The sequence below is a fragment of the Chiloscyllium punctatum genome, chromosome 33 (assembly GCF_047496795.1).
Source record: "Chiloscyllium punctatum isolate Juve2018m chromosome 33, sChiPun1.3, whole genome shotgun sequence".
NCBI classification, from domain to species: Eukaryota; Metazoa; Chordata; class Chondrichthyes; order Orectolobiformes; family Hemiscylliidae; genus Chiloscyllium; species Chiloscyllium punctatum.
The window spans coordinates 63,335,642-63,407,730 of NC_092771.1; the positions used below are offsets into that span (position 1 = coordinate 63,335,642).

At 44.8% G+C, this 72,089-nt stretch overlaps 2 long non-coding RNA genes across 4 annotated transcripts; one reads left to right on the forward strand and one right to left on the reverse strand.

Annotated features, from left to right (window-relative positions):
• Positions 1-1,908: 1,908 nt before the first annotated feature.
• On the reverse strand, positions 1,909-46,443 carry LOC140458559 (uncharacterized). 3 transcript variants are annotated; one of them, XR_011953538.1, is made up of 6 exons: positions 46,330-46,443; positions 39,181-39,287; positions 17,444-17,537; positions 13,175-13,262; positions 11,599-11,724; positions 1,909-2,100 (listed from the first exon to the last, which is right to left on the reverse strand). It is a non-coding gene; the product is annotated as an uncharacterized lncRNA (long non-coding RNA). The 3 variants fall into 3 exon arrangements; XR_011953537.1 differs by lacking the exon at positions 13,175-13,262; XR_011953539.1 differs by lacking the exons at positions 13,175-13,262; positions 46,330-46,443 and adding an exon at positions 40,337-40,393.
• A 534-nt stretch (positions 46,444-46,977) lies between these two features.
• Positions 46,978-56,065, forward strand: LOC140458562 (uncharacterized). Its single transcript, XR_011953543.1, has 4 exons — positions 46,978-47,046; positions 48,091-48,207; positions 54,140-54,224; positions 54,307-56,065. It is a non-coding gene; the product is annotated as an uncharacterized lncRNA (long non-coding RNA).
• Positions 56,066-72,089: the final 16,024 nt, after the last annotated feature.

The following is a 72,089-nucleotide window of genomic DNA, read 5'->3' on the forward strand; positions in this document are numbered from 1 at the left end:
CCCGTTCTTTTGCAGAACTCCGGAGGAAAGGTCTCCTGGCTCAGACTCCGCCGCTCGACTTCCTCCTGCATAAGGCGGAGCCCGGAGATTGGGTACTTGTTAAGACCTGGAAGGCCGAAAAGCTCCAGCCGCGGTGGGAAGGACCGTTCCTGGTTCTGTTAACAACTGAAGCAGCTGTTCGGACGAAAGAAAAAGGGTGGGCCCACGCATCGAGGATAAAGGGGCCTGTTCCGCCTGAAGGAGAAAGCACTTGGACATGCGAGCAAGGGGACAAGCCGTTGGTGGTAAAACTGAAAAGACAGCGATAATGAACTCTACTTGGACTGTATTGGTGGGGATATTGATCAGTTTACTCCTGTATGTGGGGGAGGGTGAGGGGAGATGTGACAAATGTCGGACTACAGTAAGGCTTGGGATTCGAATCTACTCGGGATCATTTGTGTCTCACTCCCATGTGGACAATTGGTGTTACGATGTGAGTGCACGACACGAATGTTGGGAGGGTGGAAGACCCTATTATCAGGTATATAATAAAGGATACGGTGGCAAAATCCGTGGATGCCCTATAAATGACCGCTGGGTGTGTGTTAGCAAAACTGGGAGGTGGGACCCATCCTCCGTGTTGCTCAGGGAGCAGGTTGACAGAGTCAAGGAGGCCAAGATACAGAACACTGATCGGGGGTTGGGGAAAGAGCAAGACCGTCAGGGAACGGTCGTGCTCCCTAAAGTGCCATCTGTATACGAAGAGGTAGAAGAAAAGATTGAACTCCCTGATGTTACACAAAACCTGTTTATTGATCTCACCTCTAGAATAGCCACTGTTTTAAATGTTAGCAATTGCTGGGTTTGTGGGGGGGCCGCATATGTCGGAACAATGGCCGTGGACTGGTCAAAGCTTAGACATATGGGAATTGCTGCAAACCACTTGGACTCATGTCAACGAAAGGAAAAGCCAGGGGTGGAGACTGACAAACAGCCCTGAGGGCCAGTTCTGTATTGAAGGCAAGGGGACCGTGGAGGTAGGGATTAGTCCCTGTCAGAATGTATTGGATGCGACCACGCGAGTATGGTGGCCTGAGGATATTACTTGGTACATTGCAAACCGAGGTCATGGAAATTGCGTTCCATTACGTACTGATTCCTCCTCTGACGAGCTGGGGGCTGATTACTGGAATTGCAGTGGTCCTGGTCCTTATGAGGGCGTCCCTGGGGTAAAGGAACTGTGGGATGACGTTGTGAGGCAGGGAGGGCCTGCTCCAGATGGCCTATTTGGGATATGCGGTAATCAGGCATACCCCAAACTGCCCATGGGATGGGCTGGGGTATGCTTCCTGGGTCTAATACGACCTGCGTTCTTCCTATTACCACGGAAGGAAGGCAACGATTTGGGAATTAAACTCTTTGACTCCCTCCGTAGGTCGCCAAGGGATATCCAAGTCGGTGATTGGGGGGGATGAGTGGCCACCGGCCCGGATTATTGAATACTACGGGCCAGCTACATGGGCACAGGACGGATCATGGGGATACCGTACTCCTATCTATATGTTAAATCGAATTATCAGGCTCCAAGCAGTTGTCGAGGTTATTACTAACCGGACTGCCCTGGCCCTGGAGTTGCTGGCTAAGCAGCAGGATCAGATGAGGGCTGCTATATACCAAAACTGACTTGCCTTGGATTATCTGTTGGCCTCGGAAGGGGGGGCGTGTGCGGGAAGTTTAACCTGACTAACTGCTGCCTAGAAATTGACGATAATGGTAAAGCGGTTTTGAAAATTTCCGATGAAATTCGGAAATTGGCCCATGTGCCAGTACAATCCTGGCGTCCTCTTAGTGGCATCGGATGGTGGGATGGTCTCCTGGGTGGTAGTTGGTGGCGCACGGCGTTGCTGGTGGTTGGGGGGGGGGGGGGGGAGCGTGATGCTTCTCCTCATATTACCCTGCCTAACCCCCTGTATTCAGTTTTTAATTCAGAAAAATATTTCCCAACTCCAGGCAGTGGCGGTTCCACAACATGGGACGCAGGAACTTAAGGTGCTGTTGCTGCGAAAGACCAAGGATTTCCCGGGCCCTTGGGGAGGGGCTTATCTTCGTCAGGCACATCTTAAAAAGAAAAAGGGTGGAATTGTGAGAGGCAATTTCGGTTCAAACAATTAAGATGTGCCTGACCCAACAGGCTTCTCTATAATAAAAGACAAGACTTTTGCTTCTTTTCTAAAACATTTTGTATACTCAAGAGTGGGATAATTTAAATTGTGCAAATGCTGACATTTTGTGAGCAGAGTAAAAACAAGTCCTTGATTGATGAAACCATTAACACAGACAGAGAAGAATGAGTCCTTGACTGATAAGACTGCAGGATAGAAAAACAACTCGAGAGACATCTGTTACAGATTGACAAGACCGCTAGCACAGACAGAGAAGAATAAGTCTTTGACTGATAAGACTACAGGGTAAAAAAACAACTCTGGAGGCATTTGTTGCAGACTTTGTGATAAGGGTGCAAAATGGAGAATAATGACAGTTTAAGAATGTGAACCTCGTGGCTCGTTAGAGCCAAGGAGGGAAGGGACTTGTGCTGTATATAATGAGAAACTTTGTAAGCCTCGGGGCGCCTTTTTCTCAGAAGAGTGCCCAACTCTGCAGACTTGTAAATAAACCTTTGTTTTCCTGAATTTGTCTAGAGCGATTATTGAGAAGCGATTTTCGTTTCTAACACTTAGCTTTAAAAACATTCATTGAACTAGCATCAAATACTTCCCTGGGCAATGCACCCCATCAAGGTCAAGACATTTCTTCTCAATTCACTCCTAAATTTGCTGCCTCTAACCTTGTGGTGATGCCCTCTTGTCCAAGCTTCACCTGCCAGTGGATACATCCTCTCTACTTCTACTTTATTTATTCCATTCATTATTTTATATCTATCCATGCTTCTGAATTCCAATGAATATAATCCCAATCTACTCAGTCTCTGTTAAGCCAAACCCCTCACCACCGGAATCAACATAGTTAACCTCCTCTGCACCCCCTCTAGGGCCAGTACATCCCTAAGCACGTAAGGAGATAAAAACTGCATGCAGTACTCCAGGTGTGGCCTCACCAGCACCCACTATAGCTAGAACATAACCTCTGCTTTTAAACACAATGCCTTCAGAAATGAAGGACAAAATTCCATTTGCCTTCTGAATTGATTGTTATACCTGGTGAATTGATTGTTATACCTGGTGACTAACCCTCCTGCAGAAGGATGTTCAGGTGCCTCTGCATAGCAAATAATGTAACTTTTTAAAAATTCAAGTAATAGTCTTTTTATTAATGTTACTCCAACCAAAGAGTAGGACTTTACATTTATGAACATAATATTCCACTTGCCAGCCCATTGCCCACTCACTCAATGTATCTCTGTTCCTCTGCAAAGTTTCCCAGTCCTCCACACACTTTGTTCTGTTACTCATCCTAGTCTAAGATGCAAACGTTGACACCCTACATGTGGTCCCCAACTCTAAATTATCTGTATCAATTCTAAATAATTGCAGTCCCAACACAGATCCTAGAGGCACACTACTAGTTACTGATTGCCAGCCAGAATAAGGCTTATTTATCCCCACTCTTTGCTTCCTGTTAGTCAACCAATCTTCTATCCATGCTAATACTCTATCCCATGCACCCTTATATGATGCAACAGCCACTTGCGTGGCACCTTGTTGAAGGCCTTTGGGAAATCAAGGTACACCGCATCCACTGGGTCCCCATTGTCCATCTTGCTCGAAATGTCTTCATAGAATTCCAAACGATTTGTCAAGCATGACCTTTCCTTCATGATTCCATGCTCTGTCTGCCCAATGGGACAATTTGTATTGAGATTCCCTGCTATTTCTTCCTTGATAATAGACCCAAACATCATTCCAACTACAGAGAATAAACTAACTGGTGTAGAATTCCCTACTTTTTGTCCACTGCCTTTTCTTACAGTCCTTCCTTTTCACTGGAATATGCCTTTGCTGAGCACTTCCTAAAATGTCTTTGAAAATCTTTTACTGCTCATCAACAGTCCCACCATAAAATCTTTGTTTCCAATCTACATTATCCAGGTTCTCCCTCATTCTATTTTAGTTCCCCATGTTCAAGCACAGGACCAAGGTATTAGATTTTATCTTCGCACTGGAGGAGAAAGCGAGGACTGCAGATCAGAGCTGAAAATGTGTTGCTGGAAAAGAGCAGCAGGTCAGGCAGCATCCAAGGAACAGGAGAATCGACGTTTCAGGCATAGGCCCTTCTTCGGGAATGAGGAAAGGGTGTCCAGCAGGCTAAGATAAAAGGTAGGGAGGAGGAGCGTTGGAAATGCGACAGGTGGAAGGAGGTCAAAGTGAGGGTGATAGGCTGGAGTGGGGGTGGGGCAGAGAGGTCAGGAAGAAGATTGCAGGTTAGGAAGGTGGTGCTGAGTTCGAGAGATTTGACTGAGACAAGGTGGGGGAGGGGAAATTAGGAAACTGGAGAAATCTGAATACATCCCTTGTGGTTGGACTGTTCCGAGGTGGAAGATGAGGAGCTCTTCCTCCAACTGTCGTGTTTCTATGGTCTGGCGATGGAGGAGTCCAAGGACCTGCATGTCCTTGGTGGAGTGGGAGGGGGAGTTGAAGTGTTGAGCCATGGGGTGGTTGGGTTGGTTGGTCCAGGTGTTCCAGAGGTGTTTTCTGAAACGTTCCGCAAGTAGGCAGCCTGTCTCCCCAATATAAAGGAGGCCACATCGGGTGCAGCGGATGCAATAAATGATGTGTGTGGAGGTGCAGGTGAATTTGTGGTGGATATGGAAGTTTCCTTTGGGGCCTTGGAGGGAAGTAAGGGGGGAGGTGTGGGCGCAAGTTTTGCATTTCTTGTGGTTGCAGGGGAAGGTGCCGGGAGTGGAGGTTGGGTTTGTGGGGGGTGTGGACCTGACAAGGGAGTCATGGAGGGAAGGGTCTTTTCGGAATGCTGATAGGGGAGGGGAGGGAAATATATCCCTGGTGGTGGGGTCTATTTGGAGGTGGCTGAAATGAGGACGGATGATACGCTGTATATGGAGTTTGGTGGTGTGGTAGGAGAGGACCAGTGGGGTTCTGTCCTGGTGGCGGTTGGAGGGGCGGGGCTCAAGGGCGGAGGAGCGGGAAGTGGAGGAGATGCGGTGGAGGGCATCGTCGACAGCGTCTGGGGGGAAATTGCGGTCTTTGAAGAAGGAGGCCATCTGGGTTGTACGGTATTGGAACTGGTCCTCCTGGGAGCAGATGCAGTGGAGACGAAGGAATTTGGAATATGGGATGGCGTTTTTTACAGGGGGCAGGGTGGGAGGAGGTGTAGTCTAGGTAGCTGTGGGAGCCGGTCGGTTGAGAGTAAATGTCCGTGTTGATTCGGTCGCCCGAGATAGAAATGGAAAGGTCTCGGAGGGGGAGGGAGGAGTCTGAAATGGTCCAGGTGAATTTGAGGTCGGGGTGGAAGGTGTTGGTAAAGTGGATGAACTGTTCAACCTCCTCATGGGAGCATGAGGCAGCGCCGATACAGTCATCGATGTAGCGGAGGAAAAGGTGCGGGGTAGTGCCAGTGTAGTTGCAGAAGATGGACTGTTCCTCATATCAAGAGGCAGGCATAGCTGGGGCCCATGTGGGTGCCCTTGGTTACTCCTTTGGTTTGGAAGAAGTGGGAGGATTGGAAAGAGAAGTTGTTTAGGGTGAGGACCGGTTCAGTCAGTCGTAGGAGGGTGTCAGTGGAAGGATACTAGTTGGTACAGTGGGAAAGGAAGCAGCGGAGGGCTTTGAGTTCTTCGTGATGGGGGCTGGAGGTGTATAGGGACTGGTGAAGATAAGGCGTTGGGGGCCGGGGAAACGAAAATCATGGAGGAGGTGGAGGGCGTGGGTGGTGTCCCGAATGTAGGTGGGGAGTTTTTAGACTAAGGGGGACAGGACCGTGTCGAGGTATGCAGAGATGAGTTCAGTGGTGCAGGATCAGGCTGAGACAATGAGTCGGCCGGGGCAGTCACGTTTGTGGATTTTGGGCAGGAGGAAGAAACTGGCGGTGGGGTTGAGGGACTATGAGGTTGGAGGCGGTGGATGGGAGATCCCCTGAGGTGATGAGGTTATGGATGGTCTGGGAGATGATGGTTTGGTGGTGGGTGGTGGGGTCATGGTCAAGGGGGCAGCAGGAGGAGGAGGTGTCCGCGAGCTGGCGGTTAGCCTCAGCGGTGTAAAGGTCGGTGCGCCAAACTACTTCCGCGCCTCCCTTGTCTGCCAGTTTGATAGTGAGGTTGGGGTTGGAACGGATGGAGTGGAGGGATGCACGTCCCGAGGTTGAGAGGTTCGAGTGGGTGAGAGGGGTGGAGAAGTTGAGATGGTTAATGTCACAGCGGCAGTTGGCTATGAAGAGATCGAGGCAGGTAATTTATCTTCACACCTCTCCATATGTATTCTTCCTTCAACCAGACAGTGATCACTTCTTCCAAGAGGATCCCGAGTTCTGAGGTCATTAATTATTCCTGTCTCATTGCACAGGGGCCAGATCTTGGATAGCTTGCTCCTTGTCGTTTTCATTTCATACTGTTCAAAAAAACTATCATGTATACACTTAATGAACTCCTCAAGGCTACCCTGACTGAGCTGGGTCGACCAATCTACATGTAGATTAAAATCACCCATGGTGATAGACATACCATTTTTACAGGCATCAGCTATTTCTTTCTTTATTGTCCATCCCAATGTGATGTTATTATTTGGCCTACACACTGCGCCTATCAGTGACTTTCTTGTTAGAATTTTGAAAGCATTATTTCTGTTTCCCCTAATGTACAGCAATAACAACAACTACTTGCTTAATATGGAATCTTTCATCATGGCAAATCTCCTAAGGTGTTTCATGGATGATCAAAACATTGATTAAGAAGGATGATTTTAAAATACATCTTAACAGAGGATAGAGAAGGTTAGGGAGGGTATTCCACAGACTTCTGCCATTGACAGCTCCAATTGTGGAGTGATGCAGGTGGGGTGGGGTGGGGTGGGTTGAAAAGGGAACGTGCAAAGGGGAAATGGAAGAGCGTAGGCAGTGCATAAAGGTCTTAAGGATAGAGGAGGTTCCAGACTGAGTCTGTCTGTCATAGACAGTGTGGCTGCCTCATGGAATTTGAAGCACCGCAATGGGCCCATGCATGTCATGTTAGTCAAGGATAGTATAACGGTGGCTGAGAGAACATTTGGAGAGGACTTGTCTACTGAAGTAGTGTGGGCTGAGGTTAGAAACAGGAGAGGGAAGGTCACACTGCTTGGAGTTTTTATAGGCCGCCACCGAATTCCAGGGAGGGGGAAGAGAGGATTAGAAAAATTACTCTGGGTAGGAGTGAAAGTAACATGGTGGTCATTATAGGGGACTTTAACTTCCCCAACATTGACTGGAAATTCTATAATTCTAGTACGTCGGATGGATCAGTTTTTGTCCAATGTGTACAGGAGGGTTTCCTGACACAGTATGTCGAAGGGCCGACAAGAGGGGAGGCCACATTGGATCTGGTGCTTGGTCATGAACTAGACTAGGTGTTTGATTTAGGTGTAGGTGTGCACTTTGGAGAGAGTGATCATAATTCAGTTATGTTTAGTTTAGCGATGAAAAGGGATAGGTACATGCCACAGGTGAAGACTTATCGATGGGGCATTGGCAATTATTATAACAGCCTTACTTCTGTTGGAGGAATGGTTTTCGAAAGGATTATAAGAGACACTATTTGTAATAATCTGGCAAACAACAGTATGATTTCAGATCGTCAATATGGTTTCGTCAAGGGCAGGTCGTGTCTCACAAACCACATTGAGTTTTTCGAGAAGCACATCGAGTCATAGACACGTAAAAAGCTCCATATTCTGTTGACTCACATTCCTGGGATGTCAGGACTGATGGCTGAACAGGGACTCAATCTTCGTTTAATCCTCCTTTCCTTTGGCTTTCTGAGCCGCTAACTACATCACTAATATTCTACCTCCCATTCCCTGTCCTGAATCTGACCCTCTAAGCCTACACTTTAGTTCCCATCCCCCTGCCAGACTAGTTACAAACTCACCAACAGAACTAGCAAAAGCCCCCACCAGATTTGTCTCAGCTCTGCCCAGGGTAACCGGGCAGGCTGGTATAGGTCCCACCCAGAAACGGTCCCAGTGCCTGAAGAATCAAAACCCTTCTCTGGTACACCATTTCCCCAGCCACACATCCAGCTGATCTGCCTTCTCATTCCTGCTCTCATTAGCACATGGAACTGGGAGTAAGTCTGACATTATTACATTTCAGGAGCTACATTTTAATGCATCTGCTGTCTCTCCCACTCCTTCACATTCAGTCCCCCCTCACAGTGACACTGCGCCTGCAAAGCTGATGGTCATGTGTTGGCCTGCTGGACCCACCCCTCATTCACTCCCATTGGCTGGAGGATCATGACACCTCTCCTATTGGTCTGAAGCTGTGTCAATCAGCCAGGCCCCATTGTGACCTGAGTGGTGGGATCCTCCCAGGTGCATCAGAGGCTGAGGGGTGACCTCATAGAGGTTTATAAAACCATGAGGGGCCTGGGTAGGATAAATAGACAAGGTCATTTCCCTGGGGTCGGGGAGTCCAGAATGAGAGGGCATATGTTTAAGATGAGAGGGGAAGAATTTAAAATGGATCTGAGGGGCAATTTATTTTCCCCACTGCGGTTGGTGCGTGTATGGAATCTTCTGCCGGGAAGTGGAGGATGTTGGTACAATTAAACTATTTGGCATTTGGATGGGTATATGAATAGGAAGGGTGTAAAGTGATATGTGCCAAGTGTTGGCAAATGGGTCTAGATTAGGTTGGGATATCTGGTCAGCATGGACCAGATTAACCAAAGGGTTTATTTTCATGCTGTATATCTCTACGGCTCTGCCCTGTGATGAGCTTCATCATTCACAGTGAATGGGTCAGTATCACAGACCACAGGGACTGGAGGCTATTCAGCTCATTGGGGTTGTACTCTCTCCCTCTGGAGATGGTCCCAGTCAGTCCCAACTCACCTCCCATTTGGACATAGCCCTCCAAATCCTTCCTTAAAAATGTTAAATTTCAAATTTGTTTTGACAATAACTACTGAATCTGCATCCAGCTGTCGGTCAAACTGTTCCAGACGCTCAGAACTTAGTGAGCAAAATAATCTTCACATTTTTCTTTGCATTATTTGCCAGTTACCTGAAAATAGTTACTAAAAATTGTGATGTTAAAAATTTCTCACTCTGTCTCTCTGTAAATGAAATACCCTGGAAACAAATCAACTCCTGGTCGAAATCACTGCTTCACCTTCTCAGCTCCAAGGAGAATTATCTGACCTTCTGCTAACTCTCCATAAAAGAGAAACTATCTTAATTTTAATTTATTAGTGCCATAGAGATGTACAGCACAGAAACAGACCCTTCAGATCAACTTGTCCAAGCAGACCAGATATCCTAAATTAATCTCGTCCCATATGCCAGCCCTTGGCCCATAACCTTTTAAACCTTTCCCAATCACATATCCAGTGAGATGCCTTTTAAATGTTGGAACTGTACCGGCCTCCACACTTTCTCTGGCAGCTCATTCCATACACATACTATGTTCAGCTTGAAACTTTGCCCCTAATATCCCTTTTCAATCTTTTCCCTCATGCCTGTGCTTTCTAGTTTTGGACTCACCTAAACAGAAATAAGACCCTGGCTGTTTACCCTATCCATGCCCCTCACGATTTTATCAACCTCTATGGTCACCTCTCAGCATCCGATTCTCCAGTGAAAACAGCCTCAGTCTATTCAGCCTCTCCCTATATCTCAATCCCTCAACCCTGGCAACATCTTTGCATCTTTTCTGAATCCTTTCAAGTTTCACAATATCATTCCAATAGCGGGGAGACCAGGACTGAAAGCAGAATTCCAGAAGTGGCTGAATGAATGTCCTGTACAGCAGCAAAATGACGTCACAACTCCTGTACTCAATGCACAGACCAATAAAGGCAAGTACACCAAACACTTTCTTCACTACACTTCCTATCTATGATTCCACTTTCAAGGAATTATGAACTTGCACTCCAAGATCTATGTGTTCAGCAACACTCCCCAGGACCTTCCCATTAAGTGTAGAAGTCCTGCCCTGATTTGCTTTTCCAAAATTCAGAACCTCACATATATCTAAACTAAACTGCATCTGCCACTCCTCAGCCCATTTGATCGGAGTCTCATTGTACTTTCAGGTAACTTTGCTGTCCATTGCACCTCCAATTTTGGAGTCTATTGTAAACCTACAAACCATAGCTCCTATATTCACATAGAAATCATTTATATAAATGGCAAAAAGCAGTGGACCCAGTACCTAGTACCCAGCCTGACAGAATATTGCTCATCACAGGCTTCCAGTCCAAAAAGCAGCCTGCACTATGACACTGACTGCTCAGCAAGGTTAGAGCTCATGGCATACAGGGAGATCTAGCCATTTGGATACAGAACTGGCTCAAAGGCAGAAGACAGAGGGTGGTGATGGAGGGTTGCTTTTCAGACTGGAGGCCTGTGACTAGTGCAGTGTTACAAGGATCACTGCTGGATCCACTACCTTTCGTCATTTATATCAATGACTTATATGTGAACATAGGAGGTATAGTTAGTGAGATGATACCAAAACTGGAGGGGTAGTGGACAGTGAAAAAGATTACCTCAGAGTACAATGGGATCTTGATCAGATGGGTAAATGGCTGAGGAGTGGCATTTTGGGAAAACAAATGTTAGCAGGACATGTACACTTAATGGTAAGGTCCTGAGGAGTGTTACTGAACAAAGAGGCCTTGGAGTGCAGGTAGATAGGATAGTGAAGGCGGTATTTGGTATGCTTGCCTTTATCGGACAATGTATTGAGTACAAGAGTTATGAGATCATGTTGCAGCTGTACAGGACATTGGTTAGGCCACTTTTGGAACGTTGCGTACAAATCTGGTCTCCCTCCTATTGGAAGAATGTTGTGAAACTTGAAAGGGTTCAGAAAAGATTCACAAGAACGTTGCCATGGTTGGAGGATTTGAGCTAGTCTGGGGGTTGAATAGAGGTTGAATAAACTGGGGCTGTATTCCCTGCAGCGTCGGAGGCTGAGAGGTGATCTTATCTAGGTGTATAAAAACATGAGGTGCATGGATTACCTAATTACCCACAAAGTTCTGGGATATACCTGATCAGATTCCAGGGATTTATCCAACTTTATGCATTTTAAGACATCCAGTACCTCCTCCTCTGTAATATGTACACTTGCCAAGTTATCACTATTGATTTTGCCAACATCTCTAACTTCGATATCGCCTTTCAGTAAAAACTGACATGAAATACATACAGAATCTCTCCCACCTTCTGCTATTCCACAGACAGTCTTGTTGATCATTGAGGGTCGCTATTCTCTGCCTAGTTATTCTTTTGTCTTTAGTGTATTTGTACAATCTCTTTGGATCCTCCTTAAACCTATTTCCCAAAGCTATCTCATGTCCCCTTTTTTGCCTCCTGGTTTCCCGCGAGTGTACTCCTACTGCCCTTATAGTCCTCTAGGGATTCACACAAACACAGTTGTCTGTACCTGGAATATCCTTCCATCATTTTCTTGACCAGAGCCTCAATATCGCAGGTCATGCAGCATTCTCGACACCTCCCAGCCTTGGCCTTAACAGGAACATACTGTCTGTGTAGTCTCATTGTCGCAGGCCTATCGAGGCAATGGCAGATGAGGACAGAGAAACAATCATTATAAGTAAAGAGGTAGCGTTGGGAAGGCTAACAACTTATCCTTATTTCTATAATTCCTCTCTAGTCTCAGAACTATCACTATCTCTGCATCAAAAACATCTCAATCCTCCAATCTCTAATCTCCTCCAGTCGCAACACCCTCTCTATCTTTCATCTTGTCCACCCTCACAAATCTCTGTGATGTGCCTTTCTTTAATTCCAGCCTTCAGCATAACCCATTTTTATTTCAGATTCCTGCAGGCAGAGCTCCACAATGTCCCGCTTAACCTCTGTCACATTTTCCTCCAAAAACATTAATTAATCACGTATCATCTATTCTAATGTCACCTTCTCGGACCTGGTTTCTATTGTGGCTTGTCATATTCCTATATTACGCATCTGTGGTCGACAAGACGGAAAACAGTTTTGTGGTCCATTGGATTTATGCTGTAAAGAAATCTCCCAGCTAACTATTTTAATCCCATTTTCCAGCACAGAGCCCATAGACCTGTCAGCCTTGGCCTTGCAATTGTGTTCCTAAATAGATTTTAAATGCCTTCGGGATTTCTGTCTCTCACTCTCTTCCAGACAGTGATGTTTAGTGCAACTGTTACTCTATGCTATCATCCACAGGGTTCAGAGCAGCTGGGTCTGTGCAAACCACCGATTGCCCACACATTGTGAAGGATGGCAGGGTCCCTGAGAGGGGGCACAGGAGATTTACCAGGATGGTTCAAGGAATGGGGGATTTTAGTTGCAGAATTTGTGGGGCTTTTTTAACATTAATTGTTCACGTGATATGTGTGTTGCTAATACACATCAAGAATAACCATCCACAATTAATGGACTCTCCTTTTCAACCTCTCCCCTTGCCTGCGCTGCGGTAATATTCAGGTTAACCACTACCTGACATCTCTCTCTAATAAGAGAGCAGTGCTATGGTCGGGTCGGACAATGCTGACTTGATCTTTTACACAGTGATACCACTGTGCCTCGAGGGAATGCTGAAGGTGGTGGATGGGAAACCACTCAGGTACAATGCTTTATCCTGGAGGATGTTCACTTTCTTTAATATTGTTGGGTGGGGGGGGGGGGGGGGGGGGGGGGCTGGTGTACTGATGCAGGCAAGTGGAGAATGTTCCAACACAACCCTGATGTGTACCTTATAGAGAGAAAACAGACATTGGGGAATCAGCGGTTTGGAAAAACTGAGACTGTTCTCCTTGTTGCAAAGGAAATTTGGGGAGCTGTGACAAAGCGGTTTACAAAAGTTACACGTTATAATAATAAACCTTACACCCATCAGCTCATTATACAAGGGTTACAGAACACATGTTGAAGATTTGGGAAGATCTATTGAGAGGATGGTTTGATTCAAAGGAGAACTTTTATTCAGCAAATGGTATTGATCTGGAACACAATACACTCACACAATATGAATATCCATGTCCTGATGAATGGAGTAATTCGGTCAGAGTTTGGCGTTACAATGACTGAGATTACCATCTGAATATCTGCCTGTAATACAAGTTTATAAAATCCGTCACTGTCAGTTCAAGTTTGAAACTCATACAATCCTCTCCTCCTGGCACAGGATGACTGTACACGTTACCCCTGGTGGAGGTCAGCAGGCACTTCAAGGGCAAATCTATGTGGGTTTCTATGAGTTTCCACCTTGGGACTTCATGTGACTGAACATGGGACAGAATATCCCAAGATTCAGTGAGATATGGAGAGCAGGATTTCCTTCCTTTTCTTTCCTTCCGTGCTGCCGCTGTGCCTCCTCAATAAGACATAGGGTGTGAAAGGCTCATGCACCTTGGTGGGCAAGATGTCTCCATTCTGACCAATGGGCAACAAGCTCCTCCCAGTCATTAAACAGAGTACCCCTGAAAGATAGCAACTGCGCATGCTTCCCACTGCCCAGTGCTCACAGGACATGTTTTGAAATCTCCGAGAAAAGGCATAACAGGAAAGTTCCAAAAGGATTATCAACAGTTTACAGAGAGATATTCACAGGAAACATGAGCAACAAGTTGGCAAATAGAGTATAACTTGGGATAAACTGTAGAAAGCTGCACCACAAAGGGACTTGGGGAAAATGAGCAGGAAACACAGAAAGCGAGCACACAGTTACAACAGGGAATCAGGAAAGGGAATGGAATGCTGTCCCTTATTTCAAAGAGTTTGCAATATAAGAGTTTGGAGTATATACCTTAGGGCAACTAAACAAATGGCGAGTGAGACCACATCTGGAGTAACGTGAACAGATTTGGTCACTTTAGTTATCCAAATAGAGCATTTCAGAGATGATCCATTGGGATGATCCCTGTTTTGAAGGGATTATCCTGTAAGCAAAGGCTGAATAAATTGGGAATCTACTCACTGGACTTTGGAAGAATGAGAGGTGATCTCTTTGAAACATACAAGATTCTGTCGAGGTTTGACAGGGTAAATATGGAGAGGATGTGTCCCATTACGGGTTGTTCTTGAACCAGATTCTGGGTCAGTCGCGGAATCAAGGGTTCTGTTTCAGATTTGTCAAGTTAAAGGCAACACCGACACAGGGTAGGGTTTCAGTAGCAATGGAGCTGGCGTGAGAAGGAGATAAGCAACGTTTTAGAGATTGGAATTCCTGGTGTTTGTGATTGTGTAGATGTCTGATCAGAAGGTCACCTTGGGGTCAGATATGAAAGCAATATTGTGAAGAATGTAGTTCTGACTCAGACACTTCCCAGTGAGAGGGAGGGACACAGCAGGAAGGGAAATGAATTTGGAATAGCAACTGAAGGCAATGGGTTTAACAATTACAGTGTTTCATTGGAGTGAATTGCAGCTAATTGAAGCGTGGTAAGCAGTTTGATAACTGAGTAATAGTGGAGTAATGGAGAGGGATGATGGGGAGGGGGAGCCGGGCATTGTCAGTGTACATGTGAAACCTAACACGGTGCTTTTGGGCGAAGTTACCTCCTGGCAGTGTGTAGGTGAGAAACAGGAGGGACCAAGGATAGATCCTGGAGGGACACCAAATACAATGAATTCAGAAAGGAAAGGGAGAGTGGAGATGGAGCAGGATTTGCCAATGATGGTGAGATCAAATATTAGGTTTTAGCAGAATGGGAGAGAAGGACATAACCAGAAAAGACAGACAGATGGATCATGGAACAATATCTGTGAATTGCAAAGTTGGGGGTGGGGGGGGGGGGGGGTGGTAACAAGCAGGAGAATGAGACAGAGATTTGGAATGTCCATCATTTAGCTACTCTAGGGTAAATGGTCAAGAAAATCTTGATAAGAGACTCTAGGAAATGCAAGTTTAGGACTAAAATGAGGAGCACCCTTGTGAGGCACTGTGGCTCGGTGGGCTAGTGGAGAAGGAGGAAAGAAGCAGAGGCAGCTGATTGGGTTGTCTCAATGTTATGGACAGAGAAACTCCATGTGCTCCTCACTCTTGTTGTTGGAGAGGAGGATGGAGGAGACAGGATAATATACATTGTTTTCGAAATAAAAAAAAACAAAACCTGTGATAGTGATTCTAAAAATAAGTGAACAAACCTGTCGTATTTCTCACGAATATTAAAATATACAACTGAAGTTCAGGTTTGAATCCCAAATTGGTAGAGGGTTGCTCTGAAGTCAAGAAAAATAAAGAAACTGGAATGAAGAATCTACTGTTTGCCACGGAACCATTGGGGATGTTTTTTCTGCCATTGACAATGTTCTTGAGGGAAAGAAACCAGACAGTGGCCCATCAAATCACTCATTGTATTAATCACTGCACAGTCTCAACAAAGGACCGCACAGTGGCTAGCACTGCTGCCTCATAGTGCCAGAGACCCGGGTTCAATTCCTGCCTCAGGCGACTGACTGTGTGGAGTTTGCACGTTCTCCCAGGGTCTGAGTGGGTTTCCTCCGAGTGCTCCAGTTTCCTCCCACAGTCCAAAAATGTGCAGGTTAGGTGAACTGGCCATACTAAATTGCCCGTACTGTTAGGTGAAGGGGTAAATGTAGGGGAATGGGTCTGGGTGAGTTGTGCTTCAGCGGTTCGGTGTGGACTTGTTGGGCCGAAATGCCTGTTTCCACACTAAGTAATCTAATCTAAAAGTAATGAAACTGGATGGACCACATTACATCTACCAATACACTAGCAAATACAACCACACAATCAGCCCTCTTAACCCTGCAACTTCTGCCTCACTGTGGACCAACAGCAGCAGCAGAACTGTTCTCCAGCCCAATCTGAAATCACATGGCCTGATATTCCCCCAACCATTAACATCAAGCCAGGGGAATCAACCCTGGTTCAATAGTGAATGCAGGAGGGCATGCCAGCAGTACCAGGCATACTTCAAAATGAGGTGCCAACCTGGTGCAGCACAAGCAACACCAAATCGAACGAAGTGATCCCATAAACAATGGATTAGATCGGAGTTCTGCAGTTCTGCCACACCTCGTCAGGAATGGTGATGGACAATTACAGCATCACAGATATCCCACCCTTACTGATGGAGGGGTCTCACACATCCATTCCACAGATAAGAGGACAGCATTTCCAGCAATCTTCAGCCAGCAGTGCCAAGTGGATGAGCCTTCTCCATTGGTCCCTGACATCACAGATATGAATCGAAATGGTTTAAAACTCATGTCAAATCAGAGCAAGAAATGGATAAGTAGTGTAAAGGTTATGGACCCTGCCAATATTCTGGCAATAATACTGTTGGCTGTGCTCCAGAACTTGCTGCCCACCAAGGCAAGTCCTGCTCCAGCACTGGCACCTACCGACTTTGTGGAATATTGCTCAGGGATGTTCCAACACAAAAACACAGGGCAGATTCAACTCAGCCAATTCCCCTCCATCAGTCCACACTCGCTCAGCAGTGAGGTGATGGAAGGTGTCATCAACAGTGCTGTCAAGCTACTGCTCAGCAATAACCTGCTCAGTGATGCCCAGTTTGGGCTCTGCCTGGGTCACTCAGTTCCTGAGCTTGTTACAGACTTGATTCACAAACAGACAAACAGCTGAATCCCAGAGGCGAGGTGAGGCTGAGGCCAGACCCCCGCCAAGTCCACTATTTCGACTTCAGTGATATCACCTGACCTCACCACAGTCTCAGCTCATTTGCTGAAACTCTCATTCATTCCTTTTGTTTACACTAGATTTCATTATCTAAACCCACTCCTGGCCAGCATCCCACATTCACCCTCCCGATAATCTCAAGAATATTGAAAACTCTACTGCTGAAGTGCTCACTTGTACCAGAATTTGCTGATCAATCAAAAGATTCCCATTTATAATCAACAACAATTTACTTTTGCACCTTTGAATTAATTCCTGGCTGTAATCATTCCTATTTCCCTGCACCACACACCCTTTCATATCTCAATAACTCATTTTAGTTCAGACTCTCAATCATGTGTTTATTTTTGAGTTCACCTGTGTGAATGTTTCTATAGACTCCAAGGGAACATGGTCTGGAATCCCCACTCTAACCCACGAAGATCGACTTTCTTCCTTTAAGGCATTCTTGAAAAACTGCTTATTTGGCAATGGTTTTGGTCACTGGACACAATATTCTCCATCTGTAGCATTATGTCAAAAGTTCTCAATAATATATTTGTGAAATTAAAACCGTGATGATTTGTACAGATATCTTCTACTCTTCAATAACGCTGAGTGAATAATCTGTAATGTCTCTTACCCAACCACCTTCACCATACAAACCGCAGCAGTACAAGGAAGTCAAACATCACCCTCTCCACAGGCAACAAGGCTTTGGCATTGATCACTGGTTTCTGTGGAAGGAGAAATACACAGTTGATGTTTCAGGGAGTGCAATATGAATCACAGGGAATGAAAATGGTGCAAAATTCGACTGTCAGAAATTGAAGGAAAATGCACTCGCTTATTGGACAAAAGAATTCTTGACTGTCAAAGATATTGTGGAAAAAATAACCTGATAATGGAACAGCATATGGTCAGGAGCCAGGCAGCAGTGGACAATTCATTTACATTCCTGAAGAAGGGCTTATGCCCAAAACGTCGATTCTCCTGCTCCTCGGATGCTGCCTGGCCTGCTGTATTTTTCCAGCTCTACATTTTTCAATTCATTTACAAAACAGCTGTGAAAATAACAGTAAAATACTATACAGAGCAAAAATACACCCATGAGAGACTGAGGAAGCTAGATAATGAACAAGTGGACATCAGAGAACCCAGAGATGAACCAGAGCAGAATTCACTTTTATGATCCCACAGTCAAAGTTGTCTAGCACAGAAACAGACTTCTTCGGTCCAACCTATGCCAACCAGATATCCTAACCTAAGCTATCTGCCACTCCTTAGCCCATTGGCCCATCTGATCAATATCCCACTGTACTCTGAGATAACCTTCTTCATTGTCCACAATACCTCCAATTTTGGTGTCACCTGCAAACTTATTAACTATACGGCCTCTATTCACATCCAAATCATTTAAATGAATGACGAAACAAGTCCAGAAAAACAAATCCATTTCTCTGGGTTTGAATGTGCTCTGTGTAAATCCTGCCCTATGACTCTTTTTACCAGGGAAGGCTGCACATACATCCCTCTGAACTTTGCCCCCTACAAAGCTGGCGGCCGCGCACGTGTCCAGTGAATCATTGCCCCGAATAAAGATGGCGGCGCTCACTCGGGCCGATTACTCAACGAGACATATTCCCGTTTGCTGCAAAAACGGCACTGCAAGTTTCAAATTTGTATTTTTCGATGTCCAGCAAATGATTGTAAAACCTCTCAGACCATACCAACACCATTTCCCTGCTGTTTATTTTTCCTTAGCCATAGCTCTCCGCGCACACACTTTCCGAACATCCTTGTCCACCGTGAGGATAATCACGTGGTATAGTCTAGTCCCGCCCTCATTCACTGATTGGCCGGAGGACCAACTGCTGCCAGGTCCTCCAGCTCCTCCCCTGCTTTTCCATTGGTCCGCCGCTGACATCAATCACTTCTTCGGTCCAACCTGTCGATGCCAACCAGATATACCAACCTGATCTATCTAAATTAAATACTGGATTAGTGGTGCTGGAAGAGCACAGCAGTTCAGGCAGCATCCAAGGAGCAGCGAAATCAACGCACTGCTTCGTGGCTTTTGTTGCTGTTTTTCAGTTACAAGAGTGAGGGACAAAGTTAAAAATCACACACCCACCTGATGAAGGACCAGCAAAGTAGTGCTTCCAAATAAACCTGTTGGACTATAACCTGGTGTTCTGTGAATTTTAATTTTGTCCATCCTAATCCAACACCAGCACCTCCAAGTCACGAGTGAGGGAGGAATGCATAACATAACAAAAGATCTTGGGAAAAAAAGGCCGTCCTGCCCTTCGAGCCTGCTCTAAAATTCAATTAGATCATGGCTGATCATTTTGTGGGTGCAGAACGATTTACCCACGTTCTCACCATATTCCTTAATTAATTATTTCTTTTTAAAAAAACTAACAGCTTTAAAAACGTTCATTGAACTAGCATCAAATGCTTCCCTGGGCAATGCACTCCACCAAGGTCAAGACATTTCTTCTCAATTCACTCCAAAATTTGCTGCCTCTAACCTTGTGGTGATGCCCTCTTGTCCTAGCTTCACCTGCCAGTGGACACATCCTCTCTACTTCTATTTTATTTATTCCATTCATTATTTTATATCTATCCATGTTTCTGAATTCCAATGAATATAATCCCAATCTACTCAGTCTCTGTTAAGCCAAACCCCTCACCTCCGGAGTCAACATAGTTAACCTCCTCTGCACCCCCTCTAGTGCCAGTACATCCCCCTAAGCACGTAAGGAGGTAAAAACTGCATGCAGTACTCCAGGTGTGGCCTCACCAGCACCCACTATAGCTAGAACATAACCTCTGCTTTTAAACACAATGCCTTCAGAAATGAAGGACAAAATTCCATTTGCCTTCTGAATTGATTGTTATACCTGGTGACTAACCCTCCTGCAGAAGGATGTTCAGGTGCCTCTGCATAGCAAATAATGTAACTTTTTAAAAATTCAAGTAATAGTCTTTTTATTAATGTTACTCCAACCAAAGAGTATGACTTTACATTTATGAACATAACACTCCACTTGCCAGACCATTGCCCACTCACTCAATGTATCTCTGTTCCTCTGCAAAGTTTCCCAGTCCTCCACACACTTTGTTCTGCTACTCATCTTAGTCTAAGATGCAAACTTTGACACCCTACATGTGGTCCCCAACTCTAAATTATCTGTATCAATTCTAAATAATTGCAGTCCCAACACTGATCCCAGAGGCACACTACTAGTTACTGATTGCCAGCCAGAATAAGGCTTATTTATCCCCACTCTTTGCTTCCTGTTAGTCAACCAATCTTCTATCCATGCTAATACTCTATCCCATGCACCCTTATATAATGCAACAGCCACTTGCGTGGCACCTTGTTGAAGGCCTCTTGGAAATCCAGGTACACTGCATCCACTGGGTCCCCATTGTCCACCTTGCTCGAAATGTCTTCATAGAATTCCAAACGATTTGTCAAGCATGACCTGCCCTTCATGAATCCATGCTCTGTCTGCCCAATGGGACAATTTGTATTGAGATTCCCTGCTATTTCTTCCTTGATAATGGACCCAAACATCATTCCAACTACAGAGAATAAACTAACTGGTGTAGAATTCCCTATCTTTTGTCCACCGCCTTTTCTTACAGTCCTTCCTTTTCACTGGAATATGCCTTTGCTGAGCACTTTCTAAACTGTCTGAAAATCTTTCACTGCTCATCAACTGTCCCACCATAAAATCTTTGTTTCCAGTCTACATTATCCAGGTTCTTCCTCATTCTATTTTAGTTCCCCATGTTCAAGCACAGGACCAAGGTATTAGATTTTATCTTCGCAATGGAGGAGAAAGTGAGGACTGCAGATGTTGGAGATCAGAGCTGAAAATGTGTTGCTGGAAAAGCGCAGCAGGTCAGGCAGCATCCAAGGAGCAGGAGAATCGACGTTTCGGGCATACGCCCTTCTTCAGGAATGAGGAAAGTGTGTCCAGCAGGTTAAGATAAAAGGTAGGGAGGAGGGACTTGGGGGAGCGGCGTTGGAAATGCGACAGGTGGAAGGAGGTCAAAGTGAGGGTGATAGGCCGGAGTGGGAGCGGGTCAGAGAGGTCAGGAAGAAGATTGCAGGTTAGGAAGGCGTAGCTGAGTTCGAGAGATTTGACTGAGACAAGGTGGGGGGAGGGGAAATGAGGAAACTGGAGAAATCTGAATTTATCCCTTGTGGTTGGAGTGTTCCTAGGCGGAAAATGAGGAGCTCTTCCTCCAACTGTCGTGTCACTCTGGTCTGGCGATGGAGGAGTCCAAGGACCTGCATGTCCTTGGTGGAGTGGGAGGGGGAGTTGAAATGTTGAGCCATGGGGTGGTTGTGTTCGTTGGTCTGGGTGTCCCAGAGGTGTTTTCTGAAACGTTCCGCACGTAGGCAGCCTGTCTCCCCAATATAGAGGAGGCCACATCGGGTGCAGCGGATGCAATAAATGACGTGTGTGGAGGTGCAGGTGAATTTGTGATGGATATGTAAGTATCCCTTGGGGCCTTGGAGGGAAGTAAGGGCGGAGGTGTGGGCGAAAGTTTTGCATTTCTTGCGGTTGCAGGGGAAGGTGCCGGGAGTGGAGGTTGGGTTGGTGGGGGGTGTGGACCTGACAAGGGAGTCACGGAGGGAGTGGTCTTTTCGGAATGCTGATAGGGGAGGGGAGGGAAATATATCCCTGGTGGTGGGCTCTATTTGGAGGTGGCTGAAATGACGACAGATGATACGCTGTATATGGAGTTTGGTGGGGCGGTAGGTGAGGACCAGTGGGGTTCTGTCCTGGTGGTGGTTGGAGGGGCGGGGCTCAAGGGCGGAGGAGCGGGAAGTGGAGGAGATACGGTGGAGGGCATCGTCGACTACGTCTGGGAGGAAATTCCGGTCTTTGAAGAAGGAAGCCATCTGGGTTGTACGGTATTGGAACTGGTCCTCCTGGGAGCAGATGCAGTGGAGACGAAGGAATTTGGAATATGGGATGGCGTTTTTTTTACAGGGGGCAGGGTCAGAGGAGGTGTAGTCTACGTAGCTGTGGGTGCCGGTCGGTTTATAGTAAATGTCCGTGTTGATTCGGTCGCCCGAGATAGAAATGGAAAGGTCTAGGAGGGGGGAGGGAGGAGTCTGAAATGGTCCAGGTGAATTTGAGGTCGGGGTGGAAGGTGTTAGTAAAGTGGATGAACTGTTCAACCTCCTCATGGGAGCATGAGGCAGCGCCGATACAGTCATTGATGTAGCGGAGGAAAAGGTGGGGGGTGGTGCCAGTGTAGCTGCGGAAGATGGACTGTTCCACATATCCTACGAAGAGGCAGGCATAGCTGGGGCCCATGCGCGTGCCCTTGGTTACTCCTTTGATTTGGAGGAAGTGGGAGGATTGGAAAGAGAAGTTGTTTAGGGTAAGGACCGGTTCAGTCAGTCGTAGGAGGGTGTCAGTGGAAGGATACTGGTTGGTACAGTGGGAAAGGAAGAAGCGGAGGGCTTTGAGTTCTTCATGATGGGGGACGGAGGTGTATAGGGACTGGTGAAGATAAGGCGTTGGGGGCCGGGGAAACGAAAATCATGGAGGAGGTGGAGGTTGTGGGTGGTGTCCCGAATGTAGGTGGGGAGTTCTTGGACTAAGGGGGACAGGACCGTGTCGAGGTATGCAGAGATGAGTTCAGTGGGGCAGGATCAGGCTGAGACAATGAGTCGGCCGGGGCAGTCACGTTTGTGGACTTTGGGCAGGAGGTAGAAACTGGCGGTGGGGTTGAGGGACTATGACGTTGGAGGCGGTGGATGGGAGATCCCCTGAGGTGATGAGGTTATGGATGGTCTGGGAGATGATGGTTTGGTGGTGGGAAGGTGGGGTCATGGTCAAGGGGGCAGCAGGAGGAGGTGTCCCCGAGCTGGCATTTAGCCTCAGCGGTGTAAAGGTCAGTGTGCCAAACTACTTCCGCGCCTCCCTTGTCTGCCAGTTTGATAGTGAGGATGGGGTTGGAACGGAGGGAGTGGAGGGATGCACGTCCAGAGGTTGAGAGGTTCGAGTGGGTGAGAGGGGTGGAGAAGTTGAGATGGTTAATGTCACAGCGGCAGTTGGCTATGAAGAGATCGAGGGCAGGTAATTTATCTTCACACCTCTCCATATGTATTCTAACTTCAACCATACAGTGATCACTTCTTCCAAGAGGATCCCTAATTCTGAGGTTATTAATTATTCCTGTCTCATTGCACAGGGGCCAGATCTTGGATAGCTTGCTCCTTGTCGTTTACATTTCATACTGTTCAAAAAAACTATCATGTATACACTTAATGAACTCCTCAAGGCTACCCTGACAGAGCTGGTTCACCCAATCTACATGTAGATTAAAATCACCCATGGTAATAGATATGCCATTTTTACAGGCATCAGCTATTTCTTTGTTTATTGTCCATCCCAATGTGATGTTATTATTTGGCCTACACACTGCGCCTATCAGTGACTTTCTTGTTAGAATTTCGAAAGCATCATTTCTGTTTCCCCTAATGTAGAGCAATAACAACAACTACTTGCTTAATATGGAATCTTTCATAATGGAAAATCTCCTAAGGTGTTTCATGGATAATCAAAACATCGATTAAGGAGGATGATTTTAAAATACCTCAGCCCACACTACTGAAAAGAGGATAGAGGAGGTTCGGGAGGGTTTTCCACAGGCTTCTGCCCTTGACAGGTCCAATTGTGGAGTGATGCAGGTGGGGTGGGGTGGGTTGAAAAGGGAACGTGCAAAGGGGAAATGGAGGAGCGTAGGCAATGCATAAGGTCTTAAGGATAGAGGAGGTTCCAGACTGAGTCTGTCTGTCATAGACAGTGTGGCTGCCTCATGGAATTTGAAGCACCGCAATGGGCCCACGGATGTCATGTTAGTCAAGGATAGTATAACGGTGGCTGAGAGAACATTTGATGAGGACTTGTCTACTGAAGTAGTGTGGGCTGAGGTTAGAAACAGGAGAGGGGAGGTCACACTGCTTGGATTTTTTATAGGCCGCCACAGAGTTCCAGGGAGGGGGAAGAGAGGATTAGAAAAATTACTCTGGGTTGGAGTGAAAGTAACATGGTGGTCATTATGGGGGACTTTAACTTCCCCAACATTGACTGGAAATTCTATAATTCTAGTACGTTGGATGGATCAGTTTTTGTCCAATGTGTACAGGAGGGTTTCCTGACACAGTATGTCAAAGGGCCGACAAGAGGGGAGGCCACATTGGATCTGGTGCTTGGTCATGAACCGGACGAGGTGTTTGATTGAGGTGTAGGTGAGCACTTTGGAGAGAGTGATCATAATTCAGTTATGTTTAGTTTAGCGATGAAAAGGGATAGGTACATGCCACAGGTGAAGACTTATCGATGGGGCAGTGGCAATTATAATGCGATTCAGCAAGAATTAGGATGCATAGGATGGAGTAGCAAAATGCAGTGGATGCAGACAATGGAAATGTGGAGCTGGTTTAAGGAACAGATATTGCGTGTCCTTGATAGGTATGTCCCTGTCAGGCAGGAAGGAAGTGATAAGGTAAGGGACCCGTGATTTAGTACAGAAATTGCATCTCTCACTAAGAAGAAGTAGGAGGCTTATGTGTTGATGAGACAAAAGGTACAGATGAGGCGATGGAGACTTACAGATCAGCTCGGAAGGATTTCAAGAGAGTTAAGAAGAGCAAAGAGAGGACACGAGCAGTCTTTAGCGAATAGAATAAAGGAGAAACCTAAAGCTTTCTATAGGTATGTGAGGAATAAAGGATAGGGTAGGAATCGGGCCAATCAAAGACAGAAGTGGGAAGTTGAGTGTGGACACTGTGGAAATCGGAGAGGTGCGAAAGAAACATTTCTCATTGGTTTTCACTCAGGAAAATTAGAATATTATAGATAATAATGAGGTAGAAGATGTTAGACTAGAAAGGATCGAGGTTAGTTACGAACAGGTGTTATCAATTCTAGAAGGATTAAAGTAGACAAGTCCCCTGGGCTAGATGGGATTTATCCGTAGATTGTCTGGGAAGCTAGGGAGAAGTTAGCAAAGACTTCGGCTTTGATATGGAGTTGTCATTGCCTACAAGTTCGGTACCAGAGGACTGGGTGATTGCAAATGTTATGCCATTGATCAAGAAGGCCAGTAGAGATGACCCAGGTAATTATATACCAGTGAGCCTTACTTCTGTTGAAGGAATAGTTTTGGAAAGGATTATAAGAGGCACTATTTGTAATCATCTGGCAAACAACAATATGATTTCAGATCGTCAATATGGTTTCGTCAAGGGCAGGTCATGTCTCACAAACCTCATTGAGTTTTCCGAGAAGCACAGAGAGTTATAGACATGTAAACAGCTCGCTCCAAATTTTGTTGACTCACATTCCTGGGATGTCAGGACTGATGGCTGAACAGGGACTCAATCTTCGTTTAATCCTCCTTTCCTTTGGCTTTCTGAGCCGCTAACTATATCACTAATATTCTACCTCCCATTCCCTGTCCTGAATCTGACCCATATAAGCCTACACTTTCGTTCCCATCCCCCCTGCTAGACTAGTTACAAACTCACCAACAGAACTGGCAAAAGCCCCCACCAGATTTGTCTCAGCTCTGCCCGGGGTAACCGGTCAGGCTGGTATAGGTCCTACCCAGAAACAGTCCCAGTGCCTGAAGAATCAAAACCTTTCTCTGGTACACCATTTCCCTACCCACACATCCAGCTGATCTACCTTCTCATTCCTGCTCTCATTAGCACATGGCACTGGGAGTAAGTCTGACATTATTACATTTCAGGAGCTACATTTTAATGCATCGCTGCTCTCCCTATGTCCAGCTTTCAGGCCCCCATCCCTCTGTTTAGCGATGTCCTTGGTATCTGTGTGTTGCACGACCACGGCCTGTTTACCCTCCAGCTCCAGAATATCCTGCAGCCACTCCATGATATCGTGGATCTTGGCACCAGGGAGATTACATGCCATCCTTGATTCATGTCTGTGGGCACAGAAGTGCCTGGCTGTACCCCTGATTATTGAATCCCCTGTCACTGTAGCCCTGCCACTCTCAGTCCTCTTGTTCTGATCAGCAGAGCTCTCTGTGGTGTCATTAACCTGGCTGATGCTGATTTCCCGGAGAAGCCACCCCACCCATTCCCACCCTTACAGAATCCCAAGTGATATACAGTATCTGTATGAGAAGGGGATAACAACGGGGGACTCCTGTACTCACTTCCTTAGCCTTTTACTAGATCTGATGTTCACCCATTCCCTTTCTGCCTGTGTAACCCTCACCTGCAATGTGACTAACTCCCTAAACGTGCTGTCCATAACATTCTCAGTATTGCAGATGTTCCACAGTGAGTCCACTCTCAGCTCCAGCTCTGAAAGGCAGTTTCCCAGTAGCTGCAGATGGGAACCCTTGCTGCACAAATAGCCGTCAGGGACACGAGAAGCGGCCCTTGTTTCCCACATTGTGCAAGAGGAGCACACCACGGGTCTGAGGGCTCCTGTCACGTCTCTCTACATTCATCTAGTTACTCCCATTAAGAGAATTTAAATGAGTGAGTAACCTTCCTTCACTTCAAACATGTCCATTATAATAACAAAAAAAAATCTTTACTTAAGCTGATATGTCATACTTTAAAAACTTAAATACTCCACAGGTATCACTGACAAATTGGCTATTCCCATTGGGACTGTGAATTTCTGAAAGGCCTGAACTAAAACGGAGTTTCAGCTTCACCTTCTCCCTGTCTCACCTCACTATTTACACCCAACACCAAAACACTCATTGAGCCAAGCAGCACTCACAGTGCAGCCCTTTCATTGTCTGCTCACACCTACACTGTACTGTTCCAATGCACCTCAATGGGAGCTCAGGACCAGCAGTGCATCTTTCAATTCAGCCCTTTGTAACCCCAGAGTCAAAATGGACTTCAGCAGTTTCTGAATGAACAGACAGTTGTCAGAATCTGGAATGTTCCACCTGAAATGGGGCTGGAATTTGAATCCACGAGAAATTTGCAGAGAATTGGAAGCAGGGAATTTACAGATTAACATTACAAAGTGGATAATTGAGACTAAATCTGACAGTTCCTGCAAAAAGACGAGGTGTAATTTGGATAAATCTGTGCTCTCTCTCAGGCCAATACCTCCTTCCACAGCTGCAGGGCCAAGAATTGAACACATATCCCAAGGGTGATCCAACCATGGACTTGAACATCTTTCTGCTTTTGGCTTGACAAAAATATTGAAGATATTTTCCCACAGACAGAACAGACAAACCTTTCTCGTTCCACAGTTAAATCCCAATGATATTCAGATCCCGATGACTCCGCTGATTGTAGAAACTTGTTTATTGAGATCCCTGTCTCAATTAATATCCGATAAAATGAATTCACAAAACAAAGCTCACAGTCAGTGCAAGATGAATAGTGAAGGTAAACACTTCTCTCGGTATGTGTTTGATGTGTAAATGCTCCTCTTCAAATCACCCCGCCCCCACCCAGGAAGAGGACACGTGCATGCTCCTTGCTGTACCTTGCCCCAAATAAAGATGGTGGCTATAACCCAGGACCTCTCACTGCCTGAGGCCCAAGCCATCGTCCCCTTTGCTGCAAACGTGGGACCAAGAGTTTCTAATTCAGACTAACGACCTGCCCAGAGTGTAACTAAACCCTCCCAGTCTACACTGATACATTTCATCTGGTTTCTGCTGCCACTCTCCCCTTTCCGCCTCCTGCACACACCATGGGTTATCGCGGGTCCAGTGACCCTTCCTCAGAACCGATGACAGCTGGGAAAATTAGAATCCCTTCAGGAAACGGGCCCTTTGGCCTAACAATTCCACACCCACCCTCCGAGGTTTATCCCACCCAGACCCATTCTCCTACTCTATTACTCTCCATTTCCCCCGAACTAATGCACATCCCTGAACACTACGGGAACCTTAGCTGGGCCAATTCACCGAACCTATAGATCTTTGGGCTACAGGAGATAAGGGTTAAAGAGTAAATAATAGGTGGGGACAGAGCCCAAAGAGAGACAGGAACATTTGGAAAGATAAAGGAGTGGGAAGTTGGAAAGCTGTTAATGGAGGAGACAGGAACCTTCTAGCATCTCAGTGGCGGTGGTGGAAATGGTGGCTGATGATCTACATTGTGCCGGAAAAAAAGACCCTGAGCTTCCAGTTGCCTGCTCTTTAACGCACAAGCCTGTTCCCTGTCCAACATCTCTGTCTCATGCTTACTGCAGTGTTCCAGTTAAGCTTGATGCAAGCTGGAAGAACACTTCAGAACATACCAAATGGCTTCCTATTTCAAGGACTGCAATTTCCCCTCACATGTGGTCAACAATGCCCTCCAGTGTATCTCCTCCACTTCCCACACCACTGCCCTTGAACCCCACCCTCCAAATGCAACAAAGATGGAATCCCACCATCCTCACCTTCCACCCATATACAACGCGTCATCCTTTGCTCTTTCCACTATCAGATCCAACCACCTGAGATATATTTCCCTCCCCACACCTTTCAGCATTCCACAGAGACCATACCTTCTGTGACTTCCACGTTAGATCCACACTCCCCACCAACCCACCCTCCACTCCAGACACCTTCGCTTGCCACTGCAAGAAGATGAAAACCTGTGCCCACACCTTCCCCTCACCTCCATCCAAGGCACCACTGGATCCTCCCACATCCAGCAGAGATTTCCCTGAACCACCCAAACACCTCACCTATTGTGTCCCTTTCTCTCAGGACACCAAATTGTGGAATATTTCAGGGAACATTTCTGGGATACATCCACCAACCAAACCCACCGCCCTGTGGCCGACCACTTTGGCTACCCCCCACACCCTCCGCCACCACGCTGCCAAGGACATGCAAGCCCTCCATCCCAAATCCGAGCCACCCGACACCTGGAGGAAGAACACCTCATCTTCCACCTTGGGAACTTTCAACCACACAGCATCAAGGTTTCCTCATCTCCCATCCCCCAACTGATCTCAGATTAAACCCTCCAACTCGGCACTGGCCTCTTGAACAGTCCCACCTGCCCGTCTTCCTTCCTAATTGTTCATTCAACCCTCTCACCACGACCCTCCATCTACAACCACCTATTGCCAACCTAGCTCCCTTCCCCCAACCCCAAACACCCCTCCCTATTTATCTCTCAGCCGTATTCCACCACCCACATTTCTGATGAAGTGCTGACATGCCCAATACATCAATTCTCCTGCTCCTTGGATGCTGCCTGATCTGCTGTGCTTTTCCAGAACCACACTGTAACACAAGCTGGAAGAACAACACCTCACCTCCCACTCGGGAACCCTGCAATCCTCTGGCTTCAACATCAAATTCAATGATTTTAGGTCCTGAACTCTCCCACATCCTCGTGTCTTTCCCCCCTACACAACATACCTGGCCTTGTTATTACGTTGCCTACCATTACACACTACCTATGGTTAGCCACTAAGAGTCCCCATAAACAGCTATTCACCCTCCCCGCATCAGATCGTTATCCACTACTTTGTCCAAATGCTCTTCTCTCTCTCTTTGGACTCTATCCCCACTTATCATTTACTCCTCAGCGCCTACCTTCTGCATAAAAACAGACATTTTTTTCTCAGTAACATCAGTTCCTGAGGAAGCATCACTGGATCAAAAATGTGAACTGATTTATTTTCACAGATGCTGCCAGATCTGCTGAGCTTTTCCAGCACCTTCTGGTTGTTGTGTGTGATTTACAGCATCCGAAGTTCTTTTGGTTCTAATTTACCCGGAGTATCTAATTCAGGTCCAGCAGACTGAAACAGTGTTTATCAACCTTCCCAGTCCACACTAACTCCATCTCTCTCCCAGTATCTGCTGTCTCTCCCACTCCTTCATATTCAGTCCCCCCTCACAGTGACACTGCGCCTGCAAAGCTGATGGTCATGTGTTGGCCTGCTGGACCCACCCCTCATTCACTCCCATTGGCTGGAGGATCATGACACCTCTCCTATTGGTCTGAAGCTGTGTCAATCAGCCAAGCCCCATTGTGACCCGAGTAGTGAGATCCTCCCAGGTGTATCAGAGGCTGAGGGGTGACCTCATAGAGGTTTATAAAACCATGAGGGGCCTGGGTAGGATAAATAGACAAGGTCATTTCCCTGGGGTCGGGGAGTCAAGAATGAGAGGGCATAGGTTTAAGATGAGAGGGGAAGAATTTAAAATGGATCGGAGGGGCAATTTTTTTTTCCCACTGAGGTTGGTGCATGTATGGAATCTTCTGTCGGGAAGTGGAGGATGTTGGTACAATTAAACCACTTGGCATTTGGATGGGTGTATGAATCGGAAGGGTGCAGAGTGATATGTGCCAAGTGTTGGCAAATGGGTCTAGATTAGGACCAGTTTAAGCAAAGGGTTTATTTTCATGCTGTACATCTCTACGGCTCTGCCCTATGATGAGCTTCATCATTCACAGTGAATGGGTCAGTATCACAGAGCACAGGGGCTGGGGGCTATTCTCTCTCCCTCTGGAGATGGTGCCATTCAGTCCCAACTCACCTCCCGTTTGGATATAGCCCTCCAAATCCTTCTTTAAAAATGTTAAATTTCAAATTTGTTTTGGCAATAACTACTGAATCTGCATCCAGCTGTCGGTCAAACTGTTGCAGATGCTCAGAACTTAGTGAGTAAAATAATCTTCACATTTTTCTTTGCATTATTTGCCAGTTACCTGAAAATGGTTACTAAAAATTGTGACATTAAAAATTTCTCACTCTGTCTCTCTGTAAATGAAATACCCTGGAAACAAATCAACTCCTGGTCGAAATCACTGCTTAACCTTCTCAGCTCCAAGGAGAATTGTCTGACCTTCTGCTAACTCTCCATAAAAGAGAAACCTATCTTAATTTAAATTTATTAGTGTCATAGAGATGTACAGCACAGAAACAGACCCTTCAGTCCAACTTGTCCATGCCGACCAGATATCCGAAATTAATCTCTTCCCATATGCCAGCCCTTGGCCCATAGCCTTCTAAACCTTTCCCAATCACATATCCAGTGAGATGCCTTTTAAATGTTGTAACTGTCCCGGCCTCCACACTTTCTCTGGCAGCTCATTCCATACACGTGCCACGTTCAGCTTGAAACTTTGCTCCTAATATCCCTTTTCAATCTTTTCCCTCACGCCTGTGCTTTCTAGTTTTGGACTCAACTAAACAGGAATAAGACCCTGGCTGTTTACCCTATCCATGCCCCTCACGATTTTATCAACCTCTATGGTCACCTCTCAGCATCCGATTCTCCAGTGAAAACAGCCTCAGTCTATTCAGCCTCTCCCTATAGCTCAATCCCTCAACCCTGGCAACATCTTTGCATCTTTCCTGAATCCTTTCAAGTTTCACAATGTCATTCCAATAGTGGGGAGACCAGGACTGAAAGCAGAATTCCAGAAGTGGCTGAATGAATGTCCTGTACAGCCGCAAACTGACGTCACAACCCCTGTACTCAATGCACTGACCAATAAAGGCAAGTACACCAAATACTTTCTTCACTACCCTGCCTATCTATGATTCCACTTTCAAGGAACTATGAACCTGCACTCCAAGATCTCTGTTCAGCAACACTCCCCAGGACCTTCCCTTTAAGTGTAGAAGTCCCACCCTGATTTGCTTTTCCAAAATGCAGAACCTCACATATATCTAAACTAAACTGCATCTGCCACTCCTCAGCCCATTGATCGGAGTCTCATTGTACTCTCAGGTAACTTTGCTGTCCATTGCACCTCCAATTTTGGTGTCTATTGTAAACCTGCTAACCATAGCTCCTAAATTCACATAGAAATCATTTATATAAATGGCAAAAAGTAGTGGACCCAGTACCCAGCCTGACAGCATATTGCTCATCACAGGCTTCCTGTCCAAAAGCACCCTCCACTATGACACTGACTGCTCAGCAAGGTTCGAGCTCATGGCATACAGGGAGATCTAACCATTTGGATACAGAACTGGCTCAAAGGCAGAAGACAGAGGGTGGTGATGGAGGGTTGCTTTTCAGACCGGAGGCCTGTGACTAGTGGAGTGTTTCAAGGATCACTGCTGGATCCACTACCTTTCATCATATATATCAATGACTTAGATGTGATCATAGGAGGTTTAGTTAGTGAGATGACACCAAATCTGGAGGTGTAGTGGACAGTGAAAAAGATTACCTCAGAGGACAATGGGATCTTGATCAGATGGGTGAAGGCGGAGGAGTGGCATTTTGGGAAAGCAAATCTTAGCAGGACATATACACTTAATAGTAAGGTCCTGAGGAGTGTTACTGAACAAAGAGACCTTGGGGTGCAGATAGATAGGATAGTGAAGGCGGCATTTGGTATGCTTGCCTTTATCGGACAAAGTATTGAGCACAGGAGTTATGAGATCATGTTGCAGCTGTACAGGACATTGGTTAGGCCACTTTTGGAACGTTGTGTACAAATCTGGCCACCCTCCTATTGGAAGGATGTTGTGAAACTTGAAAGGGTTCAGAAAAGATTTACAAGAACGTTGCCAGGGTTGGAGGATTTGAGCTCGGCTGGGGGTTGAATAGAGGTTGAATGGATTGGGGCTGTTTTCCCTGCAGCGTCAGAGGCTGAGAGGTGATCTTATCGATGTATATAAAAACATGAGGTGCATGGATAGGATAAATAGACAAAGTCTTTTCCCTGGCGTGGGGGATCCCAGCACTAGAGGGCATAGGTTTATGGTATGAGGGGAAAGACTTTAAAGAGAATCGAGAGGCAACGTTTTCACACAGAGGGTAGTACGTGTATGGAATGAGCTGCCAGAGGAAGTGGTGGAGGCCATTATGATTGCAACATTTAAAAGGCATCTTCATGTGTATACGAATAGGAAGGATATGGGCCGGGTGCTGACAGGAGGGACTAGATTACATTGGGATATCTGATCAGCATGTACTGGTTGGACCGACAGGTCTCTGTTTCTGTGCTGTCCATCTATGACTCTTTGACCTTCCAGCCAATTCCGTATCCAAACAGCTAGTTCTGCCTGAATTCTATGGTATTGAACCTGCTAACCAGTGTGTTATGTGAAACCTTGTGTCTTTCTCAAGTCCAAGTTAATGATTTCAATGCACAAAGCCATGCTGACTCTCCCTAATAATTTTTTGCTTTTCCAATGACATGTAAATCCTGTCCCTGAGAATCCCTTCCAACAGCTTCTCTGCCACTGACTTCAGGCTCACCGATCTATAGTTCCCTGGCTTTTCCTTACCACCTTTCTCAAATAATGGCACCCATCTTCCAGCACCTCACCTGTGGCGATCGATGATACAACTATTGCAGCGAGGGGCCCAGCAAAAGCTTCCCTATTTACCCACAAAGTTCTGGGATAAACCTGATCAGATTCAGGGATTTATCCACCCTTATGCATTTTAAGACATCCAGTACCACCTCCTCTGTAATATGTACACTTGCCAAGTTATCACTATTTATTTCTCCAACTTCTCTAACTTTCATATCCTCTTTCAGTAAAAACTGACATGAAAGAATTACAGAATCTCTCCCACCTCCTGCTGTTCCATAGACAGTCTTGTTGATCTTTGAGGGTCGCTATTCTCTGCCTAGTTATTCTTTTGTCTTTAGTGTGTTTGTAGAATCTCTTTGGATTCTCCTTAAACCTATTTCCCAAAGCTATCTCATGTCCCCTTTTTTGCCTCCTGGTTTTCCGCAAGTATACTCCTACTGCCCTTTTAGTCCTCTAGGGATTCACACAAACACAGTGGGGTCTGTACCTGCCATATCCTTCATTTTCTTGACCAGAGCCTCAATCTTACAGGTCATGCAGCATTCTCGACGCCTCCCAGCCTTGGCCTTAACAGGAACATACTGTCTGTGTACTCTCATTGTCGCAGGCCTATGGAGGCAATGGCAGATGAGGACAGAGAAACAATCATTATCAGTAAAGAGGGAGTGTTGGGAAAGGGAACAACTCATCGTTATCTCTATAATTCCTCTCTAGCCTCAGAACTATCACTATCTCTGGGATCAAAGACATCTCAATCTCTGCAACATCCTCCAATATCTAATCTCCTCCAGTCTCAACACAATTCTATCTTTAATCTTGTCCACCCTCACAAATCTCTGTGACGTGCCTTTCTTTAATTCCAGCCTTCAGGATAACCCATTTTTATTTCAGATTCCTGCACCCAGAGCTCCACAATGTCCCGCTTAACCTCTGTCACATTTTCCTCCAAAAAACATTAATCAATCACGTATCATCTATTCTCATATCACCTTCTCTGACCTGGTTTCTATTGTGGCTTGTCATATTCCTATATTACGCGTCTGTGGTCTACAGGACGGAAAACGGTTTTGTGGTCCATTGGGTGTAAAGAAATCTCCCAGATGACTATTTTAATCCCATTTTCCAGCACAGAGCACATAGACCTGTCAGCCTTGGCCTTGCAATTGTGTTCCTAAATAGATTTTAAATGCCTTCAGGATTTCTGTCTCTCACTCTTCCAGACAGTGAGGTTTAGTGCAACTGTTGCTCTATGCTATCACCCACAGGGTTCAGAGCAGCTGGGTCTGTGCGAACCACAGATCGCCCACACATTGTGAAGGATGGCAGGGTCCCTGAGACAGGGCACAGGAGATTGACCAGGATGGTTCAAGGAATGGGGGATTTTAGTTGCAGAATTTGTGGGGCTTTTTTAACATTAATTGTTCACGTGACATGTGTGTTGCTAATACACATCAAGAACAACCATCCGCAATTAATTGACTCTCCTTTTCAACCTCTCCCCTTGCCTATGCTCTGGTAATATTCAGGTTAACCACTACTAGACATCTCTCTCTAATGAGAGAGCAGTCCTGTGGTCGGGTAGGACAATGCTGACTTGATCTTTTACACAGCGATGCCACTGTGCCTCGAGGGTGGAGAAAGGGAATGCTGAAGGTGGTGGATGGGAAACCACTCAGGTACAGTACTTTATCCTGGAGGATGTTCACTTTCTTTAATATTGTTGGGGGGGGGGGGGGGGGGGGGGTGCACTGATGCAGGCAAGTGGAGAATGTTCCAACACAATCCTGATGTGTACCTGATAGAGAGCAAATAGACATTGGGAAATCAGCGGTTTGGAAAAACTGAGTGTGTTCTCCTTGTAGCAAAGGAAATTTGGGGAGCTGTGACAAAAGTTTACAAAAGTTACATATTATAATAATAAACCTTACACCCATCAGCTCATTATACAAGGATTACAGAACACATGTTGAAGATATGGGAAGATCTATTGAGAGGATAGTTTGATTCAAAGGAGAACTTTTATTCAGCAAATGGTATTGATCTGGAACACAATACTCTCACACAATATGAATATCCAGGGCCTGATGTATTGAGTAATTCTGTCAGTTTGGCGTTACAATGACTGAGATTACCATCTGAATATCTGCCTGTAATACAAGTTTATAAAATCCGTCACTGTCAGTTCAAGTTTGAAACGCATACACTCCCCTCCTCCTGGCCCAGGAGGACTGTACACATTACCCCTGCTGGAGGTCAGCAGGCACTTCAAGGGCAAATCTATGTGGGTTTCTATGAGTTTCCACCTTGGGACTTCATGTGACTGAACATGGGATAGAATGTCCCAAGATTCAATGAGTTATCGAGAGCAGGATTTGCTTCCTTTTCTTTCCTTTCCTTCCATTCTGCCGCTGTGTCTCCTCAATAAGACGTGGGGTGTGAAAGGCTCATGCACCTTGATGGGCAAGATGTCTCCATTCTGACCAATGGGCAACAAGCTCCTCCCAGTCATGAAACAGAGTATCCCTGAAAGATAGCAACTGTGTATGCTTCCCACTGCCCCGTGCTCACAGGACATGTTTCGAATAATGAGGGGGGAAATCTCCTAGAAAAGGCATAACAGGAAAGTTCCAAAAGGATTATAAACAGTTTACAGAGAGATATTCACAGGAAACGTGGGCAACAAGTTGGAAAATAGAGTATAACTTGGGAAAAACTGTAGAAAGCTGCACCACAAAGGGACTGGGGGAAAATGAGCAGGAAACACAGAAAGCGAGCACACAGTTACAACAGGGAATCAGGAAAGGGAATGGAATGTTGTCCCTTATTTCAAAGAGTTTGCAATATAAGAGTTTGGAGTATATACCTTAGGGCAACTAAACAAATGGCAAGTGAGACCACATCTGGAGTAACGTGAACAGATTTGGTCACTTTATTTAACCAAATAGAACATTTCAGAGAAGATCCATTGGGATGATCCCTGTTTTGAAGGGATTATTCTGTAAGCAAAGGCTGAATAAGTTGGGAATATACTCACTGGACTTTGGAAGAATGAGAGGTGATCTCTTTGAAACATACAGGATTCTGTCAAGGTTTGACAGGATAAATATGGAGAGGATGTGTCCCATTACGGGTGAGTCTTGAACCAGATTCTGGGTCAGTCGTGGAATCAAGGGTTCTCTTTCAGATTTGTCAAGTTAAAGGCAACACCGACACAGGTTAGGGTTTCAGTAGCAATGGAGCTGGGGTGAGAAGGAGACAAGCAACGTTTTAGAGATTGGAATTCCTGGTGTTTGTGATTGTGTAGATGTCTGATCAGAAGGTCACCTTGGGGTCAGATATGAAAGCAATATTGTGAAGAATGTAGTTCTGCCTCAGACACTTCCCAGTGAGAGGGAGGGACACAGCAGGAAGGGAAATGAATTTGGAATAACAACTGAAGGCAATGGGTTTAACAATTGCAGTGTTTCATTGGAGTGAATTGCAGCTAATTGAAGCGTGGTAAGCAGTTTGATAACTGAGTAATAGTAGAGTAATGGAGAGGGATGATGGGGAGGGAGAGCTGGGCATTGTCAGTGTACATGTGAAACCTAACACAGTGCTTTTGGGCGATGTTACCTCCTGGCAGTGTGTAGGTGAGAAACAGGACGGACCAAGGATAGATCCTGGAGGGACACCAAATACAATGAACTCAGAGGAAAGGGAGAGTGGAGATGGAGCAGGATTTTCCAATGATGGTGAGGTCAAATATTAGGTTTTAGCAGAATGGGAGAGAAGGACATATCCAGAAAAGACAGACAGACAGATCATGGAACAAGATCTGTGAATTGCAAGGTTGGATTGGGAGGGGGGGGGGGGGGGGGGGGGGAGCGGTGACAAGCAGGAGGATTAGACAGATTTGGAATGTCCATGATTTAGCTACACTAGGGTAAATGGTCAAGATGACCTCTAATAAGGCTTGACAAGAGACTCGAGGAAATGCAAGTTTAGGACTAAAATGAGGAGCATCCTTGTGAGGCAGTTTGGCTCGGTGGGCTAGTGGAGAGGGAGGGAAGAAGCAGAGGCAGCTGATCGGATTGTCTCAATATTATGGACAGAGAAACTCCATGTGCTCCTCACTCTTGTTGTTGGAGGGGAGGATGGAGGAGACAGGATAATGGACAGTGTTTTTATTTCCAAAACAATAAACAAAGCCTGTGATAGTGATTCTAAAAATAAGTGAACAAACCTGTCGTATTTATCATTTATCAAGAATATTAAAATATACAACTGAAGTTCAGGTTTGAATCCCAAATTGGTAGAGGGTGGCTCTGAATTCAAGAAAAAAATACCTGGAATGAAGAAACTACTGTTTGCCATGGAACCATTGTCAATGGCAGAAAAACATCCCCAATGTCCTTGAGGGAAAGAAACCCGATAGTAGGCCCATCAAATCACTCATTGTATTAATCACTGCACAGTCTCAGCAAAGGAATGAAACTGGATGGACCACATTACATCTACCAATGCACTTGCAAATACAACCACACAATCAGCCCTCTTGACCCTGCAACTTCTGCCTCACTGTGGGCCAACAACAGCAGCAGAACTGTACTCCAGCCCAATCTGAAATCTCATGGCCTGATATCCCACACTTGACCATTAACATCAAGCCAGGAGAATCAACCCTGGTTCAATGGTGAATGCAGGAGGGCATGCCAGGAGCAGTACCAGGCATACCTAAAAATGAGGTGCCAACCTGGTGCAGCTACCAAACCTGCAAGCCAAACAGCACAAGCAACACCAAATAGAACCAACAGATTAGATCGGAGTTCTGCAGTTCTGCCACACCTAGTCAAGAATAGTGATGGACAATTAAACAACTCACTGGAGGAAGCATCACAGATATCCCCACCCTTACCGATGGAGGGGTCTCACACATTCATGCACCAGATAAGAGGACAGCATTAGCAGCGATTTTCAGCCAGCAGTGCCAAGTGGATGAGCCTTCTCCATTGGTCCCTGACATCACAGATATGGATCGACTTGGTTGAAAACTCATTTCAAATCAGATCAAGAAATGGATGAGTAATGTAAAGGCTCGGGGCCCTGCCAATATTCTGGCAATAATACTGTTGGCTGTGCTCCAGAACCTGCTGCCCAACAAGACAAGTACTGCTCCAGCACTGGCACCTACCGACTTTGTGGAATATTGCTCAGGGATGTTCAACACAACAACACAGGGCAGATCCAACTCAGCCAATTCCCCTCTATCAGTCCACACTCGCTCAGCAGTGAGGTGATGGAAAGGGTCATCAACAGTGCTGTCAAGCAACTGCTCAGCAGTAACCTGCTCAGCGATGCCCAGTTTGGGTTCTGCCAGGGCCACTCAGTTCCTGAGCTTGTTACAGACTTGATTCACAAACTGACAAACAGCTGAATGAGGTGAGGATGACAGGCCAGACCCCCTCCAAGTCCACTATTTCGACTTCAGTGATATCACCTGACCTCACCACAGTCTCAGCTCATTTGCTGAAACTCTCATTCATTCCTTTTGTTAACTCAAGATCTCATTGTCTAAACCCACTCCTGGCCAGCATCCCACATTCACCCTCCCGATAATCTCAAGAATATTGAAAACTCTACTGCTGAAGTGCTCACTTGTACCAAAACCTGCTGATCAATCAAAAGACTCCCATTTATAAGCAACAACAATTTACTTTCGCACCTTTGAATTAATTCCTGGCTGTAATCATTCCTATCTCCCTGCACCACACACCTTTTCATATCTCAATAACTCATTTTAGTTCAGACTCTCAATGATGTGTTTATTTTTGAGTTCACCTGTGTGACTGTTTCTATAGACTCCAAGGGAACATGGTCTGGAATCCCCACTCTAACCCACTAAGATCTACTTTCTTCCTTTAAGGCATTCTTGAAAAACTGCTTATTTGGCAATGGTTGTGGTCACTGGACACAATATTCTCCATCTGTAGCCTTATGTCAAAACTTCTCAATAATATTTTTGTGAAATTAAAACTATGATGATTTGTACAGATATCTTCTACTCTTCAATATCACTGAGTGAATAATCTGTAATGTCTCTTACCCAACCACGTTGGAGGCGCACCTTCACCATACAAATTGCAGCAGTACAAGGAAGTCAAACATCACCCTCTCCACAGGCAACAAGGCTTTGGCATTGATCACTGGTTTCTGTGGAAGGAGAAATACACAGTTGATGTTTCATGGAGTGCAATATGAATTACAGGGAATGAAAATGGTGCAGAATTTGACTGTCAGAAATTGAAGGAAAATGCACTCGCTTATTGGAAAAAAGAATTCTTGACTGTCTAAGATATTGTGGAAAAAATAACCTGATAATGGAACAGCATACGGTCAGGAACCGGCAGCAGTGGACAATTCATTTACATTCCTGAAGAAGGGCTTATGCCCGAAACGTTGATACTCCTGCTCCTCGGATGCTGCCTGGCCTGCTGTGTTTTTCCAGCTCTACATTTTTCAATTCATTTACAAAACAGCTGTGAAAGTAATAGTAAAATACTATACAGAGCAAAACTACACCCATGAGAGACTGAGGAAGCTAGATAAGGAACAAGTGGACAGAGAACCCAGAGGTGAATCAGAGCAGAGTTCACTTTTATGATCCCACAGTCAAAGATGTCGAGCACAGAAACAGACTTCTTCGGTCCAACCTATGCCAACCAGATATCCTAACCTAATCTACCTAAATTAAATCCTTTTTGCCACTCCTCAGCCCATTGGCCCATCTGATCAATATCCCACTGTACTCTGAGATAACCTTCTTCATTGCCCACAATACCTCCAATTTTGGTGTCACCTGCAAGCTTATTAATTATACGGCCTCTATTCACATCCAAATCATTTAAAAGAATGATGAAACAAATCCAGAAAAAAGTCCATTTCTCTGGGTTTGAATGTGCTCTGTGTAAATCCTGCCCTATGACTCTTTTTACCAGGGAAAGCTGCACATACATCCCTCTGAACTTTGCCCCCTACAAAGCTGGCGGCCGCGCACGTGTCCAGTGAATCATTGCCCCGAATAAAGATGGCGGCGCTCACTCGGGCCGATTACTCAACGAGGCATATTCCCGTTTGCTGCAAAAACTGGACTGTAAGGTTCAAAGTTGTATCTTCCGATGTGTACCAAATGATTGTAAAACCTCTCAGACCATACCAACACCATTTCCCTCCCGCTTCCTGCTGTTTATTTCTTTCCTTACCGACATCCCCAACATTTGCGCCCACCGCGAGGATGATCACGTGGTATAGTCTAGTCCCGCCCTCATTCACTGATTGGCCGGAGGACCAACTGCCGCCAAGTCCTCCCCTGCCTATGTATTGGTCCGCCGCTGACATCAATCACTTCTTCAATCCAACCTGTCGATGCCAACCAGATATTCAAACCTAATCTATCTAAATTAAATCCTATCTGCCTGTCCTCAGCCCATTAGCCCATCTGATCAATATCCCACCGTACTCTGAGATAACCTTCTTCATTGTCCACAATACCAACTGTTGGCTGGAGCTTGCGCACTGCTTCGTGGCTTTTGTTGCTGTTTCTCAGTTACAAGAGTTAAAAATCACACACCCACCTGATGAAGGACCAGCAAAGTAGTGCTTCCAAATAAACCTGTTGGACTATAACCTGGTGTTCTGTGAATTTTAATTTTGTCCATCCTAATCCAACACCAGCATCTACAAGTCACGAGTGAGGGAGGAATGCATAACATAAGAACAAAAGATCTTGGAAAAGGAGAAGGCCGTCCTGCGCTTCGAGCCTGCTCTACCATTCGATAAGATTATGGCTGATCATTTTGTGGATGCAGAACCATTTACCCACGTTCTCACCATATTCCTTAAATAGTTATTTCCTTTTAAAAAAAAACTAACTTAGCTTTAAAAACGTTCATTGAACTAGCATCAACTACTTCCCTGGGCAATGCACTCCATCGAGGTCAAGACATTCCTTCTCAATTCACTCCTAAATTTGCTGCCTCTAATCTTATGCTGATGCCCTCTTGTCCTGGCTTCATCTGCCAGTGGAAACATCCTCTCTACTTCTATTTTATGCATTCCATTCATTATTTTATATATTTCCCATTCTTCTGAATTCCAATGAATATAATCCCAATCTACTCCGTCTCTGTTAAGCCGAACCCCTCACCTCCGGAATCAACATAGTTAATCTCTTCTGCACCCCCTCTAGTGCCAGTACATCCTTGAGCACGTAAGGAGGTAAAAACTGCATGCAGTACTCCAGGTGTGGCCTCACCAGCACCCATTATAGCGAGAACATAATCTCTGCTTTTAAACACAATCCCTTCAGCAATGAAGGACAAAATTCCATTTGCCTTCTGAATTGATTGTTACACCTGGTGACCCACCCTCCTGCAGAAGAATATTCAGGTGCCTCTGCATAGCAAATAATGTAACTTTTTTTAAAATTCAAGTAATCATCTTTTTATTAATGTTACTCCAACCAAAGAGTATGACTTTACATTTATAAAAATAATATTCCACTTACCAAACCATTGCCCACTAACTCAATGTATCTATGTTCCTCTGCAAAGTTTCCCAGTCCTCTGCACACTTTCTCCTGCTACTCATCTTAGTCTCATATGCAAACTTTGACACCCGACATGTGGTCCCCAACTCCAAATCATCTGCATCAATTCTAAATAATTGCAGTCCCAACACTGATCCTAGAGGCACACTACTAGTTACTGATTGCCAGCCAGAATAAGGCTTATTTATCCCCACTCTTTGCTTCCTGTTAGTCAACCAAATCTTCTATCCATGCTAATACTCTATCCCATGCACCCTTATATAATGCAACAGCCACTTGTTGAAGGCCTTTTGGAAATCAAGGTACACCGCGTCCACTGGGTCCCTGTTGTCCACCTTGCTTGAAATGTCTTCTTAGAATTCCAAACGATTTGTCAAGCATGACCTGCCCTTCATGAATCCATGCTCTGTCTGCCCAATGGGACAATTTCTATCGAGATTCCCTGCTATTTCTTCCCTGATAATAGATCAACGCATCTTTCCAACTGCAGAGAATAAGGTAACTGGCGTAGAATTCCCTATCTTTTGTCCACCGCCTTTTCTTATAGTCCTTCCTTTTCACTGAAATATGCCTTTGCTGAGCACTTCCTAAAATGTCTTTGAAAATCTTTCACTGCTCATCAACTGTCCCACCATAAAATCTTTGTTTTCAGTCTACTTTATCCAGGTTCTCCCTCATTCTATTTTCCCCGTGTTCAAACACAGGAACAAGATATTAAATTTTATCTTCAAACTTTCCAGATGTACTCTAAATTCAACCATACAGTGATCACTTCTTGCAAGAGGATCCCTAATTCTGAGGTCATTAATTATTCCTGTCTCATTGCACGGGGGCCAGATCTTGGATAGCTTGCTCCTTGTCGGTTACATTTCATACTGTTCAAAAAACTATCATGGATACACTTAATGAACTCCTCAAGGCTACCCTGACTGAGCTGGTTTGACCAATCTACATGTAGATTAAAATCACCCATGATAATAGCCGTACCATTTTTACAGGCATTAGTTATTTCTTTGTATATTGCCCATCCCATTGTGATGTTATTATTTAGCCTACACACTGTGCCTATCAGTGACTTTCTTGTTAGAATTTTGAAAGCATCATTCCTGTTTCTCCTAATGTACAGCAATAACAACAACTACTTGCTTTATATGGAATCTTTCACAACGGCAAATCTCCTAAGGTGCTTCATGGATGATCAAAACATTGATTGAGGAGAATGATTTTAAAATACATCGTAACGGAGGAGAGAGAAGGTTAGGGAGGGTATTCCACAGACTTCTGCTCTTGACAGCTCCAATTGTGGAGTGATGCAGGTGGGGTGGGTTGAAAAGGGAACGTGCAAAGGTGACATGGAGGAGCATAGGCAGTGCATAAGGTCTTAAGGATAGAGGAGGTTCCAGACTAAGTCTGTCTGTCATAGAAAGTATGGCTGCCTCATGGAATTTGAAGCACCGTAATGGGCCCATGCATGTCATGTTAGTCAAGGATAGTATAACGGTGGCTGAGAGAACATTTGATGAGGACTTGTCTACTGAATTAGTGTGGGCTGAGGTTAGAAACAAGAGAGGGGAGGTCACACTGCTTGGATTTTTTATAGGCCACCACAGAGTTCCAGGGAGGGGGAAGAGAGGATTAGCAAAATTACTCTGGGTAGGAGTGAAAGTAACATGGTGGTCATTATGGGGGACTTTAACTTCCCCAACATTGACTGGAAATTCTATAATTCTAGTACGTCGGATGGATCAGTTTTTGTCCAATGTGTACAGGAGGGTTTCCTGACACAGTATGTCAAAGGGCCGACAAGAGGGGAGGCCACATTGGATCTGGTGCTTGGTCATGAACCGGACTAGGTGCTTGATTTAGTTGTAGGTGAGCACTTTGGAGAGAGTGATCATAATTCAGTTATGTTTAGTTTGGCGATGAAAAGGGATAGGTACATGCCACAGGTGAAGACTTATCGATGGGGCAGTGGCAATTATAATGCGATTCAGCAAGAATTAGGATGCATAGGATGGAGTAGTGAAATGCAGTGGATGCAGACAATGGAAATGTGGAGCTGGTTTAAGGAACAGACATTGCGTGTCCTTGATAGGTATGTCCCTGTCAGGCAGGGAGGAAGTGATAAGGTAAGGAAACTGTGGTTTACCACAGAAATTGCATCTCTTGTTAAGAAGAAGTAGGAGGCTTATGTTTTGATGAGGCAAATGGTACAGATGAGGCGATGGAGACTTACAGATCAGCTAGGAAGGCTTTAAAGAGGGTTAAGAAGAACAAAGAGAGGACATGAGCAGTCTTTCGCGAATAGAATAAAGGAGAACCCTCAAGCTTTCTATAGGTATGTGAGGAATAAAGGATAGGGTAGGAATCGGGCCAATCAAAGACAGAAGTGGGAAGTTGAGTGTGGACACTGGAAATTGGAGAAGTGCGAAATGAATATTTCTCATTCGTTTTCACTCAGGAAAATTAGAATATTGTAGATAATAATGAGGTAGAAGATGTTAGACTAGAAAGAATAGAGGTTAGTTTCGAACAGGTGTTATCAATTCTAGAAGGATTGAATGTAGACAAGTCCCCTGGGCTAGATGGGATTTATCCGTAGATTGTCTGGGAAGCTAGGGAGAAGATTATCAAAGCCAAAGTCTTTGCTTTGAGCTGTCATTGCCTACAAGTTCAGTAACAGAGGACTGGATGATTGCAAATGTTATGCCCTTGATCAAGAAGGGAAGTAGAGATGACCCAGGTAATTACATACCAGTGACCCTTACTTCTGTTGTAGGAAATGTTTTGGAAAGGATTATAAGAGACACTATTTGTAATCATCTGGCAAACAACAATATGATTTCAAATCGTCAATATGGTTTTGTCAAGGGCAGGTCGTGTCTCACAAATCTCATTGAGTTTTTTGAGATGGTGACCAAGCATATAGATGAGGGTAGGGCAGTTGACGTGGTATACATGGACTTCAGTAAAGCCTTTAATAAGGTTCCACATGGTAGGCTGTTAGAGAAAATGCAGTGACATGGAATTGAGTGTGATTTAGCAGTTTGGATTAGAAACTGGTTTTCTGAAAGGCGGCAGCGAGTGGTGGATGATGGAAAATAATCAGCCTCCAGTGCGGTTATTCGTGGTGTGCCACAAGGGTCTGTTTTGGGATCACTGCTGTTTGTCATTTTTATAAAGGTGTTAGACGCAGGCATAGGGGATGGATTAGTAAATTTGCAGACGACACCAAAGTCAGTGTGGAGTAGTGGACAGTGTGGAAGAATGTTACAGGTTGCAGGAGGACTTTGATAAACTGCAGAATTGGGCTGAAGGGTGGCAAATGGAGTTCAATGCAGCTAAATGTAAGGTGATGCACTTTGTGAAGGATAACAGGAAGGCAGAGTACTGGGTCAATGGAAAGATTCTTGGTCGTGTAGATGTGCAGAAGGATGTTGGAGGCCATGTACATAGATGCCTGAAAGTTGCCACCAGGTGTACACTACTGTTAAGGCGGCATACAGTGTGTTAGATTTCATTCGGAGATGGATTGAGTTCTGGAGCCGCAATATCATGCTGCAACTATCCAAAACACTGGTGCGGCCATATTTGGAATATTGTGTGCAGTTCTGGTGCCCATATTTCTGGAAGGATGTGGAAGCATGGGAAAAGGCGCAGAGGATATATACCAGGATGTTGTGTGGTCTGGAGAGAAGGTCTTATGAGGAAAGGTTGAGAGACTTGAACGTGTTCTCAGCGGCAAGAAGGCGGCGAAGAGAGGATTTGATAGAGACATACAAGATGATCGGAGGCTTAGATAGGGTAGACAGTGAAATTCTTTTTCCTAGGATTATGACATTAGTGTGTATAAGGGGGCATATCTCCAAATCGAGGGGCGATAGATTTAAGACAGATGTCAGAGGCAGGTTCTTTACTCAGAGTGGTTAGGACATGGAATCCACTACCTACTAATGTAGTTAACTCAGCCACGTTAGTGAGATTTAAACAATCCTTTAGATAAGCACATGGGTGATTTCAGGATAGTGTAGGGGGATGAGCTGAGAATAGTTCATAGGTTGGCGCAACATCAAGGACCAAAGGGCCTATTCTGCACTGTATTGTTCTCTGACTATTGTGCTACAAGAGATTTTTACTGTCTTAAACAGAGTGATGGATCTTGTATTGTGGGCTTACGAAGTGTCACTGATCTCTACCAAACATGTACGAGGTAGAGAATGCTGCCTGACCTGCTGCGCTTTTCCAGCAACACATTTTTCAGCTCTGATCTCCAGCATCTGCAGTCCTCACTTTCTCCATGTACGAAGTAGAGCCACGACAATAATAAGAGGCTGCAACAGGAGGGGGACAGGTAGCTCCATACAAAACCCGACTCCTTCTGAACAGTTTTCACCACAAAAACTGAGCGCCTTCCAGAAAAGCACCTCTATAGCCCACAACATTTTGCCCCCACAATCGTGGTATCTGGCTGTGCACTAAGAGGCGTGCAAGAGTCTGTACTGGGACCCTGATACGCTTGGTAAAGAGTCAAATCATCTGAGCATTGAGAGCCCCACCACATTGCATGCATTTTCTATTGTTTTCTCTCTGTTCCTGACTTCCCTTGTTTTTCTTAATGAACCTGGTAAAAGTTGTTATTACACACACCTGCACAAGCTGTGAATTGAACCCAGGCCCCTCGGTCCAAGATTCGGGATATTTTCACCGCGTCACAAAACATCGACTCGAACTTCCTTCGTCCCTTGCCTGCTAAGTCACGCCTGAATCAACTCTGCAATTGGGAGGAAGGGGCGGAACAGGAGGACCGAGTAGAGGCCGGTCCTCCAACCAGAGTGAGTGAGGAGAGGGGCCAAAGCATTCTCGGGAGTGAACGCTTCAAGATTGGTCAGAGAGCAAACTATTTTGCAGGATTGATCATTCTCACTACATAGTGGAGCATTAAACCTCTCTTATAAATCAATGTGAGATTTTAAGAAATACTGTAGTTGAAATGTAAATCTGATAACGTACATATTTCCAATCGATTTACATAACTCGAGTAAGAAACTTCTTTTCAAGCTCCCAGAACGACTGGTAATTTGCATACCTGGCCGTTATGGTTGATTTGGACCGGACAATCTATTTGACTGTTAGACATCTCTATGACTATAACTCGACAAAACAATTGTTAATGAATAATATTTTACCCATCAGTCTGTGCAGTTATGAATATTCTCTCTCAATTCAATGATAACCTCAGACGCACGCGTGGTTTGGTTTCAATACAGAGCATGCGCAGTATCACATTGGTCAGGACAGAGAGAAATGGAGCTGCTTTCTCCGGCAGCGGCTGCGATCGGCTCCAGAGAGCGGCGCTCAGAGCCGGTGTGTGGGAGCATCGCGGGGAGAAAGGAGCGGAGAGAATTCACAAGTCCCGGATAAAAGTTAAAAAAAACGAAAAAGTCCCTCCAGGCCCGGGTAAAGAGGTGGCGGTCTCTGATCAGGGAAGTGGTCCAGGGTCACGGCCGCCATTTGTTTGAGGGAAGAGTGAGGATGGTCAGGGCCGCCATCTTGAGAAGGTCAAGGTGCAGGGGGGCGGGGTTATCGGGGTCTGTAGAACAATCAGAGGAAAGGGAAGCCCCATTGTTATTGATTAATTCCACGAACACAGCTTCACTGGGCGATCCCACAGGAATATCCTCTCTCAGTCCTGCTGGGATGTTTCACCCAATCAGAACCAGCAGCTCTCCTCCTCTCTCAGCTCCCCTTCTGTCCTTCCTGCAGCATCTGTCCCCTGGAACATTGAGCTGCCTGTCCTGTCCCTCCCTCAGCTGTTGTTTCTGTAATACCTGTGATATCCCAGTCCCATCTTAGATTACTTCACTAAAGACAGGAATGCACCCGATGGATTTTTCTTATCATCAGCAATTGTTTAATACTCACTTACCTGTTTTTAATTAAATCTTTTTTGAAGCATTTCATTCACATTCAATCATTTGCAATGGCGGGATTTAAAACTGTCCAGAGAACTTTTGCTGAGTTTCTGGATAAATTGCTTCACAATAATGCCCCTAGGCCATAACTTCGTCTGCTCACAGGTTGCACGTCCCAGTACAACATGAATCAAAACCCTTTCTTTGTGCACAATTATTTGATGCTGAACTCTGGTGATGTCACTCAGTGTCTCTCCTTGTGCGGTCCCTCACTGTGTGGGTCTAATTGCTGCCTCTGTCAGCGTCTCTCACTCTTGCAGCTACTCCAGATCCTGAGCCAACAGAATTCTCCACTCCAGAGAGATGAGGCAGTACAGGCCAGGAATGGAGACTGGGATTTTCCAGATCTCTGTGGGGCTCAGTGCCATTTTACATGTGTAACCCTCACAAGCATCAGTCTAATTTCCCATTCTGCCTATTTCTGTGTCTTCTACAGGTACTTGAAGGAGTTACTGACTCATAGACCTGCCAACTGCTAGTTGGGAAGATGTTTGGTCAGCCAGAGAGAAAAAGGTCAGGGAGGTCAGGAGCCTTATATAAATCCTGCCACCAGGTAAGATTACACACAGTGCACAGAGCAAAGAGCAATGAGAGGGCTCCAAACATCAGCTAACAGGCCATGACATAGATATAGTGCTGGAGGGGGAGCAGACTCGCCTCAGGCTCAATCACCACTTCTACTTTAAGTTTTATTGTACTGAGATCGCATCGGGAGTTCCCAGTTTTCAATCAAGGCGTGTGCTGTCTTGTTGAGCACCAGGACAACAGAGGGGAAAACAGGCCTGCAATGAGAGAGTGGTAATGCTGCCTGGGATCTTTCTGTTAACTATTCCCTCTCCAACATTGTATCTATGGCTCATCTTGTGGACCAGTGTCTTCAATCATTCTAACTCCTATAACAGTTCCTATCTCTGTCTTCTCCTCCCCTCTCACCAATTATTTCACATATTTGAAACCTCCAGTCCAGATGACCATCCGTATCGCTGTAACTTGCTTCAGTCTCTACAACATGCCTTGTCTCGATAGTCTCCTCCTCCAACAACTGGAGACATAGGGTCTGTTTCTGTGCTGCATGACTCTTTGTTTGATGTTTCCTAAATGGAATCAGTTGCATTTGCCTGTGTTTGGCCCATATCCCTTCCAATCTTCTCCTTTCCATGTACCTGACCAAGTGTCATTTCCATGTTGTAATTGTACTTGATTTCACCATTTCCTCTGGCAGTCCGCTCCATCTATGCACCATCCTCTGTGGAAAATGTTGCCCCTCAGCTCCCTCTTTAAATCCTTGCTCTCTCACCACATGTTTATGGCTCTAGATTTGGACTCACCTACCCTTCGCAATGCACCTTACTTAAGCCCTACATTGTTTCATACACCTTTATCAGGTCAACCCGTGGCCTCCTCTGCCCAGGAGAAATATTGACGACAATGTTACAAATATCTCCAACTCATGTACTCAATGTTCTGGCCACTGATGACAAGTGTGCCAAATGCTGCTTTCCCCTCCCTGTCCCCCTGTGATGCCACTTCCAAGGAACAATGTAACTGCACCCCTTGATCTCCCTCTGTTCGACAACACTGCGCAGGTCCCTACCATTAACTGTTTTAATCCTCCCTGGTTTGTCTGAACTAAATCGAACACCTGAATTAAATTTCATCTTTCATTCCTTGGCCCACTGGCCCAGTTGATTAACATCCCCTTCGATAACTATATTCCCTGCCCACTCTTCCACTAATCTTGGTATCCACAAACATACTAACAGGGACTCCTATATTTTCACTCAGATTGTTTATGTAAGTGGTGCACAACAGTGGCCCCAGCACCAATCCTTACAGCACACTGCTGGTCAGAGGCCCCAGTCTGAACAACAACCCTCTCCCACCACCCTCTGTCTCCCACTGTCATCCCATTTTGTATCCAGTTGGCTAGCTCTCCCTGATCCCTTGTGACTTAACCTTACTAACCAATGTATCATGGTACACCCTGACCAAGGGTTGCTGAAGCCAGAAACAACGTCTGTTGCTCTGCCTTCATCTATCTTCAAGTCAAATTTGTGAGGCATGTTTTCCCATGCACAAAGCCATACTGGCTGCCGTAATCAGTCCTTGTCGTTCCAAATACCACCTACCTCTCAGAATGACCTCCAACAACTGACGCACCCTGATGTCTGGCTCATCAGTCTGTAGTTTCCTGGCTTCCTCTTGCAGCCTTTCTTAATTAATGACACAACATTATAATCATAGTCAGAGAGTCAGACCACACTGTTCGGTCAATGCTCACCATACTCGAAAACTGATCTTGTCCCACCTGCCTGTACCTTGATCCTATCCCTTCAAACCTTTCCTATTCATGTACTAATCCTAATGTCTTTTAAACATTGTAATTGTCCCCACATTCACCCCTTCCTTGGGAAGTTCAGTCCACACACAATCTACTCTCTGTGTAACAATGTGACCCTCATGACTTTTTTTTTAAATGTCTCTCCTCTTACACTTAAAAATGTAGCTTCTAGTCTTGAAACTCCCCTGTCCTTGGGAAAAAACCAGCTCCCATTAACTCTATCTATTCCCCTCATTATTTTATAAACTTCTACGAGGTCATCTGTCAACATTCAGGTTTCAATGAAAAAAATATCAACCTATTCAGCCTTTCTTTAGAACTGAAAACTTCCATAACCAGCCACATTCCAGTAAATCTCATCTGAACCCTTTCGAGCTTAATAATATCCTTCTGATAACTGGGCGACCTGAACTGAACACAGTATTCCAGAAGAGGACTCACCAATGGCCTGTATAATCTCAATGAGACTTCCCAACTCCTATATCCAAAGTAATGAAAGCAAGTGTGGCAAGTCCCTTTTTAACCATCCTCTCTCCATGTTGCAAACTTCAAAGAATTATGTACCTATACCTCGAGGTCCCTCTGTTCTACAACACTACTGAAGGTCCTACCATTAATTGTATAGGCCCTGCCTGTGTTTGTTGTACCAAATGCATTCCGTCGCATTATACAGATTGAACTCCATCGACAGTTTTTCAGCCATTCACGCATTTCATCAGGATCCCTTTGTAATCTCAGAAAACCTTCTTCACTGTCCACAATGCCACCCTCCAGTCTACCTGCCTATCACACATGGTACAGATATCTCTGCTAGGGGCCCTACAATTTCTTCACCAGCTTCCCATAATGTCCTGAGATACATTTAATCAGGGCCTGGGGATTTATCTACCTTTGTGGTTTAAAACCTCCAGCACCTCCTATTCTATAATGTGGACTCATTTCAAGATATTGAGTTATAGAGATGTACTGCACGGAAACAGATCCTTCAGACCAACTCCTGCATGATGTATCTAGTCACATTTGCCAGAATTTTGCCAATATCCCTCTAAATCCTTTTTATTCATATACCCATCATATAAAATGTATTTCTATCAGCCTCCACTATTTCCACTGGCAGTTTATTCCATAGACTCTGCCGGAACCAGTTTTCCTTTAGGTCCCTTCGAAACGTTCCTCTCGCACTTTAAAGCTATGCCCTGTCGGTTTGGAAACCCCCAGCCTGGGAAAAAGACCTTGTCTATTGACCCTGTCGATGCCCATCATGATTTTAAACACCTTTATCGGTTAACTCCTCAGCCTCCCATGTTCAAGTGAAAACAGCCCCAGCTTATTCAGGCTTTTCCCTGAAGAGCAAACCCTTCAACCCTGGCAGCATCCTTGTTCATTTCTTCCGAACCTTTCATGTTCCATAACATCCTCCCGATGGCATTGAGACCAGAATTGCACACAGTATTCTAATAGTAGTTCAGACAAACATGGTTTAGTCCCCCGAGTGCCCCAGTCTTTATCCACAGTAAGTTCCAAAGTGAAATATTTGTTTCGGATCCTGTAGTTGACTACATTGTTGGCTTCATTGATCATTATGGATACCTGTTTTGTCCCTCACTCTTCTTTTGCTCTTAATACACTTATAGAATCTCTTTCAATTCTCCTTAACTTTCTCTGCCGAAGCTATCTTATGTTCAGTCTTTACGTTCCTGATTTCCATCCTAAGAGTATTTCTACAGCCCCGATGCTCCTGAAGGGATTCACTTGAGTCAGCCAGTTATGTGCCCCCCTGTTTTCTTGACTAGAGCCTCGAAACTCAGCCAGTATTTCTTAATTCAGTCAGCATTGAGCTGCACACTAACAGGAACACGCTGGTGCTGAACGCTCCTTTTATCTTGATTGTAAAATATTCCTATTTGCCAGACTTGCCTTTACCTGCAAATAGCCTCCCAGATCTACTTTTAAAATTTATGTCTAATACTATCTTGCTCCATGGTATAACTTGAACTTGTGGACCAAGCCTGTCCTTTTCCATTGCTATTTTCAAACTAATACAATTGTGGTGACTTTCCAAAGTGCTCCCCCACTAACACCTCAGTCCCATTCCCGACCTTGTTTCCCAAGGGGAGGTCAGGTTTAGCCCCATTCTCCAGTTGGGCCACTTACATAATGACTGTGTACCTGTGCTGACATCTTCAGACATCCAGGGACTTGCCCACCAAGGTCCCTGTGTTCCTCAGTTCTCCAGGAGGACCTACCATTCATGACGTATACTGTTCGCTTACGAGACTCCCCACAGTGCATTACCTCACAGTGATCAGAAGTAAACACTGTCTGCCATTACTCTGCTCAGTTTATCACCTGATCGATATCAGACTGCAGCCTGAGACCATCCCCCTCACTGTGGACAACACCCTCACTTTTCATGTCATCGATAAACCTACTAATGATTCCTTCTGCTTTCATATCCGAGATATTAATCCGAGATGGTTCCTGCACAGATCCCTGTTGTACATCCACTGGACAAAGGCTTCCAATCGTAAAAACAATCCTCCACCAATTGTGGATACAATTTATCAACTTGCCTTGGATGCCATGGGCTCTTCCCTTTTGGACCAGCCTTCCATGTGGGACCTTGTCAAAGACCTTAATGAACTCCATGTAACCCACATCATCTGCATTGCCCTCATCAAAATCAGAGGACAGTCCTCAAGCAAATCCATACAGACAATTCCTAATATATTCCTGTCCTTTCGAATGTTGATTCATCATGTTCCTCAGAATTGTTCCCAATAATTTCCCTCCCCCTCCTATCAGACTATCTGCTGTGTAATTACCTGGCCTATCCCTGCTGCTCTTGGTCAAAGGAATCACATTAGCGATCCTCCAGTCATTCAGCACTTCAGCTGTGGCCAGTAAAGTATTAAATATATCCGCCAGGGCCCCAGCAATCTGCTCCATGACCTCCCATAGCAGCTTGGGATATATTTGATTGTTACTGGGGATTTCTCCACCTTTTTGCCTGTGAAAATATTTAATGCCTCCTCCTCATTGATCTTAAGATGTTCCAGAACCTCACCATCCCTGGCTTCAATGTCTTTCTCCTGTGTGAATACAGATGGGAAGGATTCATTGAAGACCTCACCTTCTTCCTCTGGCTCCATGCACTGATTGCCCATTTGGTTTCTAACAGGCCCCACTGCTTCGTTGGGAATTCTCTTACTCTAACTGTACTTATTAAGTACCTTGTGGCTTATCCTTAACATTATTAGCTCAGGATATTTTGTGACCGTTGTTTGCCTGTTCATTTTTAAGGACTACAACCACCACCCCCAGCATCCACCCCATTCCCCCTGCCCCACACACTCTAGACTTTTGAATGGCTTCGTCTGTTTTCATTGCTCTGTATTTTCTTTCTCAAACTCACAATATCACTTGATCAGTATTTGCTAAATGTGCTGTTTAAGCCATTCACTCCTCGCAAAACACATTTGCTCTGAATTCTCACTGCATCACATTTAACATCTCCCGTGTTCCAAATAGAGACTCCAACAAGTGTAGTTCCTTGCAGTCGAGGCTTGCCAGTCTAATGATAACGTTGAATGACAGTGATAATCTAATGATTAATGGCCTCCCCAAGTTTAGATACTTAGCTTCTGCATTACCCTTATCTTTTTCCATAATGTCTTTGAAGCTAACAGTTATGGTCTCTGTGATCAAAAAAGCTCTTCATCTCTGTCATCTTGTCCAGAACCTACAGCCCACCCTGTCTCTAACATTCTCGAGTCCTTACCAACCTCCCCATCTGTGCACCTTCCTCCAGCCTGGAGAGCACATGATATCACTGTAACCCTCTCCAGTCTTCACACCACTCATTCATTCTCCTATTTACAATAGTGGAATTTGAACATGGCTGAGTTTCTGGATAAATAGCACAGCGATAATACCACCAGGCCATCACTTCACCTTCTCACAGGTTTCCCATCCCTGAGCACTGACACCAGAAGCAAAATGAATCAAAACCCCTTCTTTCTACACAATGGTTTGTTATGAAATCTTCCTGCGCTCTGCTGATATCACTGAGTATCTCTCCATTTGGTATTCCTCACTGTGAGGGTTTAATTGCTGCCTCTGTCAGTGTCTCTCACTCTTCCAGCTACTCCAGATCCTGAGCCAACAGAATCCATCTCTCCAGAGAGATGAAGCAGCACAGACCAGAGATGGAGATTGGGATTTTTCAGGTCAGTATGGCAATTATTACCATTCTGCATGTGTTTCCATCACCCTAATTTCAGAGACTGTCTATTTCTCTGTCTCCTGTAGGTATTTAGGAAGTTCCCGACTCAATAGACTTCCCAATTGCTGGGTGTCTCATCCATCACCTCATTGAAGATGGTTGGTCAGCCAGAGCGACAAAGGGCAGGGAGATCTGGAGCATTCAATAAATCCTGCAGTGAAGTAAGATCACTCACAGTGCACAGAGCAGAGAGCAATGAGATATCTCCAAACATCGGCTAACAAGACATGACACAGATACAGTGCTGGAGGGAGAGCACAGTACAGACACACCTCAGGCTCAATCACCACCCCCACTGTATGTTTTGTTGCACTGAGACAGCATCGAGAGTTCCCAGTTTTCAATCCAGGCCTGTGCTGCCTTGGTGAGCATCTGGACAACAGAGGGGAAAGCAGGCCTCCCACGAGAGGCTTGTAACCGTGACCAGTCTAAAGAGTCCTTGCTAACTCTACAACCCTCAATATTGCTAACTTCATCCAGTCTCGACAACCGAGCAGAAAGCAATGAGAAGGCTCCAAACCTCTGTTAACAAGACATGACATCGATACAGTTCTGGAGGGGGAGTACAGAATATCCCCACCTCATGCACAATCACCACCCTGGCTTTAAGTTCTGTTGTACTAAGACTTGCTACTCTCCAACGCTGCATCTACGGCATGTCTTGTGGACCAGTGTCTTCAATAATTTGTAACTCCTATAACAGATCCTATGTCTGTAACCTCCTCCTATCCCAATCATCCCTCCACATATTTGAAATGTACTGCATTCCAGACTACCATCCCTGTCGCTGTAACTTGCTTCAGTGTCTACAACATGCCTTTTCTAAGTAATCTCCTCCTCCAATTACTGGAGACAGAGTCATACAGCACGGAAACCGTTCCTTTGATTCAAATAGTCCATAATGACCAGAGACCCTGAACGATTCAAGTTTCCCTGCATTTGACCCAAATCCCTTCAAAGCTTCTCCTCTCCATGTACCTGCCCAAATGTCTTTTGCATGTTGTTATTGTACTTTGCTCTACCACTTCTTCTGGAAGCTCATTCCATACCTGCACCATCCTATGTGTGGAAAATGTTCTCCTCCAATCCCTTTTACGTCTTTCTTCGCTCCTTTCATATTTATTCCCTCTAGAACATAGAATGTGGCAGCGCAGTACAGGCTCTTTGACTCTCGATGTTGCGCCAAGCTGTGGAACAAATTTGAAGCCCAAGTAGCTGACACTATTCCATTCTCATCCATATGACTATCCAATGACTATTTAACTGCCTTTCAGGTTAGCAGATCTACTCCTGTAGCTGGCAGACCTGAGGAGAGTCAATACAGTGTGTGAATAATCCTGGGACCTGAGAATGGTCAGTACAGTGTGTGAATACTCACGTGGCCTGAGAATATCAATACTGTGTCGCCTGTGATTGCCCCAATGATGTGTGAACAATCCAGTGGCCTGAGGATGGTCAATAATGTGTGAATACCCCTGTGGCCTGAGGATAGTCAATGCTGAGTGTTAGTTATCCTTTGGCCTGAGGATTGTGAACATAGATTGTGAAAAATCCTGCGGCCTGAGAATTTCAGTACTGTGTGTAAATAATCCCGTCTCCTGAGAATGGCTAATATTGTGTTTGAATGATTCTTTCCTGAGGATGGTCAATACTGTGTGCGAATAATCCTGGGATCTGAGAATGCACAATACTGTGTGTGAATATTACTGTGGCCTGAGGATGGTCAATGCTGTTTGTAAATAATCCTATGGTCTGAGAATGGTCAATATAGCGTGTGAAAAATCCTGCGGCCTGAGAACTTCAATACTGTGTGTAAATAATCCTGTAGGCTCAGGATACTTAATACTGTGTGTGAATTAATCTTATTGAGTGAAGATGGTCAATACTGTGTTTGAATAATTCTCTCTTGAGGATGGTCAATACTGTATGTGAATAATCCTGGGAACTGAGGTTCGTCAGTACTATGTGTGAATATTATAGTGGCTGAGGACAGTCAATGCTGTTCGTGAGTAATCCTGTGGCCTGAGGAAGGTCAACACTGTGCGTGAATAATCCTGAGGCCTGAGAATATTCTATTCTGTGTGTAAATAAACCTGTGGCCTGAGGATGGTAAATACTGTGTGCTAATAATCCGGTGTCCTGAGGATGATCAATACTATTAGTGGGCAGCACATTGGCACAGTGGTTAGCACCAGAGACCCAGGTTCAATTCCCACCTCAGGCGACTGACAGTATGGAGTTTGCACTTTCTCCCCGTGTCTGCGTGGGTTTCCTCCGGATGCTCCGGTTTCCTCTCACAGTCCAAGGATGTGCAGGTCAGGTGAATTGGCCATGCTAAATTGTTCATTGGTGTTAGGTGTAGGGGTATGGGTGGGTTGCGCTTCGGCGGGTCGGTGTGGACCTGTTGGACCGAAGGGCCTGTTTCCACACTGTAATGTAATCGAATCTAAATGTTTGTGAATAATTCTTTGGCCTGAGAATATTCAATACTGTGTGTGATTAATGCTGCAGTCTGAAAATGGTCGGTACTGTGTGTGAATAATCCTGTGGCCTGAGAATATTCAACACTGTTTGTGAATAATCCTGTGGCCAGAGGATTGGAAATACTATATGAATATTCCTGTGGCCTGAGGACAGTCAATACTGTGTGTGAATAGTCCAGTGATCTGGGAATGGGAAATAATATGTGTGAATAATCCTATATCCTGAGGATGGTCAATACTGTGTTTGAATAATTCTCTCTTGAGGATGGTCAATACTGTATGTGAATAATCCTGGGAACTGAGGTTCGTCAGTACTATGTGTGAATATTATAGTGGCTGAGGACGGTCAATGCTGTTCGTGAATAATCCTGTGGCCTGAGGATGGTCAATACTGTGTCTGACTAATCCTGTAGTCACTGAAGTGTTGTTTTTTTGATTAGCAACTGGTTGATCCTCTCCCTCATATGTCCCTCCACATTGCTGCAAACCCCTCCAGCTGCAGCAATCCGTACTGGCTTTGTAACACTGTTCAGGCCCTGATGACTCTCTGTAACACTCTCAGCACATTCGTCTCTCCCTGATCGTGTCATGTCATTAAACGCTGACAATGATTCCCCTTCCCACAGCCCTCCCCCTGCTTGCAGACCCTTTGCAATCTCTTTAAAACTAACTCCTAAAACACACTCTCACTTTAGGATTTTAAGTACTTTTTGGTGACCTTCTCCACCTCATAATCTAATATGATCCATTTTGTTCTGAGTGAGGGACCGGTGGGAATTTCTTGCTGAGGATTTGTCTGTTTCAATGAAATGTTCTTTTGTTGAGTGTTTTACTCTGTTCTTTCAAACGTTTTCCACTGTCCATTTACAGACACATATTTCAGTCCGTTGAGCCTGTTAACCTTGGTCAGTTCTACTGTCAAACTTATGTGATTGGCTATTTTTGTTTCTAGTTGTAGCTTGGCCTTTCTGTGATTCACTGAAATGCTTTAAATTAATTTAAATTGCACTTTATCGCAATTTCCCAGAGGATCTCTCCAGGTCACGTGACTCATTCACTAAGTTTCATCTCACAACCATTTACCTGAGATAGTTACATCCCTAGCCAGTTGCACAGTGTGTTATTCAAAGAAACACTGAAAAAAATCTCTTTACTCCCCTTCCAATATCACACTTATCTGTGTGATTGTCCCAGATGATGCGAATATTGAACTTTCCCAAAATTATCACAATACATTTGTTTAAAAAATTCCAATGAATTCCTGTGAAATGCAGTGATGAGCAATGAAATGCTGTTCTGTGGCTAAAACTGTTCTGCTGCTTGTGTCCTTGGCAAGTTCTGGCCAGAATTTGACTACTGGCTGACTCTACTTCATGATCTGAGGCCAAATGATTTCTCTGTAATGCCGTTGTTATCCATTATTGTTAGGATTACCCATTTCGCCTGAGTTTCTGCAAGGTTGTGGATCATTGAATATTTATGTTCCATCTTTTGTTCGCCCGGAAACCATGTCTCCCTGGTGTCGAAATCTCTTTTAACTTTGGGTCACAAATCCATCGACCTTATTGATGAGACTTTGTCCATTCCAAAACAAAATTGCTCTTTCCCACAACTTTCTGTCAAAAACCGATTCACTGTTGTGCGACTTGAGTTAAACTTTGTCACATCCTGTCCCTTTCTGCTTGTCTTCAGCCACATTCCCATGCTGTTCCTATGCGTCACCTTTTCTCTTTGGATTTGGAAAGCTCCTTTCACCTGAACCCTGCATCCTCTCTGTCAGTTTAAAGCCCTGTCCATAAACCTACCAACATTATTGGCCAGGACACTGGTCCCAGCACAGTTCCAGTGGGACCATCCTAATGGATTATTTATTAAATCAGGCATGGGATGTGGGTGTCTCTGGCTGACCAGCCTTTCTTGCCCAATCCTAGCTGCCCTTGAACTGAGTAGCTTGCTCAGCCATTTCAGAGGGTAATCGAGAGGCAAACACTTTGCTGTGAGTATGTCGTGCAGACCACGAGAGGATGGGCAGATGTCTTTCTAAAAGGACAAATGTTTGGATATTTTGTACATCAGCAATGGTTTTATACTTATTTATGGATTATTATTATTTCAAAAACTATTGATTTCAAATGTCTCCATTTCAGATGGTGGGATTCAAATCGATAGAGACGGCTCAGTGGTTAGCACTGCTGCCTCACAGCACCAGGTACCCGGGTTCGATTCCAGCCATGGGCGACTGTGTGGAGTTTGTGCATTCTCCCCGTGTCTGAGCGGGTTTCCTCCACAATCCAAAGATGTGCAGGGCAGGTGAATTGGCCATTCGAAATTGTCCATAATATTAGTTACATTAGTGAGGGGGAATAGGTCTGTGTAAGTTACTCTTTGGAGGGTCAGTATCGACTTGTTTGGCCGAAGGGCCTGTTTCCGTACTGTAGGGATTCTGATATATTGGGCAGCAGCTGCTGTCAATCACCCAGACTCCTGTATGATCGGGAGCACGTGCTGTAGGAGGGGAGACCAGTGCACGGGTGCAGTGCTGACCAATTGTAGGAGTATGCACAGTATAGGTCAGTGTCTGGGAAGGAGGCTGTGAGTGTGAGGGATTAATCTATCATTAGCAGCTTCATCCCTCTGGGAGCAGGACCCAGGGGAATGGTCCTTCTCTTGCTACCCTGACATGTGATCAGACTATCAGTGGTGCAGCGTTTTGCAGAAAGTTATCAGAACTCTTTTGTGAAGATTCAGGGTTGTTATGGAAAGGAACAAGGATGGGCCTGCAGTTAGAATTCTAATTTGGCTCATTTTAGTAAGATGGGTCTTGGCCAGAGTGTGCAGGAAGCAGTGTATGCAGGATGGTTCTCATCAGGAGCTAGGAAACTGAATTCGAAGAGAGAGTGTGTGAGAGAACTGGGTGTGAAGGAAAGGAGTGGGGGGATTGGTTTGGATTTCAGTTCACAGAAGAGAGAAATTGTGAGACTGAGGTTTAAAGCTTTGGGGGAAACAAGGAAACTACAGTTTAATACTACAATTGTCTTATGAATTTCCATCCTGTATTAACAGTGGTAACTTGTGTGCTCTGTTGTATGGTACTGAAAGGGTGGATTTGCGAATGAGAAATTCAAATTGAACTTCATGTTCGGATCTGATAGTTACTTGATTCGTGCCGATCTGAATATCATTGGCCTTTTCATCTGGAAGGAAAGGTGTGCATTCTGTCCGTGGGCAAATATTTCAAATTTCAGTGTGACTGGGAAAGTACTGAGACACAGCCAAGTCCATGTCAGCATGGTGAGTGTGGAGAGAGATTTCATTTGTTTTTGAAAGTCTGGAAAATCATGGCACATTTCCCAGGAACAATGAAGCCACAACTTTGCTTTGTAGAAGGACAAGTCTTTAATTAACCATACAACCAGAAAGACACAATGATACCTGCACCATGGGAAACACTATGAAAACGGGATTGTTGTAAAGGAGTTCATTCTCGATCATGGATTGTAATCCATTGGTATTGTCCCGTCGGTTCCAGCGCCGCGGGGAAATACTGGAAATATGATGGATGTAATGTAGGTTTCAGTTATTAAACTGTAAAAAGTGCAGAACAATTTACAAGGATGTTGCCAGGGCTCAGGGGTCTGAGTTACAGAGAGAGGTTGGACAAGTGAGGATTTTATGTTTAGAGCAGAGGAAACCGAGGGGGTTCTTTTCTAGAAGTGTATAAGACCATGAGAGGCATGGATAAGGTGAATGCACTCAGTCTTTTTCCCAGGAACTCAAGGATTGGACGGCTTGATTGGATCAGTTTAAGGTTAGAGGAGAAAGAATTAAAGGGAAGCTGAGGGGCAACTGTTTTACACAGAGGGTGGTATGTATATGGAATGAGCTGCCAGGGGAAGTGGTTCAGGCAGGAACACTCACAACAGGTAAAAGACATTTGGACAAATACATGGATAGGAAAGGGTCAGAAGCAAATGGGCCAAGTGCAGGGAAATGGGGTTAGTGTGGATGGACATTCTGGTCGGCATGGGCCAGTTTGGGCCAAAGGGCCTGTCTCTGCTGTAGGATTCTATAACTCTAAGTGCATTTTCTATTTCTCCCACTAACTCTGTTGGTATCCTGGGATATATTCCATCAGGGCAATGAGACTTGTGTACCTTTAACTCCATTAGCTTGTCTCTTTCATGATAATGGTTATTATCTAGATCTTCACCCTCCTTAGTCTCCTTATCAATTACTGGCATGTTCTACGTTTCCTCCACTGTGAAGTCTGACTGCTGAACCCTGCAGGATAGGAATAACGAGGCACAGAAGTCTGAGGGGTCTTCTTTGAGTCTTTATTGATGAAACATGGCAGTAACAAAGATAGTGTACATGCAAAACACCTCCAGGCAGCATCAGGTAACTCCCCGCCTGTCCGATGTAAAGCTCCCATTCTTATACCTTTGTGGTTTGGGACTTTGAATAGAGACTGTCTCTCAGTATTCTCTCCATGGCAACAGCAGTTAGAAAGACCCCCCCCCCCCCCCCCCGTGGCTCCCTCAAGTATCTGACAGGCACTTCAGTTTCAGTGGGGCTGTCTGTCAGGATTCTGATGTGGAGGAGCCGGTATTGGGGTGGGGTGGGGTGGACAAAGTTATAAATCACACAACAGTTTAAAATCCAACAGGTTTATTTGGCAGTACAAGCTTTTGGAATGTGCTGTGATTTTTAACTTGATCAGGATAATCTCTATGGTAACAGTTAAGTGCTTCAACAACTACAGAGGCCGTATGTTCCCCACATAATAGGTTCCCCTCTAGCAGTGTAAACAGCTATTCCAGCCCTGGGGATAGCTACTCATCGCTTTTCTCCCCCAATCCCATCTCGCTTTCTGTTGATCTTTAAAGGTTTTCTAATCTCCTAGTTTCTCCTTGGTCTTTGCCAAATTTGTATGCTTTCTATTTCAGTTTGATAGACTCCCTTATTTCCTGAGCCACCCACGGCAGATTACTCCTTTTCCTACAGTCCTTCCTTTTCCCTGATATATACTTTTGCTGAGCACTTCGAAAAATTGCTTTATATTCCCCCACTGTGCGTCAACTTTCCCACCATAAAGTCTTTGTTTCCAGTCTACATTAGCCAACTCCTGCCTCATCCTATTGTCGTCTCCTTTGTTTAAGCACTGGATCTTGGGATTGGATCTAATCTTCCAGCTTTCCATCTGTGTTCTAAGTTCAACCAGACTGATCAGAAGTCTTTTATCAGATTACGAGGTGAGACGATGTTTCCTGGGTGTTTTGGTTTTCATTGTCAGAGACCTTGGCTTTGTAATAAAGTCCAGAATAGATATTCACAACAGAGTATTCTGGACGCTGTGAATGTATGACACAGTATAAAACCATAAATCACTGTCTCCCCTCAGTTTAAAATTCCAAAATCATTATCTCCTACACGCTTACTCACTACCTAAGTTTGGAACGCTAAACCACCTGACTATCCTGCTGTTTCTGAAAATCTCCTTTGGTGAAGGTGGTGATTTTTGGATTCAGCTTTCCAGTTATTACCGTAAGAAGATAAGTACTGGGCACAGGAGAGGCAATGCAGCCCTTCGAACCAGCTCCACCATTTAATACGGTGATGATTGAGCTCACCTCGGTCTCAGCTGGATTTTCCCGCCTGCTCTCTCTCACACTTCAACCCATTGCAAATTCAACATCTGTATCTCTTCATTACATTGGGTCACTGTCCTGGCATCCACCGCATTTTCAATAGGAAATTCCACAGATTCACAACACATTGAGATAGGTACATTCTTCCTCATGAGAATAGAATAGAGTCCCTATAGTGCAGAAACAGGGTATTCATCCATCGATTCCACACCAACCCTATGATGAGCATCCCATTCAGACCCACCCATTCCCTGTAACACTGCATTTCCCGTGGCTAATTGTCTCACCGGCACGTGCATGGACACTGTCAGCAATTTAGCATGGGCAATCCATCTAACCTGCGCATCTTTGGACTGTGTGAGGAAACTGGAGAACTGCACGAAACCATGCAAACATGGGGAGAATATGTAAACTCCACACAGTCGCCTAAGGTCCCTGACACTGTGAGGCAGTAGCGCTCGCCACTGAACCACCTCTGCTTAAAACCTACTGGGCCTTATTAACCTCCCTATCCCCCAATTGGCTGAATCTATGTTCCTTACGTCAGAAATCAGGTTGTCTAATCGGATGTCTCAGTAAATCCCAGTGACAGCCCACATGTCCCGTGTGTCTGAATGGGGATCCGATACACAACATCCTCCACCCCACACTTTTCATTCACATTCCAGAGACAGGGCTCCAGTGGCTGCATGAGGACTGCAACTCCCAAATTCCGAGGCAGGGACCACACGTGGGGAAACCTGGCACTGCACAAGTACAGAATGTGGGTGAGTTTTGGAGTATGTGCTTTGGGGTAACTAGTGGAAAGTATTTCACATTCTGTGTGGAGGAGGAACGTATTTGCTTGTAGTATTGATGTGTTGGAGGGTCAAAGTGTCACCACACCCACAGGGACCAAGTTCCATCCCCAACTTGTCATAACACTGGAATCGACCAATGAGAAACAAAGAAGGATCTGACCCATTCTCCCAGACTGAAGGTTCCTCTTCTGTCCAGGATCTGCCACCTCCCTTTCTGTTTCCTTTTGTTTCATTCTGCTGTTACATTATTGACTTGCAGCAACTGAAGGGAAAGGAAGTGAACCCAGAAAGGGTGCAGAGTCTAACCAGGGACGGGAAGTGGTGGCATAGATCTGTTTATCAATAACTCGATGAGAATGTAAAGGGTGTACATTAGGGGGTAGTAGAGTCAGAATGGTGAGAGAGAGTAAGTGGGCTGGAGGGTTACAGCTTTGGGGGAAGGAAGAGGAAAAAGATATTCCCAGAGAAACTAGAATTGTCTGTTCTGAATTTCTAATCTGTACATATTCCTTTATACAGGGTGCTAGGTGGTGAAGATTTGCAGACTGAAATCTCAAAATCATGTGCAGATCGTGATTAAGTTAAACAACATTTTGAAGAACTAAAGATAGAGAATCACTGGGCTAAAATCCTGCAACACTCTCCCTCCCAGCATTGTCGGTCTCTCTGGGCCAAATGGACTGTGAATGGTACAAGACAGCAGCTCACTACCATCTTCTCAAGGGTAACGAGAGATGGGGAATAAATGCTGACTGAGACCGTGATGACCATATCCTGGAAACGGTTTCTATCTCTAGTTGCTGAAACCCAGTTGATGTTACTGCAGGATGATGAGGGATGCTGAATGCATCCTCTAGGAGGCAGCACCATCACATTACCCCACCGACACCCACACAGTAACACAACAACATCACTGGAACAAAAGGCAGTGAAGCCCAAGGAAGACTTAGATATAGTTCTTTGAGGTAAAATCATGAAAGGGGATTGGAACACAGCAGGAACAGGAGACTGAGCTGGATGGTCAGCTGTTTCCCATTGAATGGTGGAGCAGGATTGAAAGGCCGAATGGCCTCCTGCTGCTATCTCCCAGGTATGTAAATAGCCATGGAGCCCGGGTAGGAAGAAGTGGGCAGGGATTCTCCAGGAGATTGCACTTACACATCAGTTTTCAGTGAGGGATGGTTTGATGGATTTTATTTAACATTTGTCTTTAACACAAGGTTTGTGAATTTGGTTTTAAAATATTGCAGCTATTTATTCCACAATAAATAAAACTAAAAGAAAAGAAATGAAACTAACAGTTTTTTAAAATTTCAAACTCCTTGTAAAACAAAATCCCGTCTATTCCCGGACACCATCACTTTCCAGTTACTCAAACTGCAGGGAAATATTCCCTCCCTGTTTGAACCTGTTGGTTTGATTTAACTGCTGTGAGCTGTGAAGTGGTTCCCCCCCATTTCTCCTACCCAGAAGTGTTATCACACACAGCTGAGCAACCTTCCCATGTTCATCATTACACCATTTTGGGTTTTTGTTAATATATAATCACCAGCAGTGAACCACCCGTGTAACCAATTGAATATTTACAAACAAGGCCCATTACGGGCAAAGCAAACCATTACAAATGACAGAGTGGGAAGGGACCAAATCAAAGTAGAGTTAGGGGTGAGGGGACAGCAGTGGAGGTAAAGCACTGTATCCCCTGCGGTGCCCACCTCTATCTAAAGACATCGAGAACATTGATACATACCACATGCTCCTTCTCCAAGGACACCCTGCTTTAACCTCAATCATAGAATAGAATCCCAACAGTGTGGCAGGAGAGCATTGGCCCATCAAACCCCACCAACCATCCAAAGAGGATCCCACCTGGAGCACTCCATCCCTGTTACACTGCATTTCCCATGGCTGATCCACTGAGTCTGCACAATCCTGGACACTGTGGACAATTTCGCACAATTGATCCACCTAACCCACAAATATTTGAACTGTGGGGGGAAACCAGAGCACCTGGAGGGGGCCCACACTATCGTGGGGAGAATGTGGGAACAGCACACAGGCTGTTGAACAAGGATGGACTCCAACCTTGTACCTGATGCTGTGAAGCAGCCGTGCTACAGTCACAATTTAAATCAAAACAGATGATCTCTGCTCACTGTCACGTTGCTGTTTGTGGAGACTTACTGCCCAGAGAGACATCCTGAGATTCAGAAAGAGACAATATAACTTGTCAACTCCAGCCGAGTTAGTATGATTGACAACAACATCAATACTCCAACAGTGTCATCAGACCTCGTACCTACTCTATCATTTACGATTTTTAACCCATGGGAAGTTTGTTACCACCTTCGATGACAGCCATAATGCTCTGACCATTTTGACGGAGCCAGTGAAAGTCAGTTCTAATAGTTATCAATGGATTGAATCTAAACAGGATGCCCCACAACAGGAAGTGCTCTGACACTCAATGCCTGTAAGTCAAGGTCATTTTCCTAAAACCACTCACGTCTGGTAATACCATTGAAGATATTTTATACAGTAACCTTTCAGTGTCAATTGCCAGTTCCAGTCCATGAAGCAGCCAGGAACATGCACCAGTGAATTGAATTCTAACAGCAGCATTGCCCTGGCAGGAGAGATTGAGGAGCTTGAAGCTGTCTTCTCTGGAGTATCGAAACATGAAACACTTCAATTGAACAAAAATCTTCAAGAGCTTGATAGGATAGGTACAGGAAGGATGTGCTCCTAGGCTGGTGTGCCTGGAATAAAATAAACACTAACTGCAGTTTCTTTATCCAATATCCCCTTTAGCTGCATAAATGTTTAATATTTATTTGCTGCTCTAATTACACTCCCAGTTTTAACTGCTGTCATGTTGATGACTATGCAAATGTATAAAATATAGTTTAATCCAGCCCAAAACCTCTCTCTGTACCTGTATCTCACTTGTGCTCACCGAGACACTCATTCAAACTGACCTCTTTATAAACCCTGCCCTGATATTTCCTTAGAGGGCTCAGAATGAAATATTCACTGAATTGTTACTGTGCAAAAGGAGGCTAATTGGCTGATCAGCTCTCCAAAGGATCACCTCACTGAATGCCATTCTTCTCCCTTTACCCCATAAACCTTCCCATTCGTCCCCTTCCAATAACACCAGCGAGTTCCCAAGTAACCACGGAGATTGGATTTGTTTTGTTTGTTCATGGGATCATGGCATCACTTGCTGGGGCAGCATTTGTCATTCATTCTAACTGCCCAGGAGATGGTTTAGAGTCAACCACGTTATTCAATCTCTGGATTCTCATGTAGGCTGGACCAGGTCAGAATTAACAGTTTCTCAGACCCAATGACATGAAGAGTTTATTTATGGCCTATTATCTTATTTCTGAAATGATCATGAATAATTTTTGCAGTTCAATTAAAAGTGAAAGACCAAAATGTGTTTTATTCTGATTGAGCACTTCCTCCTATTTTCTCAGTTGTTAGTGACAGTCTCATTCCCCTCACACCAGAACCTGTTCCAGAGAGTGTTACAGAAAAGGCAGAATGATCAGCTGCAGCTGGTCACCTGACCCATCACTGGATCCAAAGGTTCACTCTCCACAGACGCTGCCAGATCTGCTGATTTTTTTTTCCAGCAATTTCTATTTTTATTCCTGATTTCCCAGCATTTGCAGATGTTTCGTTTTTGAATATTGATCTTGTCTGTTGCAGAGGAGTTTATTGATGAGTTTGAAGAGTTTTGAACATTGCAACTTAAGGCACAAATCAGCCATAATCTATTGAATGGCAGAGCAGGATTGAAGGGCTGAATGGCCACCTCCTGTTCCAATGAAAGTTATCCATCTGCAGCTTGTGGTAACATTTCCCCTCACTGCTCACTTCACCTCCATGTCGAACACACTGTTACTGACTGAACAAACCTCCTGTGTTTGAACTAAACCTGCTCATGTTCAGTGGCTCCCTCCACTGCCACCCGGGTTTAACACTCATCATGGAATGCTGTCTTGTGTTACTGCGGGAATGCCCACAAGGACTCATCCTGGAGTCTGTTTCCCGTGGGATCCAAAAATCCCATTTATTTCCTTCTTCCTATTTCATTCTGGCATTGAACTCTCCGTTTCAATCCATTCTCCTGTCATGCTCTTCAACATGCCCATGGGGGTGGACTAGAGGCAGCTGGCATCTGAGATTGTGGGGGAGGCAGATTCAATCAGGGATTTGGGAAAACACTCAGACAATGACACATCCATCTGATTGTTGACTCAGACAGATAGGCAGAAAGAAAGATGCACATTTAGATAGCACCTTTGCCCCAGGTTATCAATGAAACATGCTTCAAACCCAATGATTTCAACCTCAAATCTCTGAAAACAGACACAAAGCTTCCTACTTGTACCAGGTTGTCTCTCAGCCTCCTCTTTTCGTAAGAAAAGAATTTTAAGCTGTTAAGCCTTTCCTGGTGATTATAACCACTGTGTTTCTGTCAGATTTGTGACTGAACCTTTATTTTCCTGTTGTGAGTGATGCTAGTAACAGAAACAGTTCCTGACTTGTGACGGCTTTCAGTTGGAGTATTTATATTTACGCATTCATTCCCACCCTCACATACAGCGTGAAATTGATGTAAAACAGAAGGAAAGGATTGCGTGAGCACCCACAGAAACACAAAGGCAGCATGTGTACCTGAGTTGAATGAACCTGGACTTAGGAAAATGTGACAATAATCACAACTAGTTAGAATTACAGAATCCCTTAGGCGCACAAAGAGACCATTCGGTCCATCGAGTCTGCAATGACCTGCTGTCCCACCCTACCTCCATAACCCCACATTTAGCATGGCTAACCTAACCTGCACACTCCAGGCCATGTTAGCACGGCCAATCCATCAAAACTGCACATCTGTGGGAGGGTCTCAATTTATGTCTAAGTGCTCAGAATTGTGGATGAAGGCTCAAAATACTTGACTCTAACGCAAATCCTCTTTTTTTTTCAAAATAAAATCTAGGGGAAACTGCAGCCAGAAAGATTTCTGATTATCTCATGAGGAAGAGAATTCAAAACTCGTGCCACTGACTCAGGGGGCGCAATGCAGTCACAGAGGTCTGGGAATCATAAATGTAACAGGTTGTGAGCAAGGTGGGGGTGAGACAAGGACAAAAAGACAGTCTGACGCATGGGGGAAGGCAGGAGAGATTAAACTGCAGAAATGGTCGTCCCTCAAGGCCACAGGGAATAAAGTTAGGGTTGGGAAAGAAACAAGGAAACAAGGTGTGCAGCTGTGAAAGATATACATTTTAAAAACAGATTATAACAACATAGAGGGCAGAGTACACAGTCTGAAAGTGTTGCTCTCATTGGTGAGTACAGAACGCTGTAAAGCCTGGGTAGTTCTATCACAGCCAACACATGCAGGATGGGCCACGTGGCCTCAATCTGTGCTGTAACTTGCTGATAAATTTATTCTGACATTTGGAATTCAGGTCGGATGATGTTCATAAATTCTCAAATTGGACTTGACTTTAATATTCTCGAGAAATGTCAAATAAATCGCAATGATCCCATTCTGCAAACGTTAGTCCATAGCCCTGCATGTTCCAGCATCTCAGTTACATCCATGTTCTTTTATTCTAATGTGATGCTGGTTACTGCCTCTGCCACCCCATCAATGAGTTCCTGCTCCCCACCATCTCCGAGTGAAATGAATTCTCCTCTATCCTTCTTTCTGAGAATTAGTTTCAATCTAAATCCCCCAGTTTCTGACCTCTCGGTTAATGAATAGCTCCTTCCTATCCACTTGATCTGGATTCCTCAGCATTTTATCACTTCAATTAAATCTCAGCACATCCTCCTTGGAAATCATCCCCAGCCTATCCAACCTTTCCTCACAGCAGAAATTTTCCAATTGTAGAAACATTCTGATCAATCTCCTCTGTAACCTCTCTGGTGAGATCACATTAACCCTGGAATGAGGGGATCAGAAGTGTGTGCAGTACTTTAACCGCAGTCAAACGAGTGTTCCTGACATTTCCTGTGTCACCTCAGTTTTCTTGTGGTTGTCGCTCACACATGAGTGTCCTGGTTTTCCACGTGGAACTGGATGTGCACTCCATGGGGCTGGGATTCCCTACCATGTGTTTATTTGTTAACTAATCCTAAATTAATTTCAGATTAAAACAAGATTAGCAGCTACCTACCAATCAACTTCTTCCATTATACTCAAGTCACCTTACTTTTTAAAATCTCTTTAAAAATATTACTATCTAAACATAACAGGCTTTAAGTTGCTGATAAAGTATTCAGATGTCTCCACTGTTATAATCACTTGAAGATTATCTTTACCTTCAGCTACATTTGGTGAATTGAAAACTGATTGTCAATATATGAATATCAAACGGACTTGAGATTTATGATAATTCATCCAGTCTGATATTCTTGTTCGTTATTATCTTGAAGAGAACTATCCTCAGAACTCCAGCTGTGCTCTGACTTCATTCACAACTGGATGTGGCTGGACTGCAGATCTTAGATCTGTTCTGTTGTTTCCCGGATTGTTTTGCCTGTCTATCACTTGCTGCTTATGCTGTTTGGAACACAAGTAGTCCTCTTTGGGAACTTCATCAGGTTAACACCTCATTTTTTGGTATTCATGCTGCTGTTACTGGCATGCCCTCCTGAATTCTCTCAGTTGAATGAGGATTGATACTCTGGTTTGATGGTAAGAGGCAATTCAGGGAATATTCTGGGCCGTGATTCTGTAAATTTTGTTGGAGTACAATTCTACTGTTGTTGTTGGAATGAAAGAGGTAAACTCTTGCACTGTAAGCCATATATGCAAGAAGCTACATGCAGTATCATGAACACTGATAGGCCAAGACATGAAATACGAGCAACACTGTACAATGATGCAGGATCACAACTGCAGCAAGGGGAGATTAAGAGCCAACTTGACATAGGAGTTGGGAAAGAAGCAGCTGATCAGATTGTCTCATTCATTGTCACAAAGAGACTCTGTGAGATTATTGTACTGTTGGAGGTGTGGATGGAGGAGGTCGGGGAGATGGAGAGTCCTTCAAAAGAAACTAATCTGCCTGAGAGTTATGGAATCGACTTGATTGCCATGCATTTAATAGAAAGCTAATTTAAACTGTTTTTATCCCCAAAAGATAACAAGACAACAGAAACAAACCCCAGAATACATGGTTCAGAGATGGATGTCAATAGCCCATCAACATCCAACTCCTGCAATTATTCAGCAAACGTATGTGTGATTACCCTGTCCTGATGAACCAGAAAACCGCTGTTCACTCTGTGCAGATGGACAGTGATGTGGGGAAGGATTGGCCGAGCGGTATTATCACTAGACAGTTAATCCAAAGCCCCAGATAACGTTCTGGAGACCTGGGTTCAAAGCCTGCTGCAGCACTTGGGGGAATTTGAATTCAATAAAAAAAGCTCTGGAATTTAAGAATCTAATGATGACCATTAATCGATTTTCAGAAAAAACCCATTTGGTTCAGTAATGCCCTTTCAGGAAGGAAGCTGCCATCCTTACCTGGTCTGGCCTACATTGTGACTTCAATGTGGCTGACTCTTACCTGCCCTCTGGGCAATTAGGGATGGGCAGTAAATGTTGCCGGGCCAGCGACACCCTCATCCTTTGAATGGATAAAGGAAAATAAAAGTCTCTACCCAGTGTGAATCTGTACATGTTCAACGATGTTGTGAACATTTCCAAAACTAAGTTCTCTATATGCAAAACTTTATGAACTGCCAAAACTATTATTCATTACTTGGTGTGAACAAGAGAAAAAAAATCCTTCAACTTGTGGTTATGAGTAAATTCACTGGTGTCTCAGCAGGATGGATGCCTGAGTGAATCCCTCCCCACCTCCCCCCACCCTTCCCCCCACACACACAGCAGGTGAACAGCTTCTCCCCAATCTGACTGGTTTGGCCAGTTTCCAGGTGGGATGGGTAAAGAATTCCCTTCTGGTATTCCCCACATTTCCAGAGTCGATCCCTGGTGTGGCTGCACTGGTGTTTTGCCATTTCAGATAAATACTGGCAGACTGTTACACACACCGTTAGTACCACTAACCCCCCCACCCCCCACCACCCCCAGAACCCAGTATAAAGCAGTAAACATTATCTCTTGCTGTGGAGGGACAGCCTGTATTGGTCTGAGTAGGAACACTGAGCAGATTTACCTCAATGACAATTTAATTGGTGACCAGAGCAAGTTAAGCAAGTCCAAATAAAATGCATTGTAGCACAGAAAGAGGCCCATTAAATCCAAACTGTCTCTCTGTAGCAGAATCCAACATTCTCATTCCCCATCCGTCCCCCAGACTCTGCAATTTTATTTCCCTCAGATCTGGTATAATTGTTTTTATCAATCATTCATCTTCTCTGCCTGCACCACCATAATAGGCAGCATGTTCTGCATATTTCCAGCCAATACAGTCATCAGAAACACTTACTCATCTCCCACTGTCTCAAAACCTTACATCTGGTCTTAATTCTTGTGCTATCACCTATCAAATACAGATATTTTTGTCTGCTATATCTAGGTCTGTTATAATCTTATACAGCTTTATCAAAAATATATTCTACTTCTTCACTTCAAAGAAAATAGCAATTTCTTCAAATCAATCCAGTGACTGCATTTTCTTCATCAGTGAACTACTCCAGTAAGTCTGTACTCCACACCCTGAAGATCTCATATCCTTCCTTGTTAATGTCTGTTTTGTTCCACAAATCCAGATGACACAAGTTTTCTATACAACAGCAGCAGCTTTATTATCGGACAGCTGGCAAGAGTTTCAAAGCATCTCTAAAGTAGCCGAGTGTCTACTTGTACAGACTCATCTTC